This window comes from Miscanthus floridulus, chromosome 4 (genome assembly GCF_019320115.1).
Source record: "Miscanthus floridulus cultivar M001 chromosome 4, ASM1932011v1, whole genome shotgun sequence".
NCBI lineage: Eukaryota > Viridiplantae > Streptophyta > Magnoliopsida > Poales > Poaceae > Miscanthus > Miscanthus floridulus.
Window position 1 is genome coordinate 37,211,056 of NC_089583.1, and position 72,089 is coordinate 37,283,144.

General features: G+C 45.9%; 1 protein-coding gene across 1 annotated transcript; it reads right to left on the reverse strand.

Annotated features, from left to right (window-relative positions):
- Nucleotides 1-2,522: 2,522 nt before the first annotated feature.
- On the reverse strand, nt 2,523-59,831 carry LOC136548396 (granule-bound starch synthase 1b, chloroplastic/amyloplastic-like). Its single transcript, XM_066539944.1, has 6 exons — nt 59,658-59,831; nt 51,391-51,547; nt 3,215-3,258; nt 2,935-3,021; nt 2,721-2,853; nt 2,523-2,638 (listed from the first exon to the last, which is right to left on the reverse strand). The coding sequence occupies exons 1-6, from the start codon at nt 59,829-59,831 to the stop codon at nt 2,523-2,525; spliced, it is 711 nt and encodes a 236-aa protein (XP_066396041.1).
- Between the last annotated feature and the right edge of the window lie 12,258 nt (nt 59,832-72,089).

Here is a 72,089-nt window from a genome sequence, read left to right on the forward strand (position 1 = left end):
CTCAAGGTCGACCAACAGAACCCAGGTGACCACCGACCCGAGCGTTGCCCTTACCTGATCTACGATCAGCTAGCAGGTGATCAGGATGCTCCTAGTTATCGATGCACGATGCTGGGGACATGAAATTCGCAACCCCACCTACTAAGCGGGCAATTCTCGTCCTATCAACATCGGTGGCAGGCGGGGTCGCACGTTTGGGAAGCATGCTCAACCACCGCTGACTAACAAGCATATTACCCTAAATGCCATCCCTGACGATCGCAAAAGGCAGGTATATCATGACATGTTCGAGCCGATCATGAACAGTCCTTGTCAGAACCATGGCTTCCCCGTGACCCATCTCGCCAAAGATTGTGTTGCCTACATGTGGCGCGTCGCTCTGGAAGAGTAGATGTGAATAGTGCAGGACGGGTAATGGGGAGATCACGATGATGACGAGGGAGGCGATGCAACCACCAAATGTGCGGCGCTCATATTCGACGGCCCCTAGGCCTATCAAGATCGAAGACTCCAGAAGCTGACCCATAGACAGGTCTCTACACTGGCTGCCCCGCTATACCTACGCTGGTCTGAGCGGCCAACTACCTTCGATCGCACCGATCATCATGATCGGGTGGTCGAGGCCGAACGATTCCCCTTGGTGGTTAGCGCCATCATCGAGACTATGAAAATGACGAAGATCCTCATGGAGATGGGGGCAGTGGCATCACCATCCTTTACAAGGGTGCCCGACAAGCTCAACGTGGACATAAGGAAGCTGCATGCGTTGTAGTCCCCCTTCCACGGCATTGTCCCCAGGCGGCGTGTCATGCCCTTGGGCACATTAGATCTCTCTCGGACATTCAGTGATGTGGTACCTATTGGAAGGAGACACCCTCCTTTGATGTTGTAGATTTCCAGAGACCCTACAATGCCATATTCAGGAGGCCGTGTTACACCAACTTCATGGCGGTCCCAAACTACGCCTACCTCAAGCTAAAGATGCCAGGGCCACGCTTATCAGTGTGAGAGGGGCGTCGTCGAGTACGTGGAGACCAATGCCCTCGACCCAGGGCTGAGAAGGAGTTGCTCGGGGGCTCCGGGTTAGCCCTGCTCGATGTAGGAGAAGAAGCTCATGCTGATGGCTCTGAAGCAGCCATCTCTTGTCGTCCTCGACCCTTCAACCTCGACACCGCCGCTGGCTCCTACTCCCGAAGGTCTCCCCAGCAGCGGAGGAGGCCTCATCGGGTCTTGAGGAGGCAACCGACGACTTTCAGCTATGTTGGTTTTATGTTTCATTTTCTGTTATGGCTATCATTTACATTCTGCAAGAACATTTCATTATCATATGAATAAATCATGGTCTCTCGAGTACCTTGCGGAGAACCTCTCTGGGTCACTCTGGGGCAAGTTTCTGCAGTTGCCTTATCCAGTTTGTCCCCGTTTTATGCAAAGCATGTCAACATGTTATACTAACTTATCAACATGCTCGGGGGCTACAATGATAACCATGCATGCCACCTAGGGATGAAAACGGTCGAAAACGGTTTTACAATATAGAAAACGAAAGCGGTCGGTTCGGGATATTTCTACATTTTAGCAATTAAAGAGTACAAAAAATGGTTGAAAATGGTTGCGAAACCAATTGAAAATGATAAATTTTTATGTTTGGCAAAATTCGGAAACGATATCATAATATAGAAAATGGTATCATAATATAGAAAATGAAAGCGGTCGGTTCAAAATATTTTCGTACCGTTTTCATCCCTAATGCCACCTGTCCACGTTTTCTTTTACTCGATCAAAGTCTCATAGATCTTGGTTGGTATAAGTGACTCAACAAAGCCTCGCGTGGACTCGATCAAATCAGTTTGTTTTGACGAATAATCCCCTGGTAGTTAAAGTCTAAAACTTAGCTAGCACCAAACGCTAAAGAAAATGAAAGGTAGAGAAGCAGCTACAACTGAACTCTGTTACTTTCCTCACAAGCTATGGCGGACTACTACAACTCTAAGAATCTTTCCAACCCTCCGCATCCAAATCATCACAGCTACACTCCTAAACACATTGCAGCAGTCCCAGTTCAAGGTCCACAAGATTCCAAGAATGATGAATACAACAGCCAATACACTTGCAAGAAAGGCCTTCAACTCTAATGCAGTTTCTGCAAACTTCCGCTGCTCTGCTATTCTTCACAGAGAACTTCCTTTGTGTCCTGTACAATTAGCCCTCTCGTCCTTAGACTGGGACATCTGTGACATACTATCTGTAAGATGCTGTTAAATTTAATGCATGCTGGTTAAAAAAATTGCGCCAACAAACAGTAAAGTAAATAGCACAAATAAAGATAAGTGTAGAAGACACTGCAGATTCTAATGCTCCACTAAGAAGCCAACCATGCACAACAACGAGCCATTTCAAGCAACACAAACAACCATTGGGGCCATACCACTTGGGACCATTCGAGTAGAGGCGAAACTGGTGGTTTTGCCGGTGTCTGACTCAACATTTATCATCAACGCATATTTCCGAGGCACCAAACTTCAGAGAGTAGCTACATTTTCGTTGGCAAGTGGAGCAATATCCTCTCCATCAATGCCAGCCTGACTTCCCTCGACTCCAAGGCCAAGAAGCACCTCCTCCCACTTCTTTGCAGCCCCTGGACCCAGGTATAGAGGGGTTATCCTTATCTTGACGAGTAGCTGTATGTCAACGATAAACGGAAATTTTGACATCTGAGCCTACTTTCCAGGACAGGTCTTGGGCCATGCAGTTCTGAACCATCTCATGGAATGCCGGGGTGTCGTACTGTTTCAGGGCTCGCGTGACAGTTGACGCTACTGCTGTGGCATCAGCTGGATCTACAGTTTCACACTACAAGATAGGAAAAAAAGTTAACCAAAGGCTATTTATTGAGCGTGAGCAATGAATCAGTGGTTGCCTATTATTCTTTACCTCGACACTGAAAGACCCCATGTGGAATCCGGTGACACCCTCCTTAACCGTGTCAACAAGTGCTCCAGTTGATGAACAGATGGGAATCTGTAAAAATATTTGCAGCATTGATGATTATTTTTCCACACTTTCTCCACTTAACTATGTGGTATTTTCTTACACTTAACAGAGAATCAAAATGTAAAATGATAAGAAAAAATGACTGTTAATATTTAGCTTTAATAATACTTATATGTGTACTCAAATTTGAATTGTAACAGAGCAAGTTATAAACTCTTACCACTCCATATCTCATCCCTTGCAACTGAATGAGACCATAGGGCTCTGAAAGGATCAAGATGTCCTAAGAGGGAGGTGAATTGGGCTAATTCTAAAATTCTTTGCAATAATTAAATCATACACTTAGCCCACTTCACCCCTTGTGCCTAGAAAGTGTTTCTAATGTTCTACCGTACATAAAAGTTTAGCACCCTAAGTTCCAATCCTACTCTATAATAGCAATTCTAAGTATGTAAAGATAAGAATTAAATTGCTCAAATGTAAATGCTTAAAGTAAAGAGAGAAGGAGGAACGCGGCGATGTTTTGCCGAAGGTATCAGAGAGTCACCACTCCCCACTAGTCCTCGTTGGAGCACCCACGCAAGGGTGTAGCTCCCCCTTGATCCGCGCAAGGATCAAGTGCTCTCTACGGGTTGATTCTTTGACACTTCGTCGCGATGAATCATCCACAACCGCTCACAACTTGAGTTGGGTCATCCACAAGCTCCGTCGGATGATCACCAAACTCCCAATCACCACCAAGCCATCTAGGTGATGGCGATCACCAAGAGTAACAAGCATGAACTCTCACTTGACCACGACAAGCCTAATGAGAAGGGCGGATGCACACTTTGCTACTCTTGCTTTCACTAATGAGGCCTCTCTCTTAGATTCTCAAATCTCAATCACCTCACTAGTACCTTGCTCTTCTTGACACTCTCAAGGGTGTTTCTCAGCTGTTGGAATGAGCAAAAGTAATCCCTCACATGAATAGAGTGAAAGGATCAAGATGCCCAAGAGGAGGGTGAATTGGGCTAATTCTAAATTTCTTTGCAATAATTAAATCCTTTGGTTAGCCCAATTAACCCCTTGTACCTAGAAAGTGTTTCTAATTGTTCTACCGCACAAAAGACTTGCAACCTAAGTTCTAATCCTACTCTAGCATGGCAATTCTATGAATGTAAAGACAAGAATTAAATTGCTCAAAGTAAATGCTCAAAGTAAATAGAGAAGGAGGAATGCGGCGATGTTTTGCCGAGGTATTGGAGAGTCGCCACTCCCCACTAGTCCTTGTTGGAGCACACGCGCAAGGGTGTAGCTCCCCCTTGATCCGCACAAGGATCAAGTGCTCTCTACGGGTTGATTCTTCAACACTCCGTCACGGTGAATCACCCACAACCGCTCACAACTTGAGTTGGGTCATCCACAAGCTCTCCGGATGATCACCAAGCTTCCAATCACCACCAAGCCATCTAGGTGATGGCGATCACCAAGAGTAACAAGCATGAACTCTCACTTGACCACGATAAGTCTAATGAGAAGGGTGGATGCACACTTTGCTACTCTTGATCTCACTAATGAGGGCTCTCTTTGGGATTCTCAAATCTCAATCACCTCACTAGGACCTTGCTCTTCTTGGCACTCTCAAACGTGTTTCTCAGTTGTTGGAATGAGCAAAAGTACCCCCACACACGAATGGAGGTGGTATTTATAACATGGGCTGAAAAAATGAACCATTATGTGCCTCTGCGGAGTGACCAGGACAGCTCCGGTCATGTTGTCCGGACGCTCCGGTTAGTACACCCCGAAATCCAGTGTTTAAAGTGTGACCGGACACTAGCCAGCATCCAGTCAACACTGACCGGATGCGTCTGGTCGTGATTTTCTCTCTCTAGGAACCTTACTGGAGTAGACCGGACGCTGGCCCTTCAGCGTTCGGTCATGCCAGACTGATTTCACCTTGGTCAAATGAACTGACCGGACCCTGAGCCAGCGTCTGGTCACACCGGAGCCAGCGTCCGGTCAGTATTTGACCCTCCATTCACTTCCAACTCTCGATCATATGTGAATGAAGTTTGCTCCATTGGATCTAAGGGCTATTTTGGAGCTACCTAGTGCTAGTTTTAGTAAGTGTGCACCACACCTAACTCACTAGACTCACCTAGGTCAAGCTACCCGTCCATACCCCCCTTAATAGTACGGCCAAAGGAAAAACAAAGTACTAAACTACTCTAAGTGTCTCTTCAATACCAAACGACACTTAGAACTAGTCCATCCTTTGAAAACCGAAATGATTTCCATCATAGGGGCATGACCACCTTGATTGCCCAATCGATCTCCATTACCATGACCTAACTTAATTGCCTCTGTAAAACACACGTTAGTCACAGTAATCACGTATTGTCATTAATCATCGAAACCCAACTAGGGGCCTAGATGCTTTCAATCTCCCCCTTTTTGGTGATTGATGACAATACTACCTCGAGTATGTGAAATAGATGAGGTTTTTAACATGCTTGGTTCATATAAGCTTTTGGCAATAAGAACAAAAGCGTTAGGCAAACTTATATGACCCAAGCCAACATGATGTACTCAAAAGATATGAAATATGCATGAGTACAAGTAATGAAGCTCATTTGCATCGGAGTAAAACGCGGAAGCAAAAGCAAATGAGCATAGCACAAGTGATATGACATATAAATAATTCAAAGTAGAGAGCACACATGTCATATATCACGATCACGTAGATATCACTATCACATAAATATAGTTTAATGCATAAATGTAAACACACAATGAATGCATAATAGTGTATCACACATAAAAACTCCAAATGTAAATAGATAAGCTAATAACTAAGCTCCCCCTAGATATGTCGCTCCCCCTAAGTCTAACATACTCGAACCCTCTCCCCTTTGGCATCAAACACCAAAACCTAAGGGTCGGTCGGTGGGGTTGTAGTGGACCAGTCGGGCGCTGAGCTACGAGGAGCGAGCTAGGAACTAGGTGCCATCATCATCATCTGATCTTGAGCTCTGAGCTATCTGACCCTCTTTAGCTGGAAGCGATGCTGAAGCAGTCTAGGTTGGATCAGGAACTGGAGCTACAGTAGGTTGTACTGGTATGACTGAAGCAACTGACTCTGATGATGCCACTAAGGAAGGGAGCATCTCTGTAGTCCCGGTGATAGGTGCAACTATAGAAGGACCTAGGGACATGTAAGTATGGAGGAGTAGGTTGCCCTATCAACTCACTGAAGGAAGCACCAAGGCTCCTGGAGACTGACATGTTTGGCACTAGCAGCGACGATGTCTGAGACGGTGTGAAGCCCATCTAAAGAGGTGTGAACTGCGGGGCTATCACTAGTGAAGTGAACCACTGGGACACCTGCTCTGTAAGTGAAGCATACTGTGCTAGTGGTTGTCCCTAACTCTAAAGCCCACTAGGCTATAATGCTGGAGTCATCAAAGTGGTGGCAGGCTGTGGCGGTGGAGCCCCAATCGCTGTCACTACATGTTGCATGAATCCAAGAAGCTGCTGCTGATGCATGGCCTGCTGCTGCTGCTGTATGGCCTGCTGCTGCTGCTGGATGGCCTACTACTGGTGCTAGAACTCGTCCTACCGAGTCTGAAACTGTGCAAAGGTGGCAGCTGTCTCCTAAGTGTGATGAGCCTAGTCCTGCCTCATCCGCTCAAGTATAGCAAGGAGAGCGAGGTCTATCTATGGGGCAAGTGGCGCTGAACTAGAGCTACCGGCCTCATGGTCATGTCGATGTGCAGGCATCTGAGGAATAGGCTGGTAATCATCATCTGAGCTGTCACTAGGGTCACTCGTGACCATCCCCTCCTGTTGAGCAAGCTCCTCCTCCTCAGTAGCTACAATACCCCTGATAATATCATCCTGCTGGGTTGCAGTCTCGGGCACCTCTACATGATGGTGCAGCTGACTAGGTGCAGTTGGTGTACTATGGTGGATCATCTGAGTCAGGTTATAAGCAGGAAACTCTGTAGTGGCACCACTATACTTAGCTAGCATCTTAGGCGACCTCACTGTAACTGCCCTGTGAATAAGAAACGTGATCCAATGGGCATAGGGCAACTGTCGGTGACCTCTAAACCCCTCAGCAATAGTATCCTCCATCTATGAAAGAAGGAGATCCCAAATGTCAAATACGGTCTACTGCATTAGGGAGTTGAGAAAACATAGCTGTATATGAGTCAATCCCTCTCTATATCCCATCCTCGGAAGTAATGTCCTCCTCATGATAGGCTCAATCATGCGAGCAATTGGAGTGAGATCACTAGGGTTCCTTCTCGACCCTTTGCCAAAAGGCTCTATGAAATAGTGGTGAACCAAGTCAGTAGGGGGCACCATACCACCATGAGGGCATTTGGGAGGCGCTGTCTATCCATAGGAAACTTCATGTAACCTGACAGGCTGCTCCTAAAGCCTGAGTATCTCCTTGACCCTAGTACTCATCAGCCTATAATCTCTGCCTCTGAATGCAAAGTGAATGTATCTGCGCTGTGGGTCAATCCAAAGAGTAGCATAGAACTGACGGACCCAAGATGGAATATATAGTCCTGTCTGTCCAATCAAGTTTGTCAGCCCTGGCAGGTATGCAAGGTAGGGGCAAATGTGCTCTCTAGCTGCTGCAACTATAGACTCAATACTATTGTTAAGATATGCACACCCTCTATGATCTGAATACTACACCATTGTTAAGATATGCATTGTAGAAATCCTCCTAGAGTGGTGTGTAGAAACCCTCTGATGCTCTCTCATCCCTCCTAGGTGGAAACCACACCTCAAAGTCCACGACCCTCAGTTGCTACACCTGCTTGGTCGTGGTGGCCCTTAGGTCAAGATGGGTCACTGGAGGCAGACCCTGTGGTCTAGGCAGTGGACGAGAACCCCTCCACTGAGTATCTGCCCTCGGTGTGACTAGAGCACGGGTATGACTAGAGCGGCGTAACTGTGGCTGAGGTGCCATCTCTGTCTCCTCGGCCTGCTGTGCCTGCTCACCCTCCTAAGTCTGCTGTGCTGGCTGTGCCTCCTACTATGACTCCCCTAGAGGCTAACTCTCATCAATGGCAACACGCCATCCTCTAATCAAGAGTGTCCTAGCTAGACCACCATGAAGGTGCTCAACCTGCTCAAATGTAGCCCTCACTTCTGGTGGCAGCTGATCTGCGATTCGGACTCCACTATGAGCACCTCCTCTCTCAGCACGCTCTGTGGCCTCTACAACTACGGCGGCTCTCGCTGTCTCTGCATCTGGATACTTGGGCTTCCTTATTGCCATCTTCTTTGTCGCCTTGCCTTTTGGATCTACAGGCTGGCGAGGTGGGGGCCTCGGATCCTCATCACCGGGACCACCTCTGACATTCTTCGTACAAGCCATCTAATGGATCTGAGAAGAATCAACTACCGCTGACAAAGATCAACTGTCACTTCCGAGGCTTGGCCTCGATCCGTACTCGCGAGCTTGGCCCCGAGTTGACTGACAACTGCCACTAAGACCTCAACGGCACCGACTCGCTGCACGATAGATTAGATAGGATATACAAATAATTTTAATTATTCATCTAGAGATACGAAACCCTAAGAAAGTAAGCAATTAGGTATGAAATTGAAATGGGGGCTTGCTACCTGATGAACCGGTGATCCGAGGAGAAGAGAAATGAATCGAGGAACATTAGATTGCGAGGCTAGGGTTAGGATTAGCAATGTGCCATGAATCGACGATTAGGGTTAGTAGGGCTAGGGCACGGTGGTGCAGGCGTGCTAGCCATGGCAGTGGGTGGCACTAGAGCATGTAGGTGCGGCGGTACTGGAGCAACGGTGAGCAGGCGGCACCGGCATGGAGGTAGGGTGGCGCTGTGGTGGTGCACGGGAACAGCGGTGCAGCGGCTCGACGTGAGCAGGGCATGGTGGCTCAGGCAGTGAAGGCGCGAGGAGGCTGGCATGGTGGTGCTGGCACGGAGATCGGTGACTTGGGCGCTGGAGCTTGCGGTGGCTATGGCTCGGGTACACGGCAGCGTGGCAAGGTGGGCTGTCCTAGCTTGGATGCACGACGAATTAGGTCACAAAATGCGGCGGCTTATGATTAAATGGGTCCCCCAACAGAGTTGGATAAGGAAAGAGGAAAAGAGTTCGTATGCCGCACGAATCATATTGACCGGATGCTCTGGTGGCAGCGACCGAACGCTGCCACCTGGCGTCCGGTCGATTCCAGAGAGGTCCAAATCTCCTAGGATTGCGACCGGACACGTCCAGTGGACATCGACCGGATGCAGCTAGAGTCCGGTCACCTTGCCTTGAACACCTTCATGCTCGACTGGACGCTAAACCTCCAACTAATTGGACGCTAAAACGCTGAGTCCAGTCACTCCTTCGTAGCGAGTTCACCTCCTATGAACTGACCGGACGCTGGACATCAGAGTCTGGTGCAGCGTCCGGTCACTCTTTCTTCAACAAATCTTCAAAGTCCTTCGTGCTGCCTGTTCCCAATCAAGTCCCAACTCAAATAAGATCCAAATATACACCAATTGGGACTGATGTGAGTGGCCTCCCTCAAACCCTCATATTTTTCAAAAATATTTTGCCTTAGGCTATAAATCTTTTTAAGAAAATCAGCAATAAGTGGGCAATTTAAGATAAACGAGAAACAACAATCATGCATATGCAATGCAATACTTGAAAGTAAATCTAGTTGCTTGTGAAGTTTGATCCAAGATTAAGCTTCTTCACATGCTTTTTGGTGGTTATCTTAACCATGTTAGACAAGCCCTATATGCATTACCAAAGATTAAACATGTTGTATTTTACAATGCAATGCAAGGGACAACACAAGCTCATTTTTTAGTAAAGTTGCTCAAATCAAGAACATTGAGCTCATTCCACAATCTACAAAATGTTGCCTCATCTAGCGGTTTAGTGAAGATATCCGCCAATTGATCCTCGGTCCTTACACCTTCTAATGATATATCATTCTTTACAACATGATCTCTAAGAAAGTGATGATGGATATCTATATTCTTGGTGTGAGAGTGTTGAACTAGATTATTTGCAAGTTTTACGGCACTTTCATTGTCGCACAAAAGAGGTACTTTTCTAGAACTACACCATAGTCTAGCAAAGTTTGTTTCATGTAAAGTATTTGTGCACAACAAGCACCCACAGCAATGTATTCTGCTTCGGCGGTGGACAAAGCCACACTATTTTGTTTCTTGGAGGACCAAGACACAAGTCGTCTACCAAGCAAATGGCACCCTCCGGATGTGCTTTTTCTATCAAATTTGCATCCAGCATAATTTGAATCAGAATAGCCAATTAATTCAAATCTAGCTCCTTTGGGATACCAAAGGCCAATACTTGGTGTGTGCTTAAGATACCTAAGGATTCTTTTACGGCAATTAAATGAGTTTCCTTAGGATTAGCTTGAAATCTAGCACACATACACACACTAAACATGATGTTGGGCCTAGATGCAGTTAAATATAACAAGCTACCAATCATAGAGTGGTAGAGAGTTTGATCAACCTTATTACTTCCCTCATCTAGGTCGAGATGTCCATTAGTTGGCATTGGTGTCTTGATTGGCTTACATTCATCCATCTTGATCTTTTGAGAAGATCATTTGTATATTTCTCTTAAGAGATGAAAATCCCTTCTCTCATTTGCTTGACTTGAAAACCAAGAAAGAATGTAAGCTCTCCAATCATTGACATCTCAAACTCCTTCGACATCAATTCACCAAATTCTTTGCAAGAATCTTCATTTGATGATCCAAAGATGATATCATCAATATATACTTGACAAATGAAGATATGCCCATCAAGCTTCTTGGTGAATAGTGTGGTGTCGACCATCCCAATGGTGAAGCCCTTCTCAATGAGGAAGTCCCAAAGGTGCTCATACCAAGCTCTTGGGGCTTGCTTAAGCCCACATAATGCCTTGGACAACCTATAAACATGATTAGGATATCTAGGGTCTTCAAACCTAGAAGGTTGATCAACATAGACTAGTTCATTAATAAAGCCATTTAAAATGCACTTTTCACATCCATTTGATATAATTTCATATCATGATGAGATGCATATGCAAGGAGGATACGAATGGCTTCTAGTCTTGCAACCGGTGCAAAGGTCTCTCCAAAATCCAAACCTTCAACTTGAGAGAACCCCTTTGCTACTAGTCTTGCCTTGTTCCTCACAACAACACCTTGATCATCTTGCTTGTTTCGGAACACCCACTTTGTTCCAATGACTCTTGCACCTTTTGGCTGCTCTTCAAGAGTCCACACTTCACTGCGGGTGAAGTTGTTCAACTCTTCATGCATGGCATTTATCCAATCCAGATCTTGAAGGGCTTCTTCAACCTTAGTAGGCTCAAAGCAAGAGACAAAAGAGTGATGAGCAATAAATGAAGCAAGTTTTTGTGAGCAAGTCATTACACCCTTTGATGGACTCTCTATGATGAGATCTTGTGGATGATCTTGTAGTAGAGGTGTAATTCTTCTATTGACCACTTGAGGAGGAGGTTGTGGAGCATCAACATCTTGTGCTTGTACCACCATTTGCTCATGGGAGACATGAGTGTCTTCATTTTCTACTCTCCCATCTTTTTCACCATCTTGTGGCACATTTGATGAAGAGGGTGGATCAATCACTTGTACATCATCTTCATCATCTTTAGGCTTGATGTCTCCAACCGGAATGTTCTTCATAGCCTCAATGGTTCATCACCTACATCATCAAGATTCTCATGTGCTCCTTGGGAGCCATTAGATTCATCAAATTCCATATCATATGTTTCTTCAACCAAGCCGGTGGCATGATTAAATACTCTATATGCTTTGGACTTTGATGAGTAACCAACAAGAAAACCAATATCACAATGTCTTTGAAACTTCCCTAGGTGTTGCCGCTTCTTGTAGATGTAGCATTTGCAACCAAACACTCTAAAGAAGGAGACGTCCGGCTTCTTCCCATTGAGCAACTCATAAGGTGTCTTGCCAAGGAACTTTTGAAGGAATAGGAGGTTGGATGCATAGCATGCGGTGTTGATAGCTTCTGCCCGTAGAGCTTCGAGGGTGTTGTACTCATCAAGCATTGTTCTTGCAAGAGTATATGTTGCGGAGACCTCATGTTTGAATCCAACTTCATCACAATAAGCTTCTATGTTTGTGTTGTCAAATTCCTTGCCGTTGTCACTTCTTATCTTCTTGAGCTTCACTTCAAATTCATTTGGGCTCTCTTGGCAAACTTCTTGAAGCAAGATGCAACTTTAGATTTGTCATGAAGGAAGAATACCCATGTGTATCTAGAGTAGTCATCAACAATCACAAGACAATAAAGATTTCCTCCCAAACTCTTGTATGTTGTTGGTCCAAATATATCCATGTGAAGGAGTTCTAACACTCTTGTGGTTGACATGAAAGCTTTGGTTGGATTAGTATTTGCAGCTTGCTTGCTGGCTTGACATGCACTACAAAGCTTGTCCTTCTCAAACTTCACATCCTTCAACCCTCTCACCAGATCATTCTTTATTAGCTTCTTGAGTGAACTCATCCCAACATGAGCAAGTCTTCTATGCCATAGCCACCCAAGTGTTGTTTTGGTGAATAGGCAAGTCTTCAAATTTGCATCTACGGAGGTGAAGTCCACTAGATATAGGTTGTTGTATCGAAATCCTTTGAATATCACTTGTTCATCATCCTTCTTAGATACAACAACTTCCTTCTTGGTAAACAAACATTGGAAGCCAAGATCACACAATTGTCCAATGGATAGCAAGTTGAAACTCAATGAAGCAACATATAGCACATTGGAGATGGAATGATCATTTGATATAGCCACTTTGCCCAATCCTTTGACCTTGCCCTTTGAGTTATCTCCAAATGTGATTCTTTCTTGTCCATCTACTTCTTCTTCTAGTGAGGTGAACATACGAGGATCACCGGTCATATGTTGTGTGCAACCACTATCAATAACCCAATGACTTCCACCAGTCTTGTAGTTCACCTACACACAAGAGATCAAGCTTTAGGAACCCAAACTTGTTGAGGGCCCTTCACCTTCTCAACAAGTGACTTTGCAACCCAAATTTTCTTAGGCCTATTTTTGTTGGGAGGTCCTAAGAACATCACTTTCATCTTTCCACTAGAGTCCTTTCTAAGCATATAGTGAGCATTGAAGGAAAAAGGTCTAGCATGCTTGGGCAAGGGTTGTGGTGGTGGAGTTTGGCACTCATGAGCAAAGTGGCCTTCTTGTCCACACTCAAAACACTTCTTTGGCTTTGGCTTTTGTTGATGTTGAGCTTGAGCCTTCTTCTCTTTGTTTGCCATGTACCCAATGCCACTTCTATCCATCTTCATGATGGTGTTCATTAGTAGCTCACTTTGAAGATACTTGCCTCTAGTGAACTTGCACAACCCAATCTTGAGATGCTCTTTTTCCAACTTGAGCATCTTGTTCTCTTCCTTAAGAGCATCATTGTTTTTCTCTTACTTGATCTTCTTGTTTTCTTCTTTGAGCTTCTCATTTTCAAGCATCAACTCACCATCATGATCAAGGGTTTCTAGCACAATGGTGTTGTGGCTTTTGATCTCTTCAAGATCTTTCTTGAGCTTTGCATTGCCATTCTTGAGCTTGACAAACTCATCATAATCATTGACCTCAACCACTTGCTTGCCCTTGCTACTAGAACTTTGCTCAATGCTCTCAATGATCAAATCATCACATGATGTAGCTATATCAATCTTAACAACATCGTTAGTAGCATCATGTGGCTCATTGGATAAAAATTCTTGAGCAATGACAAGATTATCATGATTAATCTTAAGTGTAGTATATTCTTCTTTTAGCTTGTTGTGGCCAGTGATGAGCTCTTTATGCACCCACTCAAGTTTATCATGTTTATCTTTAAGCTCTTTCTTAGAAGATTTGAGCTCCTTGAGTTTGGATGACATAGCATCATTTGCTCCTCTAAGCTCAACACTAGCCTTTTCTGCTATATCACATTTTGCTAAAAGTGCATCATTTTTAGCCTCAAGCTTTTCATTCTTAGCTCTAGTCTTTATAGTGATCTTAGTGTATTGTTTTAGCAATCTAGCAAGATCATCATAATTAGGTGATTCATAATCATCATCATCACTATTGCTATCATCATTACTAGTATGTTCATCACCACTACTATCATCATCATTTGATACCTTGCGTTCATCGTTGGCCATAAGGCATAGGTGTGTAGAGGATGATGGCGGTGGTGGCGGTGAAAATGATGAGTCAATAACAATGGTGGCCACCTTCTCATTATCACTATCATCGTTGGATGATCCACTAGATGAATCAATGTCCGTGAGCCAATCACTGACGATGTATGACTTTCCACTCTTCTTTTTCTTATGGAAGTCCTTCTTCTTGCCATCTATCTTCTTGTATGGCTTGTCTTTCTTCTTCTCATCTTCATCACTTGAGTCATCTTTCTTGCCCTTGTTCTTGTTCTTGAACTTGTCTTTCTTGGGCTTTGTGCATTGGTGAGCTAGATGACCAAGTTCTCCACAATTGTAGCAATCCATCTTAGAGATTGGCTTTCTTCTAGAGCTTGTGAAGAACTTCTTCTTGCCATCGAACTTGATGCCACTCTTGTTGAGCTTCTTTAGCATCTTGGCGGTTTTCTGCACCATGAGAGCAAGGCTTGCATCATCAAATTCATCATCACTTGAGCTCTCATACTCAAGCCTTGCTTTGCCCTTTTATTGGCTAGCTTTGAATGCTAAATCTTTTTCTTTCTTCTTTGTAGAGGATGAGCCATCTTGAGGTGTGATGTGCATGTACATCTCATGAGCATTGATCTTTCCCAAGATTTGTGTCGGTGTAGTGGTGGAAAGATCACCTTGATGTAGCACAGTCACAATATGCCCATATTTATCAATGGGGAGGACACTCAAGATCTTTCTTACAACATCGGATGGTTGCATTTGAGTGAGTCCAAGCCCATTGACTTCCTCTACAAGAACATTCAAACATGAATACATCTCATTAGCACATTCTTTAGGAAGCATTTCAAAAGACTTGAGCTTTTTCATGACAAAATGATAGCATTCCTCATGCTCACTCTTAGTTCCCTCATGGAGCACACAAACATCCGACCATAGTGCATGGGCGTCTTTGTGGTTCCTCACCCGATTGAACAGATCTTTGCAAAGGCCTCTAAAGATGGTGTTTCGAGCCTTTGCATTCCACTTCTCATAATTCACCTCATTGCCTTGTAGGTGAGTAGCATCCCAAGGTTTTGGGAAGCCTTGTGAGGCGGCTCTAAGTATACCAACATCTAGAGCTTCTAGATACGCCTCCATGTGAATTTTCCAATAAAGAAAATCATCTCCCTCAAAGATAGGAGGAGGTCCATCCCCATGAGACATCTTGCTCTAGGAGGTTAAGCCTAAATATGTGAGCACGAGGCTCGGATACCAATTGAAAGGATCAAGATGCCCAATAGGGGGGTCAATTGGGCTAATTCTAAATTTCTTTACAATAATTAAATCCTTTGGTTAGCCCAATTAACCCCTTGTATTTAGAAAGTGTTTCTAATTGTTCTACCACACAAAAGACTTACAACCTAAGTTCCAATCCTACTCTAGCATGGCAATTCTATGAATGTAAAGACAAGAATTGAAATGCTCAAAGTAAATGCTCAAAGTAAATAGAGAAGGAGGAACACGGCGATGTTTTGCTGAGGTATCAGAGAGTCGCCACTCCCCACTAGTCCTCGTTGGAGCACCTGTGCAAGGGTGTAGCTCCCCCTTGATCCGCATAAGGATCAAGTGCTCTCTACAGGTTGATTCTTCGACACTCTGTCATGGTGAATCACCCACAACCGCTCACAACTTGAGTTGGGTCATCCACAAGCTCTCTGGATGATCACCAAGCTTCCAATCACCACTAAGCCATCTAGGTGATGGCGATCACCAAGAGTAACAAGCATGAACTCTCACTTGACCATGACAAGCCTAATGAGAAGGGTGGATGCACACTTTGCTACTCTTGATCTCACTAATAAGGGCTCTCTTTGGGATTCTCAAATCTCAATCACCTCACTAGGACCTTGCTCTTCTTGGCACTCTCAAACGTGTTTCTTAGCTATTGTAATGAGCAAAAGTACCCCCACACATGAATGGAGGTGGTATTTATAACATGGGCTGAAAATGAACTATTATGGGCCTCTTTGGGGTGACCGGACGCTAAGAGTAGCATAGAACTGACGGACCCAAGATGGAATATATAGTCCTGTCTGTCCAATCAAGTTTGTCAGCCCTGGCAGGTATGCAAGGTAGGGGCAAATGTGCTCTCTAGCTGCTGCAACTATAGACTCAATACTATTGTTAAGATATGCACACCCTCTATGATCTGAATACTACACCATTGTTAAGATATGCATTGTAGAAATCCTCCTAGAGTGGTGTGTAGAAACCCTCTGATGCTCTCTCATCCCTCCTAGGTGGAAACCACACCTCAAAGTCCACGACCCTCAGTTGCTACACCTGCTTGGTCGTGGTGGCCCTTAGGTCAAGATGGGTCACTGGAGGCAGACCCTGTGGTCTAGGCAGTGGACGAGAACCCCTCCACTGAGTATCTGCCCTCGGTGTGACTAGAGCACGGGTATGACTAGAGCGGCGTAACTGTGGCTGAGGTGCCATCTCTGTCTCCTCGGCCTGCTGTGCCTGCTCACCCTCCTAAGTCTGCTGTGCTGGCTGTGCCTCCTACTATGACTCCCCTAGAGGCTAACTCTCATCAATGGCAACACGCCATCCTCTAATCAAGAGTGTCCTAGCTAGACCACCATGAAGGTGCTCAACCTGCTCAAATGTAGCCCTCACTTCTGGTGGCAGCTGATCTGCGATTCGGACTCCACTATGAGCACCTCCTCTCTCAGCACGCTCTGTGGCCTCTACAACTACGGCGGCTCTCGCTGTCTCTGCATCTGGATACTTGGGCTTCCTTATTGCCATCTTCTTTGTCGCCTTGCCTTTTGGATCTACAGGCTGGCGAGGTGGGGGCCTCGGATCCTCATCACCGGGACCACCTCTGACATTCTTCGTACAAGCCATCTAATGGATCTGAGAAGAATCAACTACCGCTGACAAAGATCAACTGTCACTTCCGAGGCTTGGCCTCGATCCGTACTCGCGAGCTTGGCCCCGAGTTGACTGACAACTGCCACTAAGACCTCAACGGCACCGACTCGCTGCACGATAGATTAGATAGGATATACAAATAATTTTAATTATTCATCTAGAGATACGAAACCCTAAGAAAGTAAGCAATTAGGTATGAAATTGAAATGGGGGCTTGCTACCTGATGAACCGGTGATCCGAGGAGAAGAGAAATGAATCGAGGAACATTAGATTGCGAGGCTAGGGTTAGGATTAGCAATGTGCCATGAATCGACGATTAGGGTTAGTAGGGCTAGGGCACGGTGGTGCAGGCGTGCTAGCCATGGCAGTGGGTGGCACTAGAGCATGTAGGTGCGGCGGTACTGGAGCAACGGTGAGCAGGCGGCACCGGCATGGAGGTAGGGTGGCGCTGTGGTGGTGCACGGGAACAGCGGTGCAGCGGCTCGACGTGAGCAGGGCATGGTGGCTCAGGCAGTGAAGGCGCGAGGAGGCTGGCATGGTGGTGCTGGCACGGAGATCGGTGACTTGGGCGCTGGAGCTTGCGGTGGCTATGGCTCGGGTACACGGCAGCGTGGCAAGGTGGGCTGTCCTAGCTTGGATGCACGACGAATTAGGTCACAAAATGCGGCGGCTTATGATTAAATGGGTCCCCCAACAGAGTTGGATAAGGAAAGAGGAAAAGAGTTCGTATGCCGCACGAATCATATTGACCGGATGCTCTGGTGGCAGCGACCGAACGCTGCCACCTGGCGTCCGGTCGATTCCAGAGAGGTCCAAATCTCCTAGGATTGCGACCGGACACGTCCAGTGGACATCGACCGGATGCAGCTAGAGTCCGGTCACCTTGCCTTGAACACCTTCATGCTCGACTGGACGCTAAACCTCCAACTAATTGGACGCTAAAACGCTGAGTCCAGTCACTCCTTCGTAGCGAGTTCACCTCCTATGAACTGACCGGACGCTGGACATCAGAGTCTGGTGCAGCGTCCGGTCACTCTTTCTTCAACAAATCTTCAAAGTCCTTCGTGCTGCCTGTTCCCAATCAAGTCCCAACTCAAATAAGATCCAAATATACACCAATTGGGACTGATGTGAGTGGCCTCCCTCAAACCCTCATATTTTTCAAAAATATTTTGCCTTAGGCTATAAATCTTTTTAAGAAAATCAGCAATAAGTGGGCAATTTAAGATAAACGAGAAACAACAATCATGCATATGCAATGCAATACTTGAAAGTAAATCTAGTTGCTTGTGAAGTTTGATCCAAGATTAAGCTTCTTCACATGCTTTTTGGTGGTTATCTTAACCATGTTAGACAAGCCCTATATGCATTACCAAAGATTAAACATGTTGTATTTTACAATGCAATGCAAGGGACAACACAAGCTCATTTTTTAGTAAAGTTGCTCAAATCAAGAACATTGAGCTCATTCCACAATCTACAAAATGTTGCCTCATCTAGCGGTTTAGTGAAGATATCCGCCAATTGATCCTCGGTCCTTACACCTTCTAATGATATATCATTCTTTACAACATGATCTCTAAGAAAGTGATGATGGATATCTATATTCTTGGTGTGAGAGTGTTGAACTAGATTATTTGCAAGTTTTACGGCACTTTCATTGTCGCACAAAAGAGGTACTTTTCTAGAACTACACCATAGTCTAGCAAAGTTTGTTTCATGTAAAGTATTTGTGCACAACAAGCACCCACAGCAATGTATTCTGCTTCGGCGGTGGACAAAGCCACACTATTTTGTTTCTTGGAGGACCAAGACACAAGTCGTCTACCAAGCAAATGGCACCCTCCGGATGTGCTTTTTCTATCAAATTTGCATCCAGCATAATTTGAATCAGAATAGCCAATTAATTCAAATCTAGCTCCTTTGGGATACCAAAGGCCAATACTTGGTGTGTGCTTAAGATACCTAAGGATTCTTTTACGGCAATTAAATGAGTTTCCTTAGGATTAGCTTGAAATCTAGCACACATACACACACTAAACATGATGTTGGGCCTAGATGCAGTTAAATATAACAAGCTACCAATCATAGAGTGGTAGAGAGTTTGATCAACCTTATTACTTCCCTCATCTAGGTCGAGATGTCCATTAGTTGGCATTGGTGTCTTGATTGGCTTACATTCATCCATCTTGATCTTTTGAGAAGATCATTTGTATATTTCTCTTAAGAGATGAAAATCCCTTCTCTCATTTGCTTGACTTGAAAACCAAGAAAGAATGTAAGCTCTCCAATCATTGACATCTCAAACTCCTTCGACATCAATTCACCAAATTCTTTGCAAGAATCTTCATTTGATGATCCAAAGATGATATCATCAATATATACTTGACAAATGAAGATATGCCCATCAAGCTTCTTGGTGAATAGTGTGGTGTCGACCATCCCAATGGTGAAGCCCTTCTCAATGAGGAAGTCCCAAAGGTGCTCATACCAAGCTCTTGGGGCTTGCTTAAGCCCACATAATGCCTTGGACAACCTATAAACATGATTAGGATATCTAGGGTCTTCAAACCTAGAAGGTTGATCAACATAGACTAGTTCATTAATAAAGCCATTTAAAATGCACTTTTCACATCCATTTGATATAATTTCATATCATGATGAGATGCATATGCAAGGAGGATACGAATGGCTTCTAGTCTTGCAACCGGTGCAAAGGTCTCTCCAAAATCCAAACCTTCAACTTGAGAGAACCCCTTTGCTACTAGTCTTGCCTTGTTCCTCACAACAACACCTTGATCATCTTGCTTGTTTCGGAACACCCACTTTGTTCCAATGACTCTTGCACCTTTTGGCTGCTCTTCAAGAGTCCACACTTCACTGCGGGTGAAGTTGTTCAACTCTTCATGCATGGCATTTATCCAATCCAGATCTTGAAGGGCTTCTTCAACCTTAGTAGGCTCAAAGCAAGAGACAAAAGAGTGATGAGCAATAAATGAAGCAAGTTTTTGTGAGCAAGTCATTACACCCTTTGATGGACTCTCTATGATGAGATCTTGTGGATGATCTTGTAGTAGAGGTGTAATTCTTCTATTGACCACTTGAGGAGGAGGTTGTGGAGCATCAACATCTTGTGCTTGTACCACCATTTGCTCATGGGAGACATGAGTGTCTTCATTTTCTACTCTCCCATCTTTTTCACCATCTTGTGGCACATTTGATGAAGAGGGTGGATCAATCACTTGTACATCATCTTCATCATCTTTAGGCTTGATGTCTCCAACCGGAATGTTCTTCATAGCCTCAATGGTTCATCACCTACATCATCAAGATTCTCATGTGCTCCTTGGGAGCCATTAGATTCATCAAATTCCATATCATATGTTTCTTCAACCAAGCCGGTGGCATGATTAAATACTCTATATGCTTTGGACTTTGATGAGTAACCAACAAGAAAACCAATATCACAATGTCTTTGAAACTTCCCTAGGTGTTGCCGCTTCTTGTAGATGTAGCATTTGCAACCAAACACTCTAAAGAAGGAGACGTCCGGCTTCTTCCCATTGAGCAACTCATAAGGTGTCTTGCCAAGGAACTTTTGAAGGAATAGGAGGTTGGATGCATAGCATGCGGTGTTGATAGCTTCTGCCCGTAGAGCTTCGAGGGTGTTGTACTCATCAAGCATTGTTCTTGCAAGAGTATATGTTGCGGAGACCTCATGTTTGAATCCAACTTCATCACAATAAGCTTCTATGTTTGTGTTGTCAAATTCCTTGCCGTTGTCACTTCTTATCTTCTTGAGCTTCACTTCAAATTCATTTGGGCTCTCTTGGCAAACTTCTTGAAGCAAGATGCAACTTTAGATTTGTCATGAAGGAAGAATACCCATGTGTATCTAGAGTAGTCATCAACAATCACAAGACAATAAAGATTTCCTCCCAAACTCTTGTATGTTGTTGGTCCAAATATATCCATGTGAAGGAGTTCTAACACTCTTGTGGTTGACATGAAAGCTTTGGTTGGATTAGTATTTGCAGCTTGCTTGCTGGCTTGACATGCACTACAAAGCTTGTCCTTCTCAAACTTCACATCCTTCAACCCTCTCACCAGATCATTCTTTATTAGCTTCTTGAGTGAACTCATCCCAACATGAGCAAGTCTTCTATGCCATAGCCACCCAAGTGTTGTTTTGGTGAATAGGCAAGTCTTCAAATTTGCATCTACGGAGGTGAAGTCCACTAGATATAGGTTGTTGTATCGAAATCCTTTGAATATCACTTGTTCATCATCCTTCTTAGATACAACAACTTCCTTCTTGGTAAACAAACATTGGAAGCCAAGATCACACAATTGTCCAATGGATAGCAAGTTGAAACTCAATGAAGCAACATATAGCACATTGGAGATGGAATGATCATTTGATATAGCCACTTTGCCCAATCCTTTGACCTTGCCCTTTGAGTTATCTCCAAATGTGATTCTTTCTTGTCCATCTACTTCTTCTTCTAGTGAGGTGAACATACGAGGATCACCGGTCATATGTTGTGTGCAACCACTATCAATAACCCAATGACTTCCACCAGTCTTGTAGTTCACCTACACACAAGAGATCAAGCTTTAGGAACCCAAACTTGTTGAGGGCCCTTCACCTTCTCAACAAGTGACTTTGCAACCCAAATTTTCTTAGGCCTATTTTTGTTGGGAGGTCCTAAGAACATCACTTTCATCTTTCCACTAGAGTCCTTTCTAAGCATATAGTGAGCATTGAAGGAAAAAGGTCTAGCATGCTTGGGCAAGGGTTGTGGTGGTGGAGTTTGGCACTCATGAGCAAAGTGGCCTTCTTGTCCACACTCAAAACACTTCTTTGGCTTTGGCTTTTGTTGATGTTGAGCTTGAGCCTTCTTCTCTTTGTTTGCCATGTACCCAATGCCACTTCTATCCATCTTCATGATGGTGTTCATTAGTAGCTCACTTTGAAGATACTTGCCTCTAGTGAACTTGCACAACCCAATCTTGAGATGCTCTTTTTCCAACTTGAGCATCTTGTTCTCTTCCTTAAGAGCATCATTGTTTTTCTCTTACTTGATCTTCTTGTTTTCTTCTTTGAGCTTCTCATTTTCAAGCATCAACTCACCATCATGATCAAGGGTTTCTAGCACAATGGTGTTGTGGCTTTTGATCTCTTCAAGATCTTTCTTGAGCTTTGCATTGCCATTCTTGAGCTTGACAAACTCATCATAATCATTGACCTCAACCACTTGCTTGCCCTTGCTACTAGAACTTTGCTCAATGCTCTCAATGATCAAATCATCACATGATGTAGCTATATCAATCTTAACAACATCGTTAGTAGCATCATGTGGCTCATTGGATAAAAATTCTTGAGCAATGACAAGATTATCATGATTAATCTTAAGTGTAGTATATTCTTCTTTTAGCTTGTTGTGGCCAGTGATGAGCTCTTTATGCACCCACTCAAGTTTATCATGTTTATCTTTAAGCTCTTTCTTAGAAGATTTGAGCTCCTTGAGTTTGGATGACATAGCATCATTTGCTCCTCTAAGCTCAACACTAGCCTTTTCTGCTATATCACATTTTGCTAAAAGTGCATCATTTTTAGCCTCAAGCTTTTCATTCTTAGCTCTAGTCTTTATAGTGATCTTAGTGTATTGTTTTAGCAATCTAGCAAGATCATCATAATTAGGTGATTCATAATCATCATCATCACTATTGCTATCATCATTACTAGTATGTTCATCACCACTACTATCATCATCATTTGATACCTTGCGTTCATCGTTGGCCATAAGGCATAGGTGTGTAGAGGATGATGGCGGTGGTGGCGGTGAAAATGATGAGTCAATAACAATGGTGGCCACCTTCTCATTATCACTATCATCGTTGGATGATCCACTAGATGAATCAATGTCCGTGAGCCAATCACTGACGATGTATGACTTTCCACTCTTCTTTTTCTTATGGAAGTCCTTCTTCTTGCCATCTATCTTCTTGTATGGCTTGTCTTTCTTCTTCTCATCTTCATCACTTGAGTCATCTTTCTTGCCCTTGTTCTTGTTCTTGAACTTGTCTTTCTTGGGCTTTGTGCATTGGTGAGCTAGATGACCAAGTTCTCCACAATTGTAGCAATCCATCTTAGAGATTGGCTTTCTTCTAGAGCTTGTGAAGAACTTCTTCTTGCCATCGAACTTGATGCCACTCTTGTTGAGCTTCTTTAGCATCTTGGCGGTTTTCTGCACCATGAGAGCAAGGCTTGCATCATCAAATTCATCATCACTTGAGCTCTCATACTCAAGCCTTGCTTTGCCCTTTTATTGGCTAGCTTTGAATGCTAAATCTTTTTCTTTCTTCTTTGTAGAGGATGAGCCATCTTGAGGTGTGATGTGCATGTACATCTCATGAGCATTGATCTTTCCCAAGATTTGTGTCGGTGTAGTGGTGGAAAGATCACCTTGATGTAGCACAGTCACAATATGCCCATATTTATCAATGGGGAGGACACTCAAGATCTTTCTTACAACATCGGATGGTTGCATTTGAGTGAGTCCAAGCCCATTGACTTCCTCTACAAGAACATTCAAACATGAATACATCTCATTAGCACATTCTTTAGGAAGCATTTCAAAAGACTTGAGCTTTTTCATGACAAAATGATAGCATTCCTCATGCTCACTCTTAGTTCCCTCATGGAGCACACAAACATCCGACCATAGTGCATGGGCGTCTTTGTGGTTCCTCACCCGATTGAACAGATCTTTGCAAAGGCCTCTAAAGATGGTGTTTCGAGCCTTTGCATTCCACTTCTCATAATTCACCTCATTGCCTTGTAGGTGAGTAGCATCCCAAGGTTTTGGGAAGCCTTGTGAGGCGGCTCTAAGTATACCAACATCTAGAGCTTCTAGATACGCCTCCATGTGAATTTTCCAATAAAGAAAATCATCTCCCTCAAAGATAGGAGGAGGTCCATCCCCATGAGACATCTTGCTCTAGGAGGTTAAGCCTAAATATGTGAGCACGAGGCTCGGATACCAATTGAAAGGATCAAGATGCCCAATAGGGGGGTCAATTGGGCTAATTCTAAATTTCTTTACAATAATTAAATCCTTTGGTTAGCCCAATTAACCCCTTGTATTTAGAAAGTGTTTCTAATTGTTCTACCACACAAAAGACTTACAACCTAAGTTCCAATCCTACTCTAGCATGGCAATTCTATGAATGTAAAGACAAGAATTGAAATGCTCAAAGTAAATGCTCAAAGTAAATAGAGAAGGAGGAACACGGCGATGTTTTGCTGAGGTATCAGAGAGTCGCCACTCCCCACTAGTCCTCGTTGGAGCACCTGTGCAAGGGTGTAGCTCCCCCTTGATCCGCATAAGGATCAAGTGCTCTCTACAGGTTGATTCTTCGACACTCTGTCATGGTGAATCACCCACAACCGCTCACAACTTGAGTTGGGTCATCCACAAGCTCTCTGGATGATCACCAAGCTTCCAATCACCACTAAGCCATCTAGGTGATGGCGATCACCAAGAGTAACAAGCATGAACTCTCACTTGACCATGACAAGCCTAATGAGAAGGGTGGATGCACACTTTGCTACTCTTGATCTCACTAATAAGGGCTCTCTTTGGGATTCTCAAATCTCAATCACCTCACTAGGACCTTGCTCTTCTTGGCACTCTCAAACGTGTTTCTTAGCTATTGTAATGAGCAAAAGTACCCCCACACATGAATGGAGGTGGTATTTATAACATGGGCTGAAAATGAACTATTATGGGCCTCTTTGGGGTGACCGGACGCTGGCCAGCGTCCGGTCAGCACTGACCGGAAGCGTTCGGTCATGATTTCCCCTCTCTGGAACCTTACTGGAGTCGACTGAACACTGGCCCTCAGCATCCGGTCACTTCACCTCTCAGCGTTCGGTCGCGCTAAACGATTTCACCTTGGTCAAATGAACTGATCGGACCCTAAGCCAGCATCTGGTCAGTATTTGACCCTCCATTCACTTCCAACTCTTGATCATATGTGAATGAAGTTTGCTCCATTGGATCTAATGGCTGTTTTGGAGCTACCTAGTGCTAGTTTTAATAAGTGTGCACCACTCCTAACTCACTAGACTCACCTAGGTCAAGCTACCCGTCCATACCCCCCTAAACAAAGTCCTAAACTACTCTAAGTGTCTCTTCAACACCAAACGACACTTAGAACTAGTCCATCCTTAACCTTGTCATCCATCCTTTGAAAACCGAAATGATTTCCATCGTAGGGGCATGACCACCTTGATTGCCCAATCGATCTCCATTGCCATGACCTAACTTAATTGCCTCTACAAAACACATGTTATTCACAGTAATCACATATTGTCATTAATCACCGAAACCCAACTAGCGGCCTAGATGCTTTCATAGAGGAAGTATTTATATACCCTTGTTCAAAACGAACCGTTATGTGCCTCTACAGGGTGACCGGATGCTCCAGTCAAGGTGACCGGATGCTCCGATCAGTTCACCTGCCACTGAGCAGTTTAAGTTGTGACCAGACACTGGCTAGCATCCGGTCAGCACTGACCGGACGCGTCCGGTCACGAAAACTGCTCTCTGGAACCTTACTGATGTTGACCGGACTCTAGCACCCAGCGTCTGGTCACTTTGCTACTCAATGTCTAGTCAGTAGCCGGAACCTAACCAGCGTCCGATCAGCACTGACTAGATGTGTCCGATCGGCACTGACTAGACGCGTCCGATCAACATTTTCCCTCTCTGGAACCTTACTGGAGTTGACCGGGCTCTGGCGCTCAGTGTCCAGTCACTCACCTCTCAGCATCCAGTCGCATCCATATGACTTCACCTTGATCAAATGAACTAACCGGACTCTGCGCTAGCGTCCGGTCACACCAGAACCAGTGTCCGATCAACATTTGACCCTCCATTCACTTCCAACTCGCAATCATATGTGAATGAAGTTTGCTCCAATTGATCTAAGTGCTATTTAGGAGCAACCTAGTGCTAGTTTTGACAAGTGTGCACCACACCTAACCCACTAGACTCACCTAGGTCAAGCTATCCATCCATACCCCCCTTAATAGTATGACCAAAGGAAAACAAAGTCCTAAACTACTCTAAGTGTCTCTTCAACACTAAACGACACTTAGAACTAGTCCATCCTTAACCTTGACCTAACTTAATTGCATCTACAAAACACACGTTAGTCATAGTAATCTCGTATTGTCATTAATCACCGAAACCCAACTAGGGGCCTAGATGCTTTCAATCTCCCCCTTTTTGGTGATTGATGACAATACCACCTCAAGTATGTAAAAGAGATGAGGTTTTCAACATGCTTGGTTCATATAAGCTTTGTTCAATAAGAACAAAAGAGTTAGGCAAGCTTATATGACCCAAGCCATCATGATGTACTCAATAGAGCTCATTTGCATCGGAGTAAAACACGGAAGCAAAGCAAATGAGCATAATCCAAGTGATATGACATATATAAAGATCAAAGTAGAGAGCACACATGTCACATATCACATAAATATCACTATCACATTAATATCACGATTATGATCACACTTATGTAGTTCAATGCATAAAGGTAAACATGAATGCATAATAATGTATCACACATAAAACTCCAAATGTAATAGATAAGCTAAGCTCCCCCTAGATATGTCGCTCCCCCTAAGTCTACCATACTCGATCCCTCTCCCCCTTTAGCATCAAACACCAAAACTTAAGGGTCGGTCGGTGGGGCTGCAGCGGATGAGTCAAGCACTGAGGCACGGTGAGCGATCTAGAACTATGTGCCATCATCATCTGATTCTGAGCTCTAAGCAGTCTGACCCTCTATGGCTAGAAGCGACACTGAAGCAGTCTAGGTTGGATTAGGAACTGGTGCAACCTATGACTCTGCAGGTATCACTGACGCAGGTGGCTCTGATGATGCAACTGAAGAAGGGAGCATCTCTGTAGTCCTCGTAATAGGAGCAACTATGGAAGGACCAAGGACATGTAGATATGGTGGAGTAGGGCTGCCTTGTCAACTCACTGAAGGTAGCACCAAGGCTCCTAGATATTGAGGTATCTGGCACAAGCAGCGAGGAAGTCTGAGCCGATGTGAAGCCCATCTATAGAGGTGTGAACTACGGGGCTGGCACTAGCGAGGCAAACCACTGGGACACCTACTCTATAGGTGAAGGAAACTGTGCTGCTAGCTGTCCTTGACTCTGAAGCCCACTAGGCTATAAAGCTAGAGTCATAGAAGTGGTGGCAGGCTGGCCTATCTGGGGTGAAGGCTATGGTGGTGGAGCCCCAATGGCTGTAACAACATGCTGAATAAACCCAAGTAACTGCTACTGAATAAGAAGCTACTACTGCTGCATGGCCCACTACTACTGTTGAATAGCCTACTGCTAATGTTGGAACTCGTCATGTCTAGCCTATACCTGTGCTAGAGCAGCTACTATCTCCTAGGCCTGGCGAGCCTGATCCTGCCTCATCCGCCCAAGTATAGCAAGTAAAGTGGGGTCTGTCTGCAGTGCAGGTGGAGCTGAGCTGGAGCCACTGGCCTCACCATCATGTCATCGAGGAGGCATCTAAGGGATATCCTGGTAATCCTCATCTATGCTGTCACTGCGGTTGCTTTTGACCATACCCTCCTACTGAGCATCAAGCTCCTCCTCCTCTATAGCTGCAATGCCCCTAATAGTCTCATCCTGCTAGGCTACAGACTCTGGCACCTCTGGGCAACGGCTTGGCTGGCTGGGTGTCCTCACTGCACTATGGTGGAGTATCTGAGTCAAGTTATATGCAGGGAACTCTATAGTAGCACCACTATACTCTGCTAGCATCTCAGGAGGCCTCACTGTGACTGTCCTATGAATCAAGAATGTAATCCAGTGAGCATATGGTAGCTACCTGCTATAACACCCTAGGTGTTTGGCTTCCACATAATTGCATGTCATTTCATAAACATATGCATCATCTATGTCATCATGCCATTGTTATTGAAACATGCATATGCAACATTTTCGATTGTGTGTGTTTCATGCTTGATCGCTTAGAATGGTAGTGGTGCAACATGTGAATGCAACATTAATTTCTCATACCTTGAAACATGGCAACATGGTAGGAATGTGGCAAGTTTAGCTTGCAACAAAAGTAATGAAACATGTGAAGCATGGAATTGCAACATATGAGTGAATTGCTTGTTTTAGTTGCTTTATCACATGTGATCATTAAAAGTGGTATAACAATTTTGTAAAGTGGTTGATTATGGTCTATTACACCTTAGCTACACTTAGGTTACTTGTTGGGACATTGTTCATGTAGATCAAAATGACCACAATGCCCTCAAGTGAAGATTTGACTAGAATTGACCCTTGGAGTGTCACTATTTGACTGATTCAAAAGTCCAACTTAGAAACCTTGCATGGCTTTACACTCTTTACAAAAGTTGTAGCTAATTTATTAAGGAACAAAAGTTGTTTTATGGCCAACTCATGAAAATGTGTGGAACATGGTCAAACATGGCCCACAAGTCAGATGTCCATGCTGATTTCACTGAAAAATTTGTCTAAGTCTTAAACTGCATTTTTAGTTGCATCAAGCCCACTTTGGCTTCATGTAACTGCTGATCCATGGTGAATTAGGGGATGTTCCTTGAAAAGAAATTGTAGAGGGATGGTACATCTACAATTTTCATGTACATCGTTTTTGCAAACGAGCAACGGATTAGTCAAGATAATGCGTTGAAGTCGCGCTGTCAGGCTGATCTAATCGACTGAATGGCGTGCTACAGTGTTTTGACAGGTTCGGATTTTCACTGCCGCATGGCGCCACCCGTCGCCGATCTCCTGAGCACGTAGGCCACATGCCGTGGATGCCCTAGCACGGTCAGCCGCGTCTTGAGCACCCCGCGCGCCTGCCCGATGCACTCGCCGCACCATTTGCTTTTCCTTTCTCCTTCCCCGCACGCTACGCCAAGCCACAGCAGCCGTCCACCATTGCCAACCACGTGTTGCCGTCGCCGTGCGTGTTCGCCACCACAAAAACGGGTTGCCTAGTCTACCTGTAGCCTCGCCATAGTCTTCTCTACCGCCTCTACCCCACCGTTGAGCCAATTTCACCTGGGTAAGGATGAAATCGCCGTTTTTCCCCACCACCACCTTGTCGGACCTCAATGGAGCTAGCGCTCCACAATGCCAGCTCTCCTCGCATCCTTGCCATCCCTCCTCTGTCTCGCGCTAGGTCCTAGGAGTACTGTGGAAGCTCGTAGGGTCACCGTTCGGGGCTGCGACGCCATCAGCTCGTCGAAGCCGGCCCTGCCGTGGTCGTGCGCCACCATTGCTCATTGCCGACCCTATAGCCATGCCAAAAGCATCAATCAAGGACATGGCTAGATGCGCATTGTTGTAGTGAGCACCGTAGCACTGTTGCCTTCGCTGGAGAAGCCACCGGCGGCGAGTTGCGCCATCGTCTTCCTCCGCTCCCCTGTTTCTCTCACAGGCGCGCGGGCCCCTCTCGTCAGTCACCGCAACTGAGGCGGGAGCCCAGCATGGGCCACGCCAGCGCATGTTCGTGGGCTGCCGTTTCCTCGGGCTGGCCCAATGGTGGCTGTGATTTGTTTCCTTATTTTGTTTTGCTTTATTATTTCACAGATTTGTGTTGATATTCAAAAATATGTATTTCCTAGTATATAGATCCAAATGCTATGGTTCCAATTTTGTTGAGTTCCTAATAATGTCTAGTATTTAATAAAAATATTATAGGAGCACATGTTTTAGAAATTCTAGATAAATTAAATAGGACTTTGAAATGTGTTTTTGGATACATGCAAACTTATTTGAATTTTATCTTGAGTTTCTGTGGTCCAAAAATGATGAAATTTTGTGGGTAATCTATTATTGCTTAGTAGAATCTCTGGTTAAAATTTCAGAGCTAGTGCATATATAATTTTTGAGTTATAGAATTTCTTTTTATCAATAGATGGATCTTGTGTGAATTTTCATAATTTTTCTATAGATCCAGTATAGGTAAAATTTGGTGAGTAAGGTTCTTATGCTAGAATGATGCTAGGAAAAATGTGAAATCTGTTGCTTGACACTTTTCATTAGGGTTTCCTAATTATGCTAAAAATAGGCATGCCACCTGTTATTTTGGATACAACAAGTTCTGCTTGCTCAATGGCTTTGAAATTTTTATGGTAGTCTATGTGAAGCATGAGATAGCTACTGTAATTTTTATAGATTTTTCTAAATAGTTTTACTATATATTGCTTCAATCACCTAATTAACTAAATAAATTGGAAAAGGATATTAAATAATTTATTTAGAAGTTAGCACTATACTTTCTAGTGTTCCTTTGGTATGTGTAACAAGTTGATAAGCTTGGTTTGGTCAAATTAGGCTTTTGCATCATCGTTAAATAAATAAGTTAGTAACCCAGCCATTCTGGACAAATTCTAGGTTTACTGGAATTCGATTTGGTTAACCTAAGTATCATGCTGTGATGTTTATAATTGTTTTGTAGAGAATTTCATGAGCTTTCCAGAATGTCCTCATACAAGTCATTTGGAATTGTAGAAATCTGGTTGTGATTGAATTAAGGGACTACTTGTATGCATACGAAGCTTTAAATGTTAAATTATGTATACCTTTACTATTTCTAAGTTTATGGTAATGTTCTTAGGTGTTAGGCCTTTAACTGAAGATGAGCATCTTTACCTTAGGTTATGCAAGTTAGGTAAGTTGATCTTGTTCTTCAAGTTAAGATTAGATACATATTTTAAAGTGATTTGAATAGAGCTATTCTTAATCGGTAAACGAGTGTCCAGTGATGTTTCGTTAAACACTTACTGTGATTCATTCATCATGAGCATCATGTCATTCCTTATGCATCCATGATATTTATCTTGTGCATCGGCATGCAATAGGTGTTCCGGAGGGAGTTACGCTTCTGGAATTCGAGTCGGTACTTCCGGAGGAGCAGCAGCAAGCTCAGGAGCAGGTGGTGCAGGCCCCCGAAGAAGGAGCCAGTGAAGAAGTTCTTGAGTGCCCTGATCACCAACCTTCATCTTTTCTGAAAGGCAAGCCTCGGCGCATTCTAAGTCTCCTATGTTTTAAAAATGGTTACTTTGAGTATCTTTATTTATTGATGCATTAAGTGATAGGAATTGGATGCGAACACTTCTTGCATATATATCTATTCATTGGCCAGTATACATACCCTGAATCCTACTTAGGTCCAGGAGCATATCAAAGCTTAGCCATGCTTAGACCGGTAAGAGTCAGGTGATTTCCTATCACCTACATGTTAGGAGAATGTCTGGTCATGGTTGGCTATAATTGTTATCGTGGAGAATAACCATGTGTTAATAATGAATTATGACCAGGTGGGAGGTCGATAGAGAAGCAGCAAGGCAAGGAGGTCTTGGTTGTGGATCTATCCCCGTCTGTGTCGGTTAAGGACCGATTCGCTGTACGTCCTCATGTCATGTTGAATGCATGCCTATCACTTAGTTGTCCGGATAACTCGTTCCGACCATGAAGCCGAGTAGCTCAACTTAGGTTGGAAGACCGAGAAGTGAAAGTGCACAACCTGGCGGTAGTAAGGATGTGCGGGGAGCTATTAGCGTAAGTCCGAGGTGAGATTAACCACCTGGCAGAGTGGACTCCCTGAAGGTGCGGCGCTGCTCGGAGCCATGATTCCTGAGATGTACCAAAGGTGGCCTAAGGTTGCCTTCACGAGGTATGCCTAGGTTTGTGTTAGGAATACCCCTCCAGCTGGATAGGAATCGATTCAAATCGTCGTCTCTCCCGGATAGTGAGAACTTGACTGAGCAGCGGCAACGTAGATGCACTTAATTGAACTTGATGGTTAAATCGATGATGATGATACAACATTACCGGATATGGTTACTAATGTTTGGAGTTAATCAATTGTTTGCTCTAGTACAGGTGCTAATCTAGTTGATAGGTTAATAGTGTTAAATTGCTGCTTACTCATAAATCAAATTATGTTCTCGTATCATTAAAGCTTTTATGCAAAAATGGTTGTCAAGCTAGATCCACCGATAAAGCCTTGCATACTCCTTGGTGTCATTTATTTCTGGTTTACGACGGGTAAGTCTAGCTGAGTACCTTCTCGTACTCAGGGTTTATTCCCCCTTGTTGCAGATGAGGTGCTCTATAACGGCTACTGCAAGTATTGTCTCCACCCTGCGAGGGATGAAGACTAGATCATGGGCATGATCATCTATGCTATCTTATCTTACTGCTTTTGCTGGATATGACTATGGTGCTAGTTGGTATTTGAACTAAGTGTGTGTGTGATGGTGTCAAACTACTTTGCTTCCGCTATTTGTGAACTCGTTTTGTAATAGCTATGTGTACTCTGATGTATGTGGTACTTATGAACTACTTGTGAAATGGATGTAACATGTGGCTTGTTATGTTGAATTACTGTGATCTTGGTTGTATGCAAGTTGGTTTGAAATCCTTCGTGGTTTTAGTTGAGTACCGGGTTTATATGGGTTCAAGTATGATGGTTTGATCACTCCGGTGATTGCTTTTGTACTTGTGCTCTTATAAATTGGTTGGTTCTGTTACAGCTGGTATCAGAGCTAGATTCAACATTAAACATGTCATATGTGTATTTAAAACAAAAGCTTTTGTTTGCAAAAATCAATTTTGACATCTTATAGCTATCTATATATAGGTGTTCAAATCTGAAATTTTATCTAAGTATGCCAGTTGTCATATCCTCTATGCCCAAATAAGGACTTTCAGGTGGCTTATTTAAGTAATGACTTTGGGGGGGGGGGGTAATTGCTTGCATTTTATTTCGTCGTCCATACGGCGTGCTATTGTATGGATGCCATCCGCTTGGGTGGTAATGTATGGATCAATTGCCCCTACGCCCAGGTAAAGTGAGTTGTGAGAGCATGACCGTCCAACTGTTGGTCTAGGGGAGAGCTAGTTATGGTTACCGGAATGTTTACATGTTGCACACATGTACATATGAAGGTACTTAATTGTGGGTGTATCAATCGGGTAGCCTTGGATACTGAAGTATATATATCCAGGGATGTATATATGGAGAGTATCTTAGTTTACTGCTTTCATTACGTACTTATTTCATTTGTTGGGATGGGCTGCAATGAAATTTTCTACACGTACACTAACAACGCAACGTGTAGCTCGACTAGATATGTATATGAGAGAATGTATGTATGCCACCGTCTATGTCGCTAGAATGTTAAATTTTCTTAAGATTCGTGAGGACATACGGAACGTGCATGCATCATGTTGACTCATGCCATTACATTTTTGCATCCCTCCCTCCCTTATCTTTAATTATTCCGTATAGATTTCTCATCCTGTAAGGTAATCCTCTCACACCCAAGTTGCAATGCTACTACTGATGGCCGCACTAGCACTACCGCCCTAGAGCAGCACATTCCTTCATGTGTTTGGCACCCCAACCCTGTTGTGGATGGTGCTACATTCAGTAGGGTATATGGAGCAGTCTCGTTATACTTTGATGTAATCTTTGAAACTTGAAGTTGACCAAAAATTTAGCATGTGAGCGTATTCATCGCATGAATGTGCAGAGTAAAGTTATGGCGATGTTATGAGGATGAATTATTGTGCCTCTATTTATTGTATGAAATTAATCTCTCCAATAAGTTTAGTTTGGCATAATTCTACAATTCGTCTGCAATGTATCTGACATCATCTATCATTACTCACAAATGCGCTTCTACAAATGTCGCACAATCTACGTTTAGGCCATGGTGGGGGTAGTGGTGATGATGATCTTCCACCGCCACCATTGCCCACGCCGTCTGATCTATTGGCCATGCTCATGGAAGGTCAGTGTGCGTTGGGTGATGCTATGCGTACCATGGCCCAGCATCAAGCCCAAGGCCGCAATCAACGACAGGGACCAGAACCCAACCAGTTTAGTGATTTCAAGGAATTCCAAGATACCAAGCCGCCCGTCTTCAAGGAAGCTGAAGAGCCGCTCCAAGCAGAAGAGTGGCTAAACACGCTTGAGCACAAGTTCCGCTTGCTCAAGGTGACAGAGCAGATGAAGGTGGAGTATGCTTCGCATCAGCTACAAGGACCAGCAGGTATATGGTGGTGACATTATCGGTCCACCCTACCAGAAAATGCCCAAATCACTTGGAATCGATTCCAGGAGGCTTTCAAGAGTCATTATATTCCTCCCGGGTTGATGGCCATAAAGCACAATGAGTTTATGAAGTTGATGCAGGGCACCAAGACACTCACTGAATATCTTCATGCCTTCAATCATCTGGCAAGGTATGCTCCAGAATTCATTGATTCAGAAGCAAAGAAAATCACCAGCTTTAAGAGAGGGCTTAGTCCCAAACTGATGAAGTCCATGGGAAACAACAAGAGTATCACTTTCAATGAGTTCATAAGCAATGCTCTTACTCAAGAGAATAACGATAATGTCTATGCCACTTCCAAAAATCGCAAGAGGGTCTTTGAGGTAGGTGTCTCTCAGGCTATAGTTCCAGTAGCGAAGACTTAGTTTCACCCACCGACTACAGCCATTCGGTACCGGTCACCACAAAAGAAGAATTAGGTAAAGACTGGTTTCAAAAAGGCATTTACTGTACCTCTTCCAAAGGGTACCACAGGACCAGGAAATTCTTTTGTTCCGCTAGCTAATAGGCCCTGTTGGAATTGTGGCAGGATAGGTCATTGGTCCAAGAATTGTCCATATCCTCAGAAGAACAATCAGAAGTAAGGGAATTCTGGTGCTCGTCAAGGACATGTTAACTACACCAACGTGACCGAGATACCCTCAGGAGAGGTGGTCACCATGGGTAAGTTTCTTGTGAATCACCATCTGGTAGTTGTACTATTTGATTCTGGTGCTTTGCATTCATTTATGAGTCCAGCTTTTGCATCAAAATACAATCAAAAGGTAATTACAGTATCCACGGGTAGTTATTGCATTAGTGCAGCTGGAAGTAATATTTCGACCAATCAAATAGTGCTGGGGGTGAGTATTGAAATAGAGGGACGAGTGTTTATGGCTGATGTGGTAGTTCTGCTAGGTTTAGGGATAGATGTAATCTTGGGAATGAAGTGGATGAGCGGTCATGGAGTGCTCATTGATACTTCCACTAGGGTCATTATGTTGAGGGATCCTATCAGCAATGAAGCCTTCCTTGTGCCACTTCCTAGAGAGCTAGAACTCCACAACACTGCTAATGCTATCCAGACCCCGAGAATTGAGGACGTCCCAGTAGTGGGTGAATTTCTAGATGTATTTCCTGATGATCTACCTGGTTTACCGCCAGATCGAGATATTGAATTCAAGATCGAGTTAGTGCCGGGCACTGCACCTATTTCTAGAAGGCCTTATAGGATGCCACCTAATGAGTTAGCAGAGCTTAAAGTTTAGTTACAAGATCTGTTAGAGAAAGGTCTTATCCAACCTAGTGCTTCTCCCTAGAGTTGTCCTGCTATATTTGTGAAGAAGAAGGACAAGTCATTGCGCATGTGTGTGGATTATCGTCCACTCAATGCGGTGACAATCAAGAACAAGTACCCATTGCCCTGCATTGATGTTTTGTTTGATCAGTTGTCTAAGGCAAAAGTATTCTCTAAAATTGATTTGAGATCTGGTTATCATCAGATAAAGATTAGACCGGAGGATGTGCCTAAGACCGCTTTCTCCACCAGATACGGGTTGTATGAGTACCTAGTTATGTCTTTCGGCCTGACCAATGCTCCTGCATACTTCGTATATCTAATGAATTCTGTGTCCATGGAAGAACTAGACAAATTTGTAGTTGTCTTCATTGATGACATCTTGATCTTTTCTGTAAATGCTAAAGAACATGCCGAGCATCTGAGAGTTGTTTTATCCAGGCTACGAGAGCATAAGCTTTATGCCAAGTTTAGTAAATGTGAGTTTTGGCTTAAGAAAGTACCTTTCTTGGGTCATGTGTTGTCCGATGAAGGGATTTCGGTTGATCAGTCTAAGGTGCAAGAAGTCATGAATTGGAAAGCACCAACTTCCGTACATGAGATCAGAAGTTTCCTTGGGTTGGCTGGATATTATCGTCGATTCATCCTAGATTTCTCTAAGGTAGCCAAGCCCATGACCAGGTTACTTCAAAAAGATGTAAAGTTTGTTTGGACTCCTGAGTGTGAGACTGCTTTCTACACTTTGAGGACCTTGTTGACATCAGCTCCTGTGTTGGCACAACATGACATCGAGAAACCTTTTGATGTGTTTTGTGATGCATTAGGTACCGGTTTAGGATGTATCCTTATGTAGGAAGGCCGAGTTATCGCCTATGCCTCACGTCAGCTAAGGAAGCACGAAACTAATTATCCAACTCATGATCTTGAGTTAGCTGCGGTTGTGCATGCTTTGAAGATTTGGAGGCATTACTTGCTCGGTAACGTGTACCATATTTATACCAATCATAAAAGTCTCAAGTATATCTTCACTCAACCAGAATTGAACATGAGGCAGAGAAGATGGCTAGAGTTGATTAAAGATTATAACTTAGAAGTTCATTATCATCCGGGCAAAGCAAATGTTGTTGCTGATGCTTTGAGTAGGAAATCTCACTGTAATTCTCTCTTGGAGGCAGATTATCATTTGGCGCATCTGTTACATCCTGCTGTGTTGCATAGTATTACCCTTAGTTGCTCTCTGGAAAGTAAAATCATCGAGCTTCAGAAAACCAATGTGGGTGTGTTCCACATCAAAAGAAAGATGAAGGAACATGAGACAAAACACTTTCGCATTGATGAGAAGGGTGTTCTATAGTTTAAGGAGAGACTGGTAGTACCGAAGGACAAAGAGCTTAGAAACCAAATCTTAGGAGAAGCTCACTCATCCAAGTTATCTATCCACCCAGGAAGTAGCAAAATGTATCAAGATTTGAGATCCCGCTTTTGGTGGACAAAGATGAAGAAAGAAATCGCAGCTTATGTTGCAAGGTGCGACAATTGTTGTAGAGTCAAAGCAATTCATATGAAGCCTGCTGGACTTCTCCAACCATTGTCTATACCAGGATGGAAGTGGGAAGAGATTAGTATGGATTTTATTGTTGGACTTCCCCCTACCCAAAAGAATTTTAATTCCATATGGGTGATAGTGGATCGTTTAACAAAGTCTGCTCATTTCATACCAGTTAGAGTTGACTATTGACCAAGTGACTATGCTGAGCTATATTTTAACCAGATAGTATGTCTCCATGATGTTCCTAGAACCATTGTATCTGACAGAGGACCTCAGTTCACCGCTCATTTTTGGGAACAACTGCATAAGATGATAGGGACCAACTTAGTTAGAAGTTCTGCTTATCATCCCCAAACCTCTAGACAGACGGAGCGGGTGAATCAAATATTGGAAGACATGTTAAGAGCTTGCGTCATATCATCCAAAGGCTCATGGGATAAGTGGTTACCCTTGGCTGAATTTTCCTATAATAATAGTTATCAAGAAAGTATCAAGATGGCCCTGTTCGAAGCGTTGTATGGTCGCAAGTGTAGAACTCCTTTGAACTGGGTTGAATCTAGAGAAAGGAGATACTACGGCATTGATTTTGTCGAAGAGGCTGAACAACAAGTCTGTACTATCCAAAAACATATGAAAGCCGCTCAAGCTAGGTAGAAAAGCTATGCGGATAAAAGAAGGAAGCCCATTGAGTTTGAAGTGGGTGATCACGTTTATCTAAAGGTATCACCGATGAAAGGTGTGCAGTGATTCGGAGTAAAGAGAAAGCTTGCACCTAGGTATGTAGGTCCATATCCGATCATAGAGAAGAGTGGGAATGTAGCTTACAAGATAGAGTTACCTTACGAGATGAGAGCTATCTTCAATGTTTTTCATGTATCTCAATTGAAGAAATGTCTCCGTGTTCCCGAAGAAAGAGTTTCACTTCGAGATGTTAGGTTGAAATCAGATCTATCCTATGAAGAAAGACTAGTGCGGGTTATCGACATGAGAGAAAGAGTAACCCGGAACCATGTGGTTAAGTTCTACAAGGTTATGTGGAGTAACCAGGGTAGTGAGAGCGATGCAACGTGGGAGCGGGAAGATTATTTGAAGGATGTATACCCTACCTTTTATTCAAAATGGTATGCTTTTCAAATCTCGGGGCGAGATTTTTATAAGGGGGGAGGGCTGTAACACCCTAGGTGTTTGGCTTCCACATAATTGCATGTCATTTCATAAACATATGCATCATCTATGTCATCATGCCATTGTTATTGAAACATGCATATGCAACATTTTCGATTGTGTGTGTTTCATGCTTGATCGCTTAGAATGGTAGTGGTGCAACATGTGAATGCAACATTGATTTCTCATACCTTGAAACATGGCAACATGGTAGGAATGTGGCAAGTTTAGCTTGCAACAAAAGTAATGAAACATGTGAAGCATGGAATTGCAACATATGAGTGAATTGCTTGTTTTAGTTGCTTTATCACATGTGATCATTAAAAGTGGTATAACAATTTTGTAAAGTGGTTCATTATGGTCTATTACACCTTAGCTACACTTAGGTTACTTGTTGGGACATTGTTCATGTAGATCAAAATGACCAAAATGCCCTCAAGTGAAGGTTTGACTAGAATTGACCCTTGGAGTGTCACTATTTGACTGATTCAAAAGTCCATCTTAGAAACCTTGCATGGCTTTACACTCTTTACAAAAGTTGTAGGTAATTTATTAAGGAACAAAAGTTGTTTTATGGCCAACTCATGAAAATGTGTGGAACATGGTCAAACATGGCCCACAAGTCAGATGTCCATGCTGATTTCACTGAAAATTTTGTCTAAGTCTTAAACTGCATTTTCAGTTGCATCAAGCCCACATTGGCTTCATGTAACTGCTGATCCATGGTGAATTAGGGGATGGTCCTTGAAAAGAAATTGTAGAGGGATGGTACATCTACAATTTTCATGTACACCATTTTTGCAAACGAGCAACGGATTAGTCAGGATAATGCGTTGAAGTCACGCTGTCAGGCTGATCTAATCGACTGAATGGCGTGCTACAGTGTTTCAACAGGTTCAGATTTCCACCGCCACATGGCACCACCCATCACCGATCGCCTGAGCACGCAGGCCATGCGCCGTGGATGCCCTAGCATGGTCAGCCGCGTCTTGAGCACCCCGCACGCCTACTCGACGCACTCGCCGCGCCATTTGCTTTTCCTTTCTCCTTCCCCGCGCGCTGCGCCAAGCCACAGCAGCCGTCCGCCATTGCCGACCATGTGTCGCCGTCGCCATGCGCGTTCGCCACCATGAAAATAGGTTGCCCAGTCCGCCTGTAGCCTCGCCGTAGTCTTCTCTACCGCCTCCACCCCACCGTTGAGCCAATTTCGCCTAGGTAAGGATGAATTCGCCGTTTTTCCCCACCACCGTCTTATCAGACCTCGCCGGAGTTAGTGCTCCATGAGGCCAGCTCTCCTTGCGTCCTTGCCATCCCTCCTCTGTCTCGCGCTAGGTCCTAGGAGTACTAAGGAAGCTCGTAGGGTCACCGTTCGGGGCTGCGATGCCGTTAGCTCGCCGGAGCCGGCCCTGCCGTGGCCGTGCGCCGCCATTGCTCGTCGTCGACCCTGTAGCCATGCCAAAAGCATCAATCAAGGACATGGCTAGATGGGCATTGTTGTAGTGAGCACCGTAGCACCGTTGCCTTCGCCGAAGAAGCCACCGGCGGCGAGTTGCGCCGTCGTCTTCCTCCGCTCCCCTGTTTCTCTCACTGGCGCGCGGGCCCCTCTCATCAGTCGCCGCGGCTGAGGCGGGAGCCCATCGTGGGCCGCGCCATTGTCTAGGCCGCGCCGTGGTCTGGGCCGCACCAGCGCGTGTTCGTGGGCTGCCGTTTCCTCGGGCCGGCCCAACGTTGGCTGTGATTTGTTTCCTTATTTTGTTTTGCTTTATTATTTCACAAATTTGTGTTGATATTCAAAAATATGTATTTCCTAGTATATATATCCAAATGCTATGGTTCCAATTTTGTTGAGTTTCTAATAATGTCTAGTATTTAATAAAAATATTATAGGAGCACATGTTTTAGAAATTCTGGATAAATTAAATAGGACTTTGAAATGTGTTTTTGGATACATGCAAACTTGTTTGAATTTTATCTTGAGTTTCTTTGGTCCAAAAATGATGAAATTTTGTGGGTAATCTATTATTGCTTAGTAGAATCTCTGGTTAAAAGTTTAGAGCTAGTGCATGTATAATTTTTGAGTTATAGAATTTCTTTTTATCAATAGATGGATCTTGTGTGAATTTTCATAATTTTTCTATAGATCTAGTATAGGTAAAATTTGGTGAGTAAGGTTCTTATGCTAGAATGATGCTAGGAAAAATATGAAATCTGTTGCTGGACACTTTTTATTAGGGTTTCCTAATTATGCTAAAAATAGGCATGCCACCTGTTATTTTGGATACAGCAAGTTCTGCTTACTCAATGGCTTTGAAATTTTTATGGTAGTCTATGTGAAGCATGAGATAGCTACTGTAATTTTTATAGATTTTTTTGAATAGTTTTACTATATATTGCTTTAATCACCTAATTAACTAAATAAATTGGAAAAGGATATTAAATAATTTATTTAGATGTTAGCACTATACTTTCTAGTGTTCCTCTGGTATGTGTAACAAGTTGGTAAGCTTGGTTTGGTCAAATTAGGCTCTTGCATCATCGTTAAATAAATAAGTTAGTAACCCTGCCATTCTGGACAAATTCTAGGTTTACTGGAATTCGATTTGGTTAACGTAAGTATCATGCTGTGATGTTTACAATTGTTTTGTAGAGAATTTCATAAGCTTTACAGAATGTCCTCATACAAGTCATTTGGAATTGTAGAACTCTGGTTGTGATTGAATTAAGGGACTACTTGTATGCATACGAAGCTTTAAATGTTAAATTATGTATACCTTTACTATTTCTAAGTTTATGGTAATGTTCTTAGGTGTTAGGCCTTTAACTAAAGATGAGCATCTTTACCTTAGGTTATGCAAGTTAGGTAAGTTGATCTTGTTCTTCAAGTTAAGATTAGATACATGTTTTAAAGTGATTTGAATAGAGCTATTCTTAATCGGTAAACGAGTGTCCAGTGATGTTTCGTTAAACACTTACTGTGATTCATTCATCATGAGCATCATGTCATTCCTTATGCATCCATGATATTTATCTTGTGCATCGGCATGCAATAGGTGTTCCGGAGGGAGTTACGCTTCTGGAGTTCAAGCCAGTACTTCCGGAGGAGCAGTAGCAAGCTCAAGAGTAGGAGGTGCAGGCCCCCGAAAAAGGAGTCAGCGAAGAAGTTCTTGAGTGCCCCGATCACCAACCTTCATCTTTTCTAAAAGGCAAGCCCCAGAGCATTCTAAGTCTCCTATGTTTTAAAAATGGTTACTTTGAGTATCTTTATTTATTGATGCATTAAGTGATAGGAATTGGATGCGAACACTTCTTGCATATATATCTATTCCTTGGCCAGTATACGTACCCTGAATCCTACTTAGGTCCAGGAGCGAATCAAAGCTTAGCCATGCTTAGACCGGTAAGAGTTAGGTGATTTCCTGTCACCTACATGTTAGGAGAATGTCTAGTCATGGTTGGCTATAATTGCTATCGTGGAGAATAACCATGTGTTAATAATGAATTGTGACCGGGCGGGAGGTCGATAGAGAAGCAGCAAGGCAAGGAGGTCTTGGTTGTGGATCTATCCCCGTCTGTGTTAGTTAAGGACCGATTCGCTGTACGTCCTCATGTCATGTTGAACGCATGCCTATCACTTAGTTGGCTAGATAACTCATTCCGACCACGAAGCTGAGTAGCTCAACTCAGGCCGGAAGACCGAGAAGTGAAAGTGCGCACCCTGGCGGTAGTAAGGATGTGCAGGGAGCTATTGGCGTAAGTCCAAGGTGAGATTGACCACCTGGTAGAGTGAACTCCCTGAGGGTGTGGCGCTGCTCGGAGCCACGATTCCTGAGATGTACCAAAGGTGGCCTAAGGCTGCCTTTGCGAGGTATGCCTAGGTTTGTGTTAGGAATACCCCTCCAGCTGGATAGGAATTGATTCGAATCGCTGTCTCTCCCAGATAGTGAGAACTTGACTGAGCAGCGGCAACGTAGATGCACTTAATTGAACTTGATGGTTAAATCGATGATGATGATGATACAACATTACCGGATATGGTTACTAATGTTTGGAGTTAATCAATTGTTTGCTCTAGTACAAGTGCTAATCTAGTTGATAGGTTAATAGTGTTAAATTGCTGCTTACTCATAAATCAAATTATGTTCTCGTATCATTAAAGCTTTTATGCAAAAATGGTTGTCAAGCTAGATCCACTGATAAAGCCTTGCATACTCCTTGGTGTCATTTATTTCTGGTTTACGATGGGTAAGTCTAGCTGAGTACCTTCTCGTACTCAGGGTTATTCCCCCTTGTTGCAGATGACGTGCTCTATAACGGCTACTGCAAGTATTGTCTCCACCCTATGGGGGATGAAGACTAGATCATGGGCATGATCATCTATGTTATCTTATCTTACTGCTTTTGCTGGATATGACTATGGTGCTGGCTAGTATTTGAACTAAGTGTGTGTGTGATGGTGTCAAACTACTTTGCTTCCGCTATTTGTGAACTCATTTTGTAATAGCTATGTGTACTCTGATGTATGTGGTACTTATGAACTACTTGTGAAATGGATGTAACATGTGGCTTGTTATGTTGAATTACTGTGATCTTGGTTGTATGCAAGTTGGTTTGAAATCCTTCATGGTTTCAGTTGACTACCGGGTTTATATGGGTTCAAGTATGATGGTTTGATCACTCCGGTGATTGCTTTTGTACTTGTGCTCTTATAAATTGGTCAGTTCTGTTACACTTGTGACCTCTGAACCCCTCTACAAGAGTATCCTCCATCTCTAATTGTATGAGATCCCAAATATCAAACACAGTCTGCTGCATCAGAGAGTTTAGAAGCCATAACTAAATGCGAGTCAAGCCCTCATGATATCCCATCCTTGGGAGTAGGGTCCTCCTCATGATAGCATCTAGCAATCTTGTTGTTGGAGTAAGATCCCTAGGTGTCTTGCTCGACCCCTCGCCAAAAGGCTCTGTGAAGCACTGGTAGACTAGATCTATAGGAGGCACAAGACCACCATGAGGGCATCTAGGAGGTTCTGTCTGACCATAACACACCTCATGTAGCCAGATGGGTTGCTCCTAAAGCCTAAGAATCTCTCTATCCCTGAAGCTCATCAGCCTATAGTCATGTCCTCTAAATGCAAAGTGAATGAATCGGTGTTGTGGGTCAATCCAAAGTGTAGCATGGAACTCACGGACCCATGATGGTACATATCTACCTGTCTGCCCAAGTAAATCTGTTAGCCTTGGTAGGTAAGATAGGTGAGGGTGGATCTGCTCTCCTACTGCTACAACAATGGCCTCAATGAAACAGACTTTGTGAGATCTAAAAGCTACCCCACTGTTAAGATATGTATTATAAAAATCCTCCTACAGTGGTGTGTAGAAGCCCTCTAAAGCACGCTCATCCCTCCTAGGCAGGAACTAGTCCTCAAACTAAACGAACCTGAGCTGCTGAACCTACTTGGCCATGGCAGCCCTCAAATCTAGATGAGTCACTGGAGGTGGACCCTATGGTCTAGGAGGTGGACGAGAACCCCTCCGCTGTGTCTCTGGCCTCGGTGTCACTTGGGTACGGGTACGACTAGAGCGACAAAGCTATCATGCTGGCTCAGTCTCCTCTACTGGCTCTCCCTCCTGAGCCTGCTCTGTCTACTGCTGTGGCTCCCCCTGAGGCTGAGTCTCCTCCAAAGCAACACGTTGTCCCTCAAGCATGACAGTCCTAGCTGGACTACCATGACGATGCTCAACTAGCTCAATAGTTGCCCTCTGTGCTGGTAAAGCTGATCTATGATCTGGACTCCACTCCTAGCACCTCCTCTCTCTGCATGCTCTGCAGCGGCTACAACTGTTGTTGCTCTCTCTATGTCAGCATCTGGATACTTGTGCTTCTTCATCACTAGCTTCTTTGCCTTGCCTTTCACATCAGTAGGCAAGTGAGGTGGGGGCCTCAGATCCTCATCACTAGGACCACCTCCGGCATTCTTGACATGAGCCATCCGAAGCAAACTACTGCCTTGGACAAGAAACAACTGTTACTGACACTCCCGAGGCTTGGCCTCGATCCGTACTCATGAGCTTGGCCCCGAGTTAACTGACAACTACCAAAGTGACCTCAAGAACACCGACTCACTGCATGTTAGAATAGATCAGATATATGAATAATTTCAATATACATCTAGAGATACGAAACCCTAAGAAAGCAAGCAACAGATACAAAATTGGAAATGAGGGCTTGCTACCTGACGAACCGATAAACCGAAGAGAATAGGAACGATATGTGGGGAACCACCAAATCTACAATTAGGGTTAGGGTTGGCAATGCGCAGTAGATCGGCCATGGAAAATGCAATGGTAGCACTAGCATGAGCTAGGACAATGTCGCGTGGTGGCTGGCGTGGTGGCGACACTGGAGCAGGGCACAGTAGCGTGGGAGGCAGCTAGGCACGTGGAGCAATGGCACGAGCATGGCACGGAGTAGGTGTGCGGGGTGAGCGGTGGCACGCGGCGGCGGCACTGGCGTGGGAGCAGAGCGATGCGGCTGTGGGCACGAACTCGACAACTTGGGTGCAGCGCGGCGGCTCAGGACGGCGAAGTTGGTGCTAAGTATGGGCTAGGTCAAAATCATGGCGGCTTGTGGTTATATGGGGGCCCATGATGGAATAGAAAAGGAAACAGAAAAGAGTTGGAATCCCGCATGACTTCTATTGATCGGACGCTCCAGTGGCAACGACCGGACGCTGCCACACATAGTTCGGTCGACTCCAGAGAGGTCCAAATCCCCTAGAGTCATGACCGGATGCGTCCGATCACAACTGATCTGACATAGCCAGAGTCCGGTCCAACCTGTCTTCTTCGTCTTCGCTCGACCGGACACAGGAACACCATCTGACTGGATGCTGGACATCAGAGTCTGGTCCAGCATCTGGTCACTCTTTTCTAGCAAATCTTCAATGTTCCTTCATGCTGCCTATTCCCAATCAAGTCCCAACTTCAATAAGACCCAAATAAACACCAATTTGGACTGATGTGAGTGACCTCTCTCAAACCCTCATTTTTCCAAAATATTTTGCCTTAGGCTATAATTCTTTTGAAGGAAATAGGCAATAAAAGGGTGATTGAAGAGAAACAACAAAACACACATTCATGCATATGCAATGCAATACTCAAAAGTAAATCTATTTGCTTGTCAAGTTTGATCCAAGGTTAAGCTTCTTCACACGCTTTTCGGCAGTTATCTTAACCATGTTAGACAAGCCCTATATGCATTACCAAAAAATAAACATGTTGTATATTACAATGCAATGCAAGGGACAACACAAGCTCATTTTCTAGTGAAGTTGCTAAAATCAAGAACATTGAGATCATTCTGCAATCGACAAAAAGTCGCCTCATCTAGCGGTTTAGTGAAGATATCCGCCAATTGATCCTCAGTCCTTACACCTTCTAATGAAATATCATTCTTAGCAACATGATCTCTAAGAAAGTGATGGCAGATATCTATGTGCTTGGTGTGAGAGTGTTGAACCGGATTATTAGCAAGTTTTACCGCACTCTCATTGTCACACAAAAGAGGTACTTTTTCTAGAACTACACCATAGTCTAGCAAAGTTTGCTTCATATAAAGTATTTGTGCACAACAAGCACCCGCGGCAATGTATTCCGCTTCGGCGGTGGATAAAGCCACACTATTTTGCTTCTTGGAAGACCAAGACACAAGTGATGTACCAAGCAAATGGCACCCTCCGAATGTGCTTTTTCTATCAACTTTGCAACCGGCATAATCCGAATCGGAATAGCCAACTAATTCAAATATAGCTCCTTTGGGATACCAAAGGCCAATGCTTGGTGTGTACTTAAGATACCTAAGGATTCTTTTAACGGCACTTAAATGAGCTTCCTTAGGATTAGCTTGACATCTAGCACACTTACACACATGAAACATGATGTCAGGCCTAGATGCGGTTAAATATATCAAGCTACCAATCATAGAGCGGTAGAGAGTTTGATAAACCATTTTACCTCCCTCATCTAGGTCAAGATGTCCATTAGATGGCATTGGTGTCTTGATTGGTTTACATTCATCCATATTGAACCTCTTGAGAAGATCCTTGGTGTACTTCTCTTGAGAGATGAAAATCCCTTCTCTCATTTGCTTGACTTGAAAACCAAGAAAGAATGTAAGCTCTCCAATCATTGACATCTCGAACTCCTTCGACATCAATTCACCAAACTCTTTGTAAGAATCTTCATTTGATGATCCAAATATGATATCATCAACATATACTTGACAAATGAAGATATGCCCATCAAGCTTCTTGGTGAATAGTGTGGTGTCGACCTTCCCAATGGTGAAGCCCTTCTCAATGAGGAAGTCCCGAAGGTGCTCATACCAAGCTCTTGGGGCTTGCTTAAGCCCACATAATGCCTTGGACAACCTATAAACATGATTAGGATATCTAGGGTCTTCAAACCTAGAAGGTTGATCAACATAGACTAGTTCATTAATAAAGCCATTTAAAAATGCACTTTTCACATCCATTTGATATAGTTTCATATCAAGATGAGATGCATGTGCAAGGAGGATACGAATGGCTTCTAGTCTTGCAACCGGTGCAAAGGTCTCTCCAAAATCCAAACCTTCAACTTGAGAGAACCCCTTTGCTACTAGTCTTGCCTTGTTCCTCACAACAACACCTTGATCATCTTGCTTGTTTTGGAACACCCACTTTGTTCCAATGACTCTTGCACCTTTTGGCCGCTCTTCAAGAGTCCACACTTCATTGCCGGTGAAGTTGTTCAACTCTTCATGCATGGCATTTATCCAATCCGGATCTTGAAGGGCTTCTTCAACCTTAGTAGGCTCAAAGCAAGAGACAAAAGAGTGATGAGCAATAAATGAAGCAAGTTTTTGTGAGCGAGTCATTACACCCTTTGATGGACTCCCTATGATGAGATCTTGTGGATGATCTTGTAGTAGAGGTGTAATTCTTCTATTGACCACTTGAGGAGGAGGTTGTGGAGCATCAACATCTTGTGCTTGTACCACCATTTGCTCATGGGAGACATGAGTGTCTTCATTTTCTACTCTCCCATCTTTTTCACCATCTTGTGGCACATTTGATGAAGAGGGTGGATCAATCACTTGTACATCATCTTCATCATCTTTAGGCTTGATGTCTCCAACCAGAATGTTCTTCATAGCCTCCTCAATGGTTCATCACCTACATCATCAAGATTTTCATGTGCTCCTTGGGAGCCATTAGATTCATCAAATTCCACATCATATGTTTCTTCAACCAAGCTGGTGGCATGATTAAATACTCTATATGCTTTGGACTTTGATGAGTAACCAACAAGAAAACCAATATCACAACGTCTTTGAAACTTCCCTAGGTGTTGCCGCTTCTTGTAGCTGTAGCATTTGCAACCAAACACCCTAAAGAAGGAGACATCTGGCTTCTTCCTATTGAGCAACCTCATAAGGTGTCTTGCCAAGGAACTTTTGAAGGAATAGGCGGTTGGATGCATAGCATGCGGTATTGATAGCTTCCGCCCATAGAGCTTTGGGGGTGTTGTACTCATCAAGCATTGTTCTTGCTAGTGTGATTAATGTCCGGTTCTTTCTCTCAACTACACAATTTTGTTGAGGGGTATATGTTGCGGAGACCTCATGCTTGATCCCAACTTCATCACAATAGTCTTCAATGTTTGTGTTATCAAATTCTTTCCCATTGTCGCTTCTAATCTTCTTGAGCTTCACTTCAAACTCATTTTGTGCTCTCTTGGCAAACTTCTTGAAGCATAATGCAACTTCGGATTTGACATGAAGGAAGAATACCCATGTGTATCTAGAGTAGTCATCAACAATCACAAGACAATAAAGATTTCCTCCCAAACTCTTGTATGTTGTTGGTCCAAATAAGTCTATATGAAGGAGCTCTAGCACTCTTGTGGTTGACATTAAGGCTTTTGTAGGATGAGTGTTTGGAACTTGTTTGCCGGCTTGACATGCACTACAAAGCTTGTCCTTCTCAAACTTCACATCCTTCAACCCTCTCACCAAATCATTCTTCATTAGCTTCTTGAGTGAGCTCATCCCAACATGAGCAAGTCTTATATGCCATAGCCACCCAAGTGTTGTTTTGGTGAATAGGAAAGTCTTCAAATTAGCATCTTCGAAGGTGAAGTCCTCTAGATATAGGTTGTTGTATCTAAATCCCTTGAATATCACTTGATCATCGTCTTTCTTGGATACAACCACTTCCTTCTCGGTAAATAGGCATTGAAAGCCAAGATCACACAATTGTCCAATGGATAGCAAGTTGAAACTCAATGAAGCAACATATAGCACATTTGGGATTGAATGATCATTTGATATTGACACTTTGCCCAATCCTTTAACTTTTCCCTTTGAATTATCTCCAAATGTGATTCTTTCTTGTCCATCTACTTCTTTTCATCTTCATCTTCATCACGTGAGTCATCTTTCTTGCCCTTCTTCTTCTTCTTGTACTTGTCTTTCTTGGGCTTGGTGCATTGGTGTGCTAGATGACCAAGTTCTCCACAATTGTAGCAATCCATCTCAGAGATTGGCTTCCTTCTAGTGCTAGTGAAGAACTTATTTTTCTTGCCATCAAACTTGATGCCACTCTTGTTGACCTTCTTTAGCATCTTGGCAGTTCTTCTCACCATGAAAGCAAGACTTGCATCATCAGCTTCATCATCACTTGAGCTCTCATACTCAATTCTTGCTTTGCCCTTCTCTTGGCTAGCCTTGAATGCTAAGTCTTTGTCTTTCTTCTTGGTAGAGGATGAGCCATCTTGTGGTGTGATGTGCATGTACATCTCATGAGCATTGATCTTTCCCAAGATTTGAGTTGGTGTAGCGGTGGAAAGATCACCTTGATAAAGCACGGTCATAATATGCCCATATTTATCAATGGGGAGGACACTCAAGATTTTTCTTACAACATCGGATGGTTTCATTTGAGTGAGTCCTAGCCCATTGACTTCTTCTATAAGAACATTCAAGTATGAGTACATTTCATTAACACTCTCTTTAGGAAGCATCTCAAAAGAATTAAGCTTTTTCATTACGAGATGATAGCGTTCCTCACGCTCGCTCTTAGTTCCCTCATGGAGCGCACAAATGTCCAACCATAGTGCATGGGCGTCCTTGTGGTTCCTCACCTGGTTAAATACATCTTTGCAAAGGCCTCTAAAGATGGTGTTTCGAGCCTTTGCATTCCATTTCTCATAGTTCACTTCATCGCCTTGAAGGTGCGTGGGATCCCAAGGTTTTGGGAATCCTTATGAGGCGGCTCTAAGTATTCCAACATCTAGAGCTTCTAAATACGCCTCCATGTGGATTTTCCAATAAGGAAAATCATCCCCCTCAAAGATAGGAGGAGGTCCATCCCCGTGAGATATCTTTCTCTAGGCGGTTAAGCCTAAATACGTGAGCACAAGGCTCCAATACCAATTGAAAGGATCAAGATGCCCAAGAGGGGGGTGAATTGGGCTAATTCTAAAATTCTTTGTAATTATTAAATCCTACACTTAGCCCACTTCACCCCTTGTGCCTAGAAAGTGTTTCTAATGTTCTACCGCACAAAAGTTTAGCACCCTAAGTTCCAATCCTACTCTAGCATGGCAATTCTATGTATGTAAAGACAAGAATTGAATTGCTCAAATGTAAATGCTTAAAGTAAAGAGAGGAGGAACGCGATGATGTTTTGCCAAGGTATCGGAGAGTCGCCACTCCCCACTAGTCCTCGTTGGAGCATCCACACAAGGGTGTAGCTCCCCCTTGATCCGTGCAAGGATCAAGTGCTCTCTACGGGTTGATTCTTTGACACTCCATCATAGTGAATCACCCACAACCGCTCACAACTTGGGTTGGGTCATCCACAAGCTCCGTCGGATGATCACCAAACTTCCAATCACTACCAAGCCATCTAGGTGATGGCAATCATCAAGAGTAACAAGCACGAACTCTCACTTGACCACGACAAGCCTAATGAGAAGGGTGGATGCTCACTTTGCTACTCTTGCTTTCACTAATGAGACCTCTCTCTTGGATTGTCAAATCTCAATCACCTCACTAGGACCTTGCTCTTCTTGGCACTCTCAAGGGTGTTTCTCAGCTATTGGAATGAGCAAAAGTAATCCCTCATATGAATAGAGGAAGTATTTATGCACCCTTGTTCAAAATGAACCGTTATGTGCCTCTGCGGAGTGATCGGACGCTCTGGTCAGTTCACCCACCATTGAGTAGTTTAAGTGGTGACCGGACACTAGCCAATGTTCGGTCAGCACTGACCAAACGTGTCTAGTCATGAAAACTACTCTCTAGAACCTTACTGATGTTGACCGAACGCTAGCACCCAGCGTCCGGTCACTTTGGTGCTTAGCGTCCGGTCAGTAGCCAAAACCTGACCAGCGTCTGGTCAGCACTGATCGGACGCGTCCGATTAGGATTCTCCCTCTCTGGAACCTTACTAGAGTTGACCAGACTTTGGCGCTCAACGTCCGATCACTCACCTCTCAGCGTTCAGTCGCATCCAAATGACTTCACCTTGATCAAATGAACTGACCGGACTCTACACCAGCGTCTGGTCATACGAAAATCAGTGTCTGGTCAACATTTGACCCTCCATTCACTTCCAACTCGCAATCATATGTGAATGAAGTTTGCTCCAATTGATCTAAGGGCTATTTAGGAGCTACCTAGTGCTAGTTTTGACAAGTGTGCACCACACCTAACCTACTAGACTCACCTAGGTCAAGCTACCCATCCATACCCCCTTAATAGTATGGCCAAAGGAAAAACAAAGTCCTAAACTACTCTAAGTGTCTTTTCAACACCAAACGACACTTAGAACTAGTCCATCCTTAACCTTGTCATCCATCCTTTGAAAACAGAATCGATTTCCATCATAGGGGCATGACAACCATGATTACCCAATCAATTGCCATTACCATGACCTAACTTAATTGCATCTGCCAAACACTCGTTAGTCATAGTAATCTCATATTGTCTTTAATCACCAAAACCCAACTAGGGGCCTAGATACTTTTAAGCTCAAACCTACTTGGGACAAAAATGAAGTCCGCGCCAGCAAACAACATATGTGCCAATGGAACATTGAATTTCGCTACGCCTCTAGCATTGTTTGGATATTTCACTTCCAGCTGCATCAATTCCTCCTCCATCTTCTTATGTCCTGTGCCCTGAAGAGTGAACTAGATAGTGATATTGTTGTGGTGGTGATTAAACTTTCTATAGTTGTATTACCTTAATGTGCCCAAGATAGTGATAGTGGTCAAACATGATTGCAGAATGTCACACCCAATTTTAAGCACAAAATCGAGTGCACATCATATGTATGCTAGGATCAATTATTCATACATATGACGACATCATGATAGTATCATTGCATTGTTCAAGACTTAAACGTTAAAACTTCATTACAAAATGGCGCATGGGTCTAGAAGAAAATTACATAAACTTTATTGAAACTCTAGCGAAAAAGACTCCATCTTCGCAGGAAGGTTGACCAGGGGTAGCACCAGCCTAGTACACATCATCGGGGTCGAAGGCATCGTCTTCAATGTACTCCTCCTCGTCATCTCTAGCATCTGGGTGGGGTAGCAGGGGGACAAAGAGAAAGGGTGAGTACATTGAAATGTACTCCGCAAGCGTAGGAAAATATGACATGAGGCTTAAAGCAAGGATAGGCTAACTTTGTTTGACACCAGCACCTAAAGCAACACACCTATTACCTTAAATCCTTAAGCACCTATTTAACTAGGTGAGATCTGTATTCTCCTCAGAGAACCAAACCAACACTCGGATCCCATCCGAGCACCACACTTGGATTCCATCCAAGCTCCCAACTGAACCACCCATTCCCTTACCAAGGGAACCACCCAACCGAACCAGAGCCATCTAATCAAGAAGAAGTCCAGGCCGCTCTTGTCCATGAGCATGGCTGATATATCAGTTTTACACTCTGTAGAGGTTGAACACTTTCACCACGAGTCATGTTTTCCCCATCACGCTTCACACTACCTAGGTGCTTAGCGGGGTCACACTACAAGGCCTTTATAAAGCTCCTCCGAGACTATTTTACACCTTCACTAAGGTTTCTACCGCTAACAGTGGGTACCAACACCACTGCAGAAGCCCCCCTCTTGTGCCACACAAATCAACCCGATGTAGCATAACTTGGAGGAAACTAATTAATTAGCCGGGTCATACCATATTGACCTCGTGGCTGCGCTGGTAAGTCGGGTTACTTGTCCATGAACCGGTTCTTAGAATCCAAGCAGGAACGAGCACCAACCCAAGGAACCCCATCATGTATCAAAACCAAATAACCATCATACCAATCCGTCCATCCTGCTCGGATTCCCTATCACCATGTTACTACTAAAAGATTACCATCCCATATTCCATAAGCCATTAATCAATATTAAATTATATCATTCCCAACCCATCCATGACAGCAAGGCTAAGCATGACTTCTACCCATCCCAACTGGGTTACAAGGATTCAATTTAAGACAATGCATGCAACTAATGGTCTAACTAAACTAACTCAAAATAAAATAAATGTAGCAGCAAGTATGGTCAAGGACACTTGCCTTCAAAGTGGTTTGGATCAGGGTTGTTGAACTTCTAGCCCTAAAAGGTCACGGTGTCGGCACCTTCTGCGCACAAACAACAAGCATGGCCCACAAAAATAATTAAAAACAGTACACCGCAGCGCATCAAAATTTTATAAAAACATGTACTAAACAGTAGTGCTCGTTTTTATGATTGTGTGAGCACAAAAATCGCTTAAAACGGAGTTAAAACGAATAAGTTATGGCCTTCGGAAGACTAGGGACTAATCTGCGATTTCTGAAAACTTTATTCGTGAAATAGTCCTTCTTCCTTTGGAAGAGAATGACATGGTAGCCATGGAGGGGAGTTGCTGCAGCACTGTGCACATTGGGGAGGGTGCTCGCTCGGCCACGAGGGACCCATGATGGTGGGTCGGGCTGGGGCCCACGGCACAGCAGCCATGGCTGCTCGCAGGCAGCACGCGAGCACCGCACAGGCGTCGCACGAAGCGGTCATGGGAGGGCTGCGGGGCACGTGGAAAGGGGCCTGCCACGCGGCGGCGCAGGTCCAGGCTTGCAGCCCAAGGAGAAAGGTCACGGCCATGACTGGAGAAAGAAGAGCAAAGCTGGCCATGGTGGATGCTCGCAGGAGGGAAGGAAGATGAGACGGGAACGGGTCAAACGGCGACCGGTTCACTCAAATGAGTATACTATGGTGAAGAGAATGACGAGGGCTACCTCTTGGTGGTGATGGTTATGTCGGAACGCAATGGCTTCACCAGAAAAGCTCGCCGCAGAGTTCATCGGAAACCTAGCTTTTCTGAACTTCGACGTCCGATCTATAAGGCTACGAGTGACAGCTACGAAAAAGGGTTGTATTTTGGAAAGAGGGCGTCGAAGAGAACACTGGTGTCGGGGACCTAATACCGGGGTACCCTAGAAGGTGGAACCAATAACCACTGAACGTGAAAAACTTCTGGACGCATAAGGGCGCCGTTTCATCCCTTGTTCGAGTGACAAGAGTTTGGTTCCGCCTCGCCTGATGCCTTTGGGAGATAACTCTGCCTCGCCCGAGGGCTCAAGGTTAATCTCTGTCTCACCCGACGCCATTGGGATAGGCTCGGTCTCGCTCAAGGGCCAAGGGATAAACTCCATCTCGCCCGACGCCTTGAGGGCGGGCTCGGTCTCGCCCGAGGGCTGAGGGATAGATTCCGCCTCGCCCGACCCCAGAGGGGCGAGGTCGGTCTCACCCGAGAGATAGGAATTGGTCTCCATTTCGCCCGACGGCAAGGAATGAGTCTCACCTTGCTCCATATCTAAAGATTGGATTCATCCTACCTGACAACTTCTCCCCATTCCCTCAAGATGATAAGTACAGGGCAAGACAAGACGTTTGGGTCAACCATGGCTCCAAGGACCATACCCTGCGCCCTAGCAGGAAAAGTACTGCTAGGGGATGATAGGACAGGTGCTTTAGACCCTTTCGGGCGCCGCAGAGCCTGAAAGGTTGTACAGGTGCGTGCTCCTCGCCCTGTAGAGTTGTAGGCGCCGCCTTCAGCCCTGGGACACGCAACCCAATGAAGATATACGACAACCGCTATGCTCCAGAAAAGGATTTACTATCTCCATGAACGATGGATTTTTTGTCATCATGCTATGGACCCAAGGGAGCAGCGCCCGCTTCCCGACCCCTTAGGTCCGCCAAGTCAGAAGGCTTTGACCACAGCATTACACTGGATTCCGACCCCTCGTCCCTCCGACAAAGACTCACAAGAACCAGAAGGCATGCAGGGCAAGGCTAGGAGTGGCTGATAAGTCAAAACCACTGTACTACAGCCCATACCCTACGTAGGGCAACATTTTGTGATCAACCTGACATTCTACAGAGACATCGACAATATTGTAGGCACTTATCTTCCTTCGCACTCATCAGAATGAAGGAGGAGGATTGGGTAGACATGAGCCACAAGACTAAGTAGAGTATACATCCTAAACCCTCGCCCTTGTAAAAGCCACCCCCTTTCTCTATAAAAGGGGATGCGCTTCCTCCATCAGAGGGACGGACGCTTAAGACCGAACAATATGACACTTAGATAAACACAGTCAAGTGGCTTCGAACCTCTTGACATCCCTTCAGCCCTTCCATCAGAGACTTGGGACCAGTCCCTCTCTCGATCATTTGTATCCCTTACTACGAACTGTTCACGATGCTAATAACACGAGCAGCAACAAACTGGATGTAGGGACTTTTGGCCCAAACCAGTATAAATCTTGTGTCCTTTAGTGCACCATCCGAGCCTAACGCGCATTACTATATATTTTCATGTCGGTGCTTGTACGAAACACCGACAGTTGGCACGGCACGTAGGGGAGCTTACGCGTTCTAAATCAGGCCTCGGATGGCCACCCATGCAATCACCTAGGCCATGGGCGCACACGTGCGTTTCGGCAACCTAGATTTCATCATCACACTAGGAGGAGAGCAGGCGCTGACTCACTCAGCCGCCCCATCTCTCCCTTCCATCAACCTCCGTCGTCTTAGGCTTGAGGGCCCACCGGGCAACTCCCTAGGAGTCCAGTCACCAAGGGAGGCCTCTCACAACGCCACCCTGTGTCCGGAAGGGTCCGTTCGGAGTGCCCCAATGGCGTTTCTATTCGGTCTCCGCAATGCTGTGGCGACCGCTGGCCGCCTTTAGGCGCTACGTATGGTTCAGTCACCCACAGACATCGAGTTCGTGGGGGCGATTGAGCACGATACGGAGACCCTCTACGGGCTCCTCAACGAGGAGCCAGGATCATTCTCTAGCTCGGATTCCAGTAGGGGGAGCCACCACCCTTCCTGGGAATGCTTCATTACGTAGACCCCCAAGGGTCACGTCGAAAGTGTCTCCAGGGAAGAGGTCACCCCTATGAACAACCCTGATAGCAGATCTGGGGAAGAGATGATGGCCCCATCTCGCCTAAGGATGGAGCAGCTGAGGGCCCGTCAACAAGAGATCGATGAGGCCGAGCAGGGGCTCATCCGGGAGTACACGGACATCAATCGCGAGATTGAACGCCGCAAAGACGGGTGGCACACGCACGCCACGGCCCGCGCCGTACACCAGAGGATCCTCACCGACGATGGGACCCTTCCTCACTTTGCCTGAGCCAGCCAGAACATAGCCGCAGCAACCGCCTTGCTGCATGGCCTTCCGGAGGCCGCGACAGCCGAAGATCGCCGGGCCCACAGGGAGATTCGCACGTTGCTCGAGCGTGCAGCGGCGCAGCAGGCGAAAAGTTCATTGTCTCAATGATGCAAACCCGACACCAGCCAGCGCACCCCCTCAGTGCGTCCCACCAAGGACGTGTCCGTTCACCAAACACCGCCAGCCGGTAGGCAGCCCTCCGTCATCCTAGTACATCAACGCCTCAGCCATGGCCATGATGTACATAGCATCATCGACGCTTGGAGACGTGCCCACGGCGACGATGGAGAAGCAGCGCGCCATGGCTATCATCCCCGACGTGGCGGACGCTACGACAGCAATGAGGACCAAAGCCCAAGCCTCGGCCTGCCAGGCCCTCAGGCCTTCGGCCGACACATCCTCAACGCTGTGTTCCCCCTAAGGTATCGACCACCTACCAACATCCTTAAATATTTTGGTGAAACAAATCCCAGGCTTTGGCTCGAAGACTATTGGCTTGCATGTCAGGTCAGTGGTGCGAGTGATGACAATTTCATTATTCGCAATCTCCCGCTGTTCTTGGCCAATTCGGCGCGAGCATGGCTGGAGCACCTACCGTCCAATGCTATTCAGAGTTGGGCGGATTTGATGGAGATCTTCGTGGGCAACTTCCAGGGCACGTGCAAATGCCCTGGAAACCCATGGGACCTCAAAAACTGCCGCCAGAAGGCCGATGAAACCCTTCGCAGGTACTGTGGGGGTATTAACCCCTATACCCTTATGGCTAAGCTTGGGCTGGCTCGGATCGATGGGTTTTGGTTCACCCGAGAGACGACGTGCGGCCTAGTTAACCTGATCGGAGTCCCATACAAGGAATCAAGACGGATTTGGCGACCAAGCAGGATCCTGGTCGGTTAGAATAGGAATCCTTATCCGGCCACATATGGCAATTGTAACTGACTAGGATTAGTTTCCAGATCTGTAACCCTGACCCCCGGACTATATAAGGCAGGCAGGGGACCCCTCTAAAAATCATCTATTGACATACAGCAATACCAATCAAACGCAGGACGTAGGTATTACGCCTTCTTGGTGGCTGAACCTGGATAAAACCTCGTGTCTGTCTTGCGTCACCATCTTGTTTAGGGCTTGCGCATCTGTCTGCCGATAATCTACTACCTTGGGCATACCCCTAGGTAGACTGCCGACCTTATTTCGTCGACAGTGGCACACCAGGTAGGGGGTGTGCGTACTGCTCTCCAAGCAAACAAGATGGTCATCATCTCTGGCTCCATGGCTACGCCCAACGGCCTCACGTTCACTATCGGCCAGATCACCTAGACCACTGGCTCCAACGACTCCATCGCCGTGGCCACGGAGGAGGCGTGGAATCAACCTGCGCCGACTACTACTTCACCTGCATCGGCTATGGCTCTGACCACGGTGAACACAGCTCCGACCACAACAAACACGGCATGGACCACGGTGAACAAGGCTCCGACCATGACGGATACGGCTCCAACCACGATGGATCTGGCTTTGACCATGGAACATCTGGCTCCGACCACGCCTACAGCCACGCCGACAACCCGTCATCCACTTCCCCGCTACAGGGGGAAGCAGATCGACAACACTGACCTGCTCAACTCCATCGATCGGCTTGGCATCAAACTCGCTGAAACCCTAGCTCTGGTAAGTATGATTCAAAGCCAACCTAATGAGCAGGTAACCGCGCCCCACAATAGATCTACCCGACCAGCTCGGACCAGTCGTCCTGTATGACTTGGAACAGATCTTGTGGTCGCATCTACTCCTGAGGGGCGCTTTGCTTGTCGCCAGCCAGCCTTCGCGATGGATCTCTGACTCGGCAAGTATGAAGCCCCGACAGAGAACCACTGGGTCTAGCCCTACGGCCTGCAAAACACTGCCTCCAGCTACGCGTACAACCTACAATGCCGCTCGAATCTGTGTCCTATACACCGATCTTGGCCGAAGCCATGCAACCTCATCAACATGGTCCGGATTGAAGATTATCAGGAAGGATCCATCCACACAGTCCGAGAAGGCGACTCTAGCTCCCCATCCGGCATTGCATCCAATGCATCTGTCTACACCGAGCTTCAGCCTCACGAAGATGAAGGCGTCAAATACGATCTAGATCTACCAGACCATGCCCTGGGTTTCCCCCAATTTCCGTCTTTCCCGCCAAGACGAGGGGATTTGATCCATGTTGTCAGCAATGACGAGCCGCTAGCGGTTGGCGAAATAGAACAAGAAAAGACTGCACGCGAAGCACGCAATATTAACCAGTTTAATCACTGACAAATCGAAGCTGAAGCAGACCAGGAGGCACGATGCATAAGGGTCCAGCCATGTGACCTCAACAATGCTTTCGACAGGGTGGGGGACAAACAAGTCTTCAAGACCCTAAGCGCCAACGTAGCTGTCGCCATGGTGACAATGCAGCGGCTGCCCAACACTCCCGAGACCCAAGCAGTCCGTGATGACATACAAGCTTATCTGATGGCTGCTATGGCTTAGACCGCAGAGATGAATCAAGCCCGGGCTCCATCCATTTCCGTCGAATCAAGCCACAGCCACCAATACTCAAGTCGCTCACAGCCACTCAACCAACGTGGCTCGCGCAACAATGACCCATCGGAAAACCGTCAAGGCGGAAACGGTGGTCATGATGGTGGTCGAGACGACAACCGCCGCCGGGAGGATAACCACCACGACATTCGAGGTGATAACCGCCGAGATAACCGCGACAATCGCCGTGATAACCACGGTCGTAGAGCTAATCCAGATGGCAATCGAGATCGCCACGATGGCAATAACGATCTCCACCATTACCTCGGTGGACGTGATCTGCATGCTCGCATCAACCAGAGAGCCAACGATCGAGCATCCTACGAAAGCCATCGCCGTATGGAGTTTGACACCACCCACAGCCCGCCGGGCCTGAAGCAGTTCACTCCACACCTTCGCCAAGTCATATGGCCCAAGAATTTCAAGCTCGAGAAACTTCAGAAGTACGACGGCAAGGAAAACCCTGAATTATGGGTCATGCTCTACAAAACTGCGTGCCGATCAGCCATGGCTGATGAGCACGTCATGTCTAACTACTTCCTAGTTGCTGTTGGTCATGCAGGTCACCAATGGCTGGTTAGCTTGCTGGCAAACTATTTTGATTCTTGGTAGGAGCTCAAGCAGGCCTTCATCGATAATTTCATCGCTACTTGTGAACAACCCGGCAACAAGTACGATCTACAACGGATCCAAGATCGGAAAGATGAACCACTGCGCGAGTACATTCGGCGTTACTTGGAGATGCGCATCAAGGTCCCATCAGTCTCCGACAACGAAGCAATCAAGGCTTTCGTCACTGGCCTCCGCTTCCACGACGCCCTAAGAGACAAGCTCCTCTAGAAGAGACCTGAATCAGTCACAGTGCTCTTGGCCACCGATAAGAAATATGCGGACGCTGACGACGCTAAAAAGATAATTGTTGAAGAAGTAGCAAGGGTTCCACGCTCCGACCACCCTCCACACCGCGATGATTACCGCAGCAATCATGGTCGAAACAACAATTTTGACCGCCGCAACCAGCGCAACGACTCCCGCGACCACCGTGACCAATGTAATCAGCGACGCAACCGTCATGACGATTATAGGAGCAAGCGTGCTCGGGAAGACGACGGCGAGGTCAATACCGTGAAAAAGGGCGGCGGACGTCATAACTACGAGGACGACTACGCCAAAGCATTGAAGGGGCCCTGCCAGCTCCATCCTAAGTCGAACCACACCATGGAGAATTGCCGTGTCCTCATGACTATCTACATGCATCAACAGGCTCCGGATACGTCCGACAAGCCTAACGACGCAGGGGAACAGCGCAACGACGACAATGCAGACCCTCATCATAAATATGTCAAGCCAACTAATCGCATGCACACCATCATCGGTGGTAAGGTGTCCATTGAGACCAAACGAGAACGCAAGCTGCTCGCTCGCACTTGCTTGAACATGGCAAACACCGACAACCTTCTCACCGATCTGTGGCTTCCTCCGTGGTCTCACCGTGAAATCTACTTCAGCAGGAAGGACCAATGGGCCGCCATACCTGAGCTAGGGCGTTTTCCCCTGGTCCTTGATCCTTGTATCAACAAGGTTCAGTTCGATAGGGTACTGATCGATGGCGGCAGCTCCATTGATATACTGTTCAAGAATAGCCTGCCCGCTCTGAAAATAGCCTAGGCGGACCTGAAGCCATACGAGGCATAGTTCTGGGGCGTTCTCCCCGGACAGAGCTCTACACCTCTCGGGCAGATCACGCTACCTGTGTAATTTGGGACTCCAGACCACTTCCGCACCGACTACATCAACTTCATGGTCGCTGACTTCGACGGCACCTACCATGCTATTCTTGGTCGACCGTCGCTCACCAAGTTCATGGCCATACCTCATTATAGGTATCTGGTGCTCAAGATGCCTACCGAGAAAGGAGTTTTAACCCTCAGGGGCAACATATACATAGCTTATACCTACGAGGACGACAGCTTCAAAATAGCAAAGGCCCATGACCTCTCCATTCGCATGGCCGAGACCATGCTCAACGCTAAGAAGACCTCAGCCGACCACCTGGAGATCCTAGAGCTCGAGGCTCCGCGCAAGAACATCAGGTCCAAGGAGCACAAGACGATCCAGCTGGTCGATGGCGATCCCAGCAAAATGGCCCTCATCGGGGTCAACCTGGATCCCAAATAGGAAGACACGCTCGTCAGGTTCTTAAGGAGCAACGTGGATGTGTTTGCATGGAAACCTTCCAACATGCCTGGTGTACCTCGGAACTTGATCGAGCACTCCTTAAATGTCAACAGCAAGGCCAAACCAATCAAGCAGAAGCTACGACGGTTCGCTCGTGACAAAAAGGAGGCGATTAGGGTAGAAGTTACATGGCTTTTGGCAGCCGGATTTATCAAAGAAGTGTATCATCCGGAATTGTTAGCCAACCCGGTTCTTGTATGCAAAAAGAATAATGAATAGAGAATGTGCGTTGATTACACTGATCTCAACAAACACTGCCCTAAGGACCCCTTCGGCTTACCTCGCATAGACGAGGTCGTAGATTCAACCACCGGTTGCGAGCTGCTTTCCTTTCTCGATTGCTGCTCTGGTTATCACCAGATCGCTCTCAAAAAGGGCGACCAGATCAAGACATCTTTCATCATGCCTTTTGGCGCCTACTGCTACACGACTATGTCATTTGGGCTCAAAAACGCCGGGGCTACCTACCAACGCGCTATACAGTCCTACTTCAACGACGAGATAAAAGACAGCCTCGTCGAGGCTTATGTCGACGATGTAGTTGTCAAAACCAAGGAAGCACATACCCTTGTTCACAACCTGAAACGCACCTTTGCAGCCCTCAATACGTTCCAATGGAAATTAAACCCAAAGAAGTGCATCTTTGGCGTCCCTTTCGGCATACTGCTCGGCAACATCGTCAGTTACGAAGGCATACGCCCTAACCTAGAGAAAGTTAAAGCTGTCTTAGACATGAAGCCTCCAAAAAAAGGTGAAAGATGTCCAGAAGCTTACCAGATGCATGGCCGCTTTAAGCCGCTTCATATCAAGATTAGGAGAAAAAGGGCTACCATTCTTCAAACTGCTCAAAGCTTCCGAGAAGTTCAAGAGGTCGGAGGAAGCAGACGCTGCCTTCACGTAGCTAAAACATTATCTCACATCACCCCCGGTACTTACTGCTCCCAGAGAAGACGAAACTCTCCTACTTTACATTGCGGCAACCGATCAGGTGGTCTCCACTACGATGGTGGTCGAGCACGATGAGCCGGGCCACGCCTATAAGGTACAGCGGCCAATTTATTTCATTAGTGAGGTACTCAACGAATCCAAGACCAGGTACCCACAGATTCAAAAACTGCTCTACGCCATACTGATAACATCCCGAAAGTTGAGACATTACTTCGATGGATATCGTGTGGTGGTCATGACCGAGTATCCTTTGGGGGACATCATTCGTAATAAGGATGCGAACGGGCGCATCGTCAAATGGGCAATGGAGCTATGCCCCTTTTCCTTGGAATTCGCAAACCGTACTACAATCAAGTCTCAGGCACTCGCTGATTTCATCGTCGAGTGGACAGACTTAAGTACGCCTGCCTCTCCGGGATCCAATGAATATTGAATGATGTACTTCGACGGTTCTCTTAACATTGACGGTGCGGGAGCAGGAGTTCTTTTCGTGTCACCATCCAAGGAGCAGCTCCGGTACGTCCTCAGGATTTATTTCCCAGCATCTAATAACGCCGTCGAGTATGAAGCATGCCTGCATGGTTTACGCATTGCGGTTGAGCTTGGTGTTAAACGTCTCTATGTCTATGGAGACTCGGCTCGGGTCATCAACCAACTCAATAAGGACTGGGATACGACCAGCAAAAAGATGGACGCATACTGCAAATTGATAAGAAAGCTGGAAGGCAGGTTCTATGGCATCGAGTACATACACGTGGTCTAGGACAAGAACTAGGCAGCGGATGCGTTGTCAAAGTTAGGATCATCCCGAGCCAAAATCCCACATGGCGTATTCGTCCAAGACCTGTTCACGCCTTCCATTGAAGACGAAGAGTCTACGGTCGACAATGCTCTAGACCAGCAATTAGTGGCTACGGTTCCGGCGCCAAGCACAACCGAGCCGTTTCCGACCACTCATGAGCTAGACTGGAGAGCACCTTTCAACAAGTACTTAACAGATGGTAGCGGTCATACTGATCGAACAGAAAATGAGCATCTGATGCGTCGCAGTAAGCAGTATCTGCTCGTCGATGCCAAGTTATGGCGCAAAAACGCAAAGGAGGAAATCTTGATGAAGTGTATAACCTAGGAGGAAGGTGAGCATCTCCTGGACCAAATCCACTCTGGCCCCTGCGGCAACCACGCAGCCTCAAGAACACTGGTTGGTAAGGCTTTCCGAGCAGGGTTCTATTGGCCGTCAGCAGCAGCCGACGCGGAGAAGCTAGTCCGCCGCTGTGAGGGTTGTCAGTTCTTCGCCAAGAGAATCCATGTACCAGCACATGAGATCCAGACGATCCCAGCCTCTTGGCCCTTCGCATGCTGGGGACTAGACATGATCGAGCCTTTCAAACCAGCTCCTGGTAAATTTACATGCGTCTTCGTGTTAATTGACAAATTTTCTAAGTGGATAGAATCCATGCCTCTGGTATGGGCATCCTCAGAGAAGGCTATCACGTTCCTCGACCAGGTCATCCACCATTTCGGCGTACCCAACAGCATCATTACTGATCTGGGTACTCAATTCACCGGGAACAGTTTTTGGGACTTCTGCGATGAAAGGAGCATAGTAGTAAAATACGTCTCGATGGCGCACCCTAGAGCTAATGGACAAGTCGAGCGGGCAAATGGCATGATCTTGGATGCACTAAAGAAGAGGATGTACAGAGAAAACAACAAAGCTCCTGGAAGATGGCTCAAGGAGTTACCAGTCGTGGTTTGGGGCCTTCGAACTTAGCCCAGTCGTAACACCGGCGTCTCACCATACTTTATGGTTTACGGCGCTGAGGCAGTCCTCCCGCCAGATATAGCTTTCAGATCAGCACGGGTAGAGAACTTCGATAAGGGAAAGGTCAATGAAGTACGAGAGCTAGAAGTCAACAGCGTAGAGGAGAAAAGGCTCGATTCTTGTGTATGCACGGCCAAGTACCTTGCTATTTTGCGCAGGTACTACAACAGGAACATTAAAGAGCATTTCTTCGTGGTCGGGGACTTAGTCCTGAAGTGGAAGATGAACCAGGCTGGTGTCCACAAACTCGCAACCCCATGGGAGGGACCCTTCATTATCAAGGAAGTCACATGTCCAACATCTTATAGGTTAGCTCACCTGGATGGCATGGACGTACCAAACTCGTGGCATATCGACAAGCTTAGACGTTTCTATGCTTAACTACTGAGATATGTACTCCACTTGTATTTTTGATTTACTTCAATAAAGCAATTATGATTTCTCCGACCACTCTAATGTGTCACTCCGAATTTTATGGTTACTCTAACTTAGCCAGTACAAGCCGACCACCACTCCTACGGTTTTCAGAGCAGGCCTTGTCTCCGGTTCCTCCCAACACATGCACGGGATCCGCTCTCTATGTTATGGGTGATCGGCAGGTCCCCCCTGGTTTGACTTGTCCGCGTCCACGTGTGCATAGGTCACGGTACCTCACACTTTGACCACATGCCAAACTAGGTCCGCACAAACTCTCCGGGATGATGTGTCGAGCAAAACGGTACAGCTAAACAGAACGTTAACACGTTCTCACTTAGTTACGCCAACAAAAAGTTTCAAGCTTAAATACGTTTTGTACAAAGCAAACAAGCTTATAATGATATATAGTTATGTTATTACAAGCTTGCTTAAAGAGGCTCAAGTTTACAATAACACAACTATGTCCTCCTTCTACAGCTCTAAGTCTATTACATCGGCTGGTCGGGGAGCATGGCATTTACTGCTCGCCGCCTCTGATACCCTACTCGAGTCTCGGGGACTCTTGCGCTTGTCAAGCTGAAGGGGATGGCCCCGCCGGTGCCTGGCTGGTCGAGACCGCAGGCCTCGTTGGTTGGCTTGCAGCTGATGGCATTTCCAGCTGACTTGTCGATGGCATCCCCTGTACAGGTGCTGTCCCACCTCCACACAGGTTAATATCGCCAATTATCTTCAACGACAAGTCTAGCTAGGCCGTCCGAAGCTCTTCTGCCTTGTCTGGGTCTACCTCCTTCGGGTACCCAGCCTCCAGGTGCTTGAGATCAATCAGGGGGTAGTGGGCACGCACCATGCTTAGTACATGGGCACCCGTGTACTCACTTGCCTCCTTCACGAACTCTTGGAACCATCCCCACGCCTGTCTGCATCTCTCGACCAGTCCCAGCTAGGGCGTCCTTAGCTCTTCCTCTATGAGCACTGGGTTGATAACGTCGAGGACGGGCACAATGCCAGCTGCCATTTCTTGGCACCGATTGTTCCATGTGTCCCGCTCCTCGGTGGCCTTGAGGCATCGTGATTTCCAGTTGTCACGCTCTTTGATCACAGCCTCTAGGTGCCTCTTAGCATTGACTTTCAAAATTGAACGCAGTACAAGACACCAAATGTGATGACATGACAAGGCAAGGTGGATGACAGAATGAGAAAGGTAATCTGGAATACTTACTTTTCAGGTCATCCTTCATTTTGGTGGTGTGGTCTTGGAGTTCAGACTGGCTGCGTGCCATTTTCTCGTTGTCCTCCTTCAGACAACCACATTCTACAGTCACACGGCTATTTTCCCCTTGGAGGCGGGTCACTTCAGCTTCTAAACCTGCATTACAGTTGTTACTGCCAAGAACACAATAACACAAGTCCTGCACTTGCTATGATAAGGTGAAAACTTACTTGTTTTCTCCCGCTCTTTGTTATTGAGCTGGCCGACCAGGTTTTGGTTCTATGCTTCTCGGTCTGTCCTCTCCTGGTCTACGGCTTCAAGTTGGCACTGCAAGCATTCCACTTCGGCCGCTAGCTCCTTATTGGTCGCCATGATTCCTTCAATCTGGTTGAAGCATCTTTTTCAGTATTTTGCAGTTTTCATCAAGTCCAGCATACAGACAAGCTAAGTCAGACAGTTCAACTACATAATAGGGTCAAGGATTCAGGCCAAATATACCTGGACTTCTGTCACTAGACGCTTGGCCACCCGTTCAACTCTTAGGGTCTCTTTGACCTCTGGGATTTCTTCGTCCATAACCCATTCGTTGTTCCGATAGCGCAACACATATACATGTTGTCACCTATCTTGGGGACGGCCCAGGACCTCTTCTACTTCTTCCTCTTCAGCCTCCTATTCAGGAGGCGGCGCTGGTCTGGAGTCTGCAGACCCCATGACTACCAGGGCTTTTCCACGAGCCGTCGCGCTGGCAAGAACGCTCTGGGCCACTTCTGGCTGCTGCTCCTCGGCTAGATCTAGCTCCCTTGGCGCCTTGGTATCCGCCTCAGCAGGGTTCATGCTCGGAGCACTTGTACTCTGCTCGGCTATCTTCTCGACCAGCCGCTCGGGGACCGGTGTCTGGTCGCCCACCTGCTGAGGTCCAGGCGGAGTGCCTACTACAGGCTCCTCCACGGCTGGCTGCTAGGCAGTTTGTCCCACCATTGCTGGCGAAGATGTGCCACACCCGGCTAGCTGGTCGAGGTTCTCGGTGGATGCCGATATAATATATCAGATACAATTTCAGACGATAATAGTATCCAATGCAAATTACAAGCTTACATCAAAGATATAGATACTTACAGCTTCGATTTGCGGAATGACGTGGCAAAGGAGCGTCTCCTCGACCGCCCCTGCTCCGCGTGCTCGGCAGGTTCCACCGGGTCTTTTCCCACCTCCGGTACAGGCATCGGGGTTTGATGGTCGATGTTTCCCTCGCTTGTCCTCTATATTGCAGTGGTCTGGGACGCGACCACTGCTGGCACGGAGGCGCCACCCTGCTCCGACGACCCCATTTGCCTCCTCCTCTTTCGAGGGACAAGCCGGATGATGTCTGCATCCTCTGCTTCATCATCCGACAGGGGGAAGATGGCTTGGCATCGTTTGCTGGCCGTCGGACGCTTGCCAGCGGCTCTGGTTGATGCGTCCTCCACAGTCTTGAGGGCTGCCCAGTGGACGTTGTCGGTCCTGGCACTAGTCTAGGCCACTGGGTCGGCAGCTTGTGGCCAATCTACACTGGGGGGAGGCGACACGAACACTGTTGCCCGGTCATGACCATTCCACTGAGGCACAAAGAGGGGACAACAGTCAATTTATGGTTACAACAAAACTCTACAATTAAAAGGAGGCCTCATTTACCTTTGGGGGAGGTCGAGCCAGCTTGAAGGCGTGCTCGATGTCGTTTAGCCTGACGTAATTGGGATCGGCCAGGTTTAAGAGCTCCCCAATCCTGGCCTTGATTTCCATCTTGTCGAGCGGCTCCTTCCTGGTCCTTGTCAGATTGGCACTCCCCTGGTACTCGAAGCCTGGATGAACCCTCTTCTGGCAGGGCTAGATCCTTCGGCTGATGAAGTTTCTAACCACACTTGGGCCATCTAGCTTCCCCCATGGGATCATCTTGAGCAGTTCGGCGATCTGCTCTAGGTTCTTGGGCTTCTCTGTCCAGCTATTCTTCTTCTCTGGAATCAGTCCCACATCACATAGGGTGATGGTGTTTAGCTCTTCACGGATGTAGAACCACTTCTTGTACCACTCATCTAGTGAGGTGTTCCAGGGGCAGTGCAAGTATTGTGCTTTCATGCCGTCGCGCAGATTCAGGTAGACGCCTCTGGCTATCTTCGAGCCACCGCTCCCTTTCTTCCGAAGACAGAACATGTGGCAAAAGAGGTCGAAATGGGGCTGGAAGCCACCATAAGACTCGCAGAGATGGATGAAGGTGGAGATAAGGAGAATCGAGTTGGGATGCAGATTGCAAACCCCAATCTCATAGTACAAGCAGAGACCCTAAAGGAAAGGGTGCACTAGAATCCTAAAACCCTGTTTGAAGAAGTCTTCAAAAACCACAATCTCACCTGGTTGTGGATCAGGGAAGCTTTCTCCTTCCGGCGCACGACATCCCGCGAGTGCCTTGTTGTGGAGCACTCCCATGGCGACGAGGTCCTCGATGGTCTGCTCATTGCTCTGCGATTTCCACCATTCCTTCGCCATGACCCCACCTTTCTTCTGGGCGTCTCTCTTCGCCATTAGTCCGTCCTTACTAAGGGGGTGGATGCAGGATGGCGAGGGGATTGGCGATGATTTTCGGAGGAATTGGGTTCGGTAGGAGGAAGAAGAAGGTTGCAGCAGCGGATGACAGTGGGGAACGGTGTGAGTAACTTACCAGATCTACAATATATAAAACAAAGAGCCTCGTCGTTTCGTTCACCCAAGAATATTGGGAGTAGTGCGCACGCGCCATAGACGGTTGTTCACACAACCTCGAAATCTGCGCCAATAAACGTGCTCCTTCATTACCAGTGTACGCGCCTCTTCGTTGATAGTGTAAGAGGGCCCACACTGACACACCTCAATACAGGTGTCAACCGACTGTTTGCCAGAAAAGAGTAAGAAGACAGAATGATGTACTATACCCATTTGTTTTTTTGACTAGATGTGTTAGACTGGACTTGGTAGAGAATAGAGACAAATAAATACACCAAATAATAGTACAAGCAGCGCACACGATCGTGGATTTGCCCTGACCACTACTGTGCTCGGGGACTGCCCAGACCACTCTCGTGCTCGGTGACTGCTCCGACCATTGTCGTGCCCGGGGACTGTTGCAACCATTACCGTACTCAGGAACTGTTATGACCATTGCTGTGCTCGGGGACTCTCCCGACCACTTCTTGGAAGTTTTGCTCTCCTTGGCTACATGTGATTTGTACTCACATACAGTTAAGAGACATTCCTTTAGACCTTGCTACAAGGCTCATACTTTACCTTTCAGCAAGCTCGGGGACTACGTTGGTACGATGCACTTGCCGGTGCATCTTGTTTTGCCTGTACGGCAATTGGATTTTTAACGTCGGTGGAAATTCTTTTTAGACCCTGGCACCATGTGCCTACGTCACCTACTACCAGGCTCGGGGACTAAGTAGGCGCACTTCACCTTGCGGTGAATGTGTTTGTTTACAAGACCCCTATGCTTTGAATAATTGTAAGGATTAATAATATGCTCAGGGACTGCCCCGACCGCTGCTTGAATAATGGTTCTCCTTAGCTACATGTGATTTGTACTCACATACAGTTAAGAGACATTCCTTTAGACCTTGCTACAAGGCTCATATTTCGCCTTCCAGCAAGCTCGAGGACTACGTCGATACGATACACCTGCCGGTGCATCTCGTTTTGCCTGTACGGCAATTCGGTTTTCAACTAAACTAGGAATTTCTTTTGAGACCCTGGCACCACGTGCCTACATCACCTACTACCAGGCTCGGGGACTAAGTGGGCACACTTCACCTTGCGATGAATGTGTTTGTTTTTCGACCCCTACACTTCTGATGTTCAAGGACGCTATGCTTCAAGACCACTTACATTTCTTTTCAGAAATACAAGTGGGCGCACTTCTCAGGACAGAAATCTTTTTCTTTTTTCTTAAGAGCACCATACATTCTTCGGACAACCTACTTCTCCAGTGATGACAGTGGTCAGAAGCATCAAGGACTCAAGCCTCACTTGTTGAAGAAGGTTAAAATGGCGTGTCACAGCATAATACATGATGCTCGGAGACTAGCTGTGGGGGTATTTACCCCTATACCCTTACGGCTAAGCTTGGGCTGGCTCGGATCGATGGGTTTAGGTTCACCCGAGAGATGACGTGCGGCCCAGTTAACCTGATCGAAGTCCCATACAAGGAATCAAGATGGATTTGGCGACCAAGCAGGATCCTGGTCAGTTAGAATAGGAATCCTTATCCGGCCACATATGGCAATTGTAACTGACTAGGATTAGTTTCCAGATCTGTAACCCTGACCCCGGACTATATAAGGTGGGCAGGGGACCCCTCTAAAAATCATCTATTGACATATAGCAATACCAATCAGACGCAGGACGTAGGTATTACGCCTTCTTGGCGGCCGAACCTGGATAAAACCTCGTGTCTATCTTGCGTCACCGTCTTGTTTAGGGCTTGCGTATCTGTCTGCCGATAATCTACTACCTTGGGCATACCCCTAGGTAGAATGTCGACCTTATTTCGTTGACAGGTACATTTAGCGCTTCTCTCGACAGTGCAACGAGCTCCCTAACATTGCCAACACCGACATGATAGCAGCCTTTTTGTCCAGAACAACCTGCGAATCCCTAGTCCACAAGTTAGGACGTAGGGGCCCGCAAACTACCAAGGAACTCCTGGACATCGCCACCAGTCATGCCTCTGGAGAGGAGGCGGTCGGAGCCATCTTTGATCGCTCCGATGGAAAGATGAGGCGGGATGAGGACGCCGATGAAGGCGCCTCCAACCGTCCCACCAAAAAAAATAAGAAGCAACGGCGTGACAACTCGCTCGTGGCCACTGCTGACTGCAAAGGTGGCCAAAAGCCCATAGAAGGCACTCCAAACCACTTCAAGAAAATGCTCAAGGGGCCTTGCCCAAACCACGCCTTCCCAGCCAAGCATCTATACAAGGATTGCGGTCTCATGCGCAAATACTTGGCCGGGGGCCTCAACAAAGGGGAGCAGGGGAAGGAACCTATTCCCGCCATAGACAATGTAGAGGAGAAGGACGATGCCTTCCCAACACCAACCAGCGCCCTCATGATCTTCGGAGGATCAATGGCCTATGACTCCAGGCGCCGCCAGAAGGTCGCGTGTCGCGAGGTCTATACCGCTGGACCAGCCACGCCAGCCTTCCTCCGGTGGTCGGAATCCACCATAATCTTTGATCGGACCGACCATCCGGATGCCATCCCACACCCAGGAAGGTACCCACTTGTTGTCGATCCGATCATCGGTCCAAAGCGGCTCACCAAAGTACTGATGGATGGGGGCAGCGGCCACAACATCATGTACGCCAAAACGCTCGACAAGATGGGCGATGACCGAATGAACCTCCATCCCATCTGAGCACCTTTCCATGGCGTTGTGCCTGGTAGGCAAGCCGTACCACTGGGGCAGATCGACCTGCCTGTCACTTTTGGGGATCGATCCAATTACTGGACTGAGACCCTCACCTTCGATGTAGTGGGGTTCCCGGGGACTTTCCACGCCATCCTGGGGTGACCATGCTACGCAAAGTTCATGGTCGTTCCCAATTATATGTACCTAAAGCTAAAGATGTCGGGTCCCCATGGGGTCATCACCATCGGCACCTCCTTCTAGCGCGCTTATGAGTGTGAGGTCGAATGCTGCGGACACGCATCCGCAGTCATCGCCTCCGAAGAGCTCACCACCCTTAGGGAGAAGGTCGTCGAAGAGGCACCCGACGCAAAGAAATGAACTGGGTCGTTTGAATCAGCAGAAGGCTCCAGGGAGGTCCTCTTGGATCCTAGCAGCTCTGAGGGCAAAAAAGTCTGTATCGGGACCGCGCTCTCCTCCAAATAGGAAAGCGCGCTCGTCGACTTCCTCCGCGCCAACAAAGACATCTTTGCGTGGAAACCCTCGGATATGCTAGGCATCCCGAGGGAGGTCGCCGAGCATACTCTCTAGATCCTCCCGGGCTCCAAGCCGGTAAAACAACGCCTGCGCCGCTTCAACAAGGAGAAACGCAGGGCCATCGGCGAGGAGATAGCCAAACTACTGGCCACAGGATTCATTAAGGAAGTATACCACCCAGAGTGGTTAGCAAATCCTGTTCTTGTCCAAAAAAAGAGTGGAAAATGGAGAATGTGTGTTGATTATACTAGCCTCAACAAAGCGTGTCCAAAGGATCTGTTTCCTTTGCCACGAATAGACCAAATAGTTGATTCCACCTTGGGGTGCGAAACCCTCTGCTTCCTTGACGCATACTCTGGCTACCATCAAATCATGATAAAAGAGTCCGACCAGCTCGCGACATCTTTTATCACCCCCTTCGGATCGTTTTGCTACGTTTCAATGCCATTCGGTTTGAAGAATGCTAGGGCAACGTACCAGCGCTGTATGCTCAATTGCTTTGGAGACCTCATCGGGCGAACCATTGAGGCCTATGTCGATGACATCGTAGTCAAAACCAAACGAGCAAACCACCTTGTCGCCGACCTTGAGCAAACCTTTGTGAAACTCTGGGCAAATGGCATCAAACTCAATCCCGAAAAATGTGTTTTTAGGGTCCCGAGGGGCATGCTGCTCGGCTTCATCATCTCCGAGCATGGCATCGAAGCCAACCCAGAGAAGATATCAGCCATCACAAGGATGGGCCTGATCCAAAACATAAAGGGGGTTCAGTGGATCATAGGGTGCCTCGCCGCCCTCAGCCGATTCATTTCACGCC

What these genes read in the sequence shown, in the direction of transcription:
- LOC136548396 (XM_066539944.1), bottom strand. Translation starts at nt 59,831, where the DNA reads ATGACGTCCGCCGCCCTTTTTCACGGTATTGACCTCGCCGTCGTCTTC. An exon ending in AAGTAGGTTTGAGCTTAAAA is followed by an intron (nt 3,259 to 51,390) that starts GTATCTAGGCCC and finishes TGATCCTTTCAG; the next exon opens with AGCCCTATGGTCTCATTCAG. An exon ending in AAGGGATGAGATATGGAGTG is followed by an intron (nt 3,022 to 3,214) that starts GTAAGAGTTTAT and finishes ATATTTTTACAG; the next exon opens with ATTCCCATCTGTTCATCAAC.